The 72,089-nt window shown below is 39.8% G+C and overlaps 3 protein-coding genes and 1 non-coding gene across 4 annotated transcripts; 1 reads left to right on the top strand and 3 right to left on the bottom strand.

The window, feature by feature from the left end:
• Window positions 1-17,197: 17,197 nt before the first annotated feature.
• LOC137175129 (serine-rich adhesin for platelets-like) lies at window positions 17,198-37,508 on the bottom strand. The gene is made up of 12 exons (XM_067580823.1): window positions 27,778-37,508; window positions 27,532-27,647; window positions 27,218-27,282; window positions 26,951-26,996; window positions 26,808-26,863; window positions 24,810-24,931; window positions 23,499-23,558; window positions 22,243-22,414; window positions 20,325-20,486; window positions 19,559-19,653; window positions 17,835-18,043; window positions 17,198-17,724 (listed from the first exon to the last, which is right to left on the bottom strand). The coding sequence occupies exons 1-12, from the start codon at window positions 37,364-37,366 to the stop codon at window positions 17,680-17,682; spliced, it is 10,737 nt and encodes a 3,578-aa protein (XP_067436924.1). The 5' UTR covers window positions 37,367-37,508; the 3' UTR covers window positions 17,198-17,679.
• Window positions 37,509-37,874: 366 nt separating this feature from the next.
• Window positions 37,875-42,663, top strand: LOC137175128 (uncharacterized). The gene is made up of 4 exons (XM_067580822.1): window positions 37,875-38,559; window positions 38,725-39,003; window positions 39,169-41,378; window positions 42,610-42,663. The coding sequence occupies exons 1-4, from the start codon at window positions 37,875-37,877 to the stop codon at window positions 42,661-42,663; spliced, it is 3,228 nt and encodes a 1,075-aa protein (XP_067436923.1).
• Window positions 42,664-50,553: 7,890 nt separating this feature from the next.
• snapc2 (small nuclear RNA activating complex, polypeptide 2) lies at window positions 50,554-60,576 on the bottom strand. The gene is made up of 6 exons (XM_067579666.1): window positions 60,144-60,576; window positions 57,873-58,046; window positions 57,467-57,605; window positions 55,667-56,323; window positions 55,343-55,431; window positions 50,554-51,984 (listed from the first exon to the last, which is right to left on the bottom strand). The coding sequence occupies exons 1-6, from the start codon at window positions 60,357-60,359 to the stop codon at window positions 51,604-51,606; spliced, it is 1,656 nt and encodes a 551-aa protein (XP_067435767.1). The 5' UTR covers window positions 60,360-60,576; the 3' UTR covers window positions 50,554-51,603.
• Window positions 60,577-62,686: 2,110 nt separating this feature from the next.
• trnal-aag (transfer RNA leucine (anticodon AAG)) lies at window positions 62,687-62,768 on the bottom strand. Its single transcript has one exon. It is a non-coding gene; the product is annotated as a tRNA-Leu (tRNA).
• Between the last annotated feature and the right edge of the window lie 9,321 nt (window positions 62,769-72,089).

Raw genomic sequence — 72,089 nt, 5'->3', positions numbered from 1 at the left:
GATAACACAAGCAAACAAACAAAAACAAAGGAGAAAAAGGAAAAAAAGAAATAAAAATAAATAAACACATTAAAAATGTTCTTTTGTTTCAGTTTGAGTCTAGTTCTTCCTCTTGTCTTGTGCTCTGTCATATGTGTCTTCATATTGGTCACTTGAATTGCACGATAAACAAAAAAAATAAAATAAAAAAAAAGACATCCACAGAAGGAGCCACATTTCTGCGAATACCTCCATCCACATTAAAACACCAAAATGGTCAATTCTACTCCTACTGGGCCTGCGCGGAGACAGACGAGCAAGTCAGCCACAGAAAACCAGTGAAGAAGAAATAACTATTACTATTTCTGTTTCCGCAGCAGCTTCCTGACATTTAGTTGTGGATTAATCTGCCACTGAAAAACAAATACACTATTTCCTCCTTTTTGAGTAACATTTGCTAAAAACTTCAGTCACCGGCAGTTTCAGGAAATTATTTAGCATTTTTTTAAAGGAAGGGGTATGTTCTCATTCCCCTTTTAAAGATTTACAACAGAAATAATAGGCTTGATGAGAGGGAGTGCTGGCCATTGGTCCTTGCCCTTATTGGACACACCCAAGAACTGCCACTGTTGTTAACATATAAACCATTACATAGACTTGTGCCATCTTATCAGCTCTCATATGATTTATGACTGCATTTATTATGTTGAAATCTTCAGTAAATCAAACTCTCCATTGCTCACATGGTGCTTACAGGTGCGGAACAAAGTGATGTACTGAGTGAATCTTGCTAGTCAAAGTGCATTATTTTCTGAGGGATTTATCAGCATTTTTATTGTGTAAATCCTTGCATCTAAATATTTCAGACAACTTGCATAACCATACAAACATATGTAAATGTTAATAGTTTCTGTGACGTAGTCATATTTCCACAACTGGTAGCAGGTTAATCTTGAGATTTACATGTCAAATTGATTTTACAGGCACAGGTGTAGTTACCATTGAGGACACACAGGTCTTGCCCTCACCTCACCAATACCAGTCCTTTATAGACTTAGAGCTCATAAATAAAGACACTTTTCAGGCCAAATTAACAAAATTACAAAAAACAAGAATAAATAAAAACTATTTAAGAAAAAGCAGAATTTATCATCGGCAGAGTAGACAATAATCTTGGAAAAAAGCTTTTAGATCATCATGTGAGAAAGTCTTGGCCAGATTATAAAGGGAAATCTCATTTTGGTGGGAGGGATGCATTAACTGATTTTTATTTGATTTTGAGACATGGGTAAAAGATTTTGAGTAGATTATGGACTCTTCCAGATGAAACAAATAGTTGGGCTGCACATTATGTGTATTCAGAGAACAGGATTAACTAAACTGATTTAAAGAACTTCAGTCAGATGGATAGAATATTAAGTTTGTCACAGACATTCAAAAGAATTTTCTGACCAGTACTAAGAATTCATGCTACTAGGTTTAGTTCAAATTGTAGTGGACCTTATAAAACTGGAATTCACCATGACCAAACAAAGGGGAATTATGACAAACTGGAAATTACTCAGTAATACAGATACATATTTCACCACAAGAAACAAAATATAGGAGAAATTAAAAGAACACTAATAAAATTTATAAATCTTACCGTAAGAAGGTCTGTTGGCAGAACATGAGCTGATGAGTGTAATAAAGATGACCATGAAATTAGAGGAAAATGCCATCACCAGATTACATCTCAGTCGGCCAAATCTCACTGTTGTATGTCCGTGATGAATGACTCAAAATTCTCAAAACATTTGAAAATGCTGAATCGCTACACATGTACTCAATAGGCTCTGTAAAATGCCTGACTTATGTGGATTAGCTCTGTCAACTATCATCTACTTGCAGTGTCAAGGAGTGGAGGAAATATCACAGATACCAGGACTGTCCCAGATAAGAGATAGCAGTAAAGTGTCACTTTTGAACTTGACACAGGTTTATTGCACATACACGCCTTTCCTCATGTATCTACTGTATGGTTTTATATTCCTATTACCAATGGCAGTGATTGCCGTCAGTCTTTGAGTCACTGCTCAGGATGGTGAGCTGATAAGTTTTTTTTAATGTCCAATGCAATTTTTTAATATAATTTCTCTCTGTAATATCTCAACATGGCAACTAGGACATGGTTACATGTTTTTGTGTTTATGGAAAATACACAATGGTTAATGCATGGTTGAGGTTAGGCCACTTAAACACTGAGGTCTGGGAATGTTTAGTAAAAGTAAACATGTTCAACTGTAACAAGATGCAAACGCTGGTCTCCCGCATGAAAGTCAGATGCACACCCATCCACAGCCCACAGCACCCTTAATTTACTTCAGGCTGCAAAACTTCTTACTTGTGCTGAACATTGGCTCCGGATGTAAATTGTGATCAGAGGAATTGTCCAATATAAACATTATTCACAGGGATACTGGGCCATATACTGTACAACCCTAGTGTCCTGGCTTGAACCACACCAGCCTGTGTGTTTAGTAAGCAATGCAAATATTCAGAAAGTCTTGTTTTGATTTTAGCTCTAGTGACTCAGAGCTGGTTCAGTTATTGCTCTACAATAAAGGGGTCAAAGGTGCATTTTGCAATGGCTTCTGAAGGAATTTAAGAGACTTACTAAAAGATATAGGATTTCCCTATAACCATGTACTCATTTGGAGGTTCAAAGGTTTATAGTGGGTATGTTGAGGATGAGTTCAAGTAGAAACTGAAGCCTGATGATATTTCTTTTCAGTTATAGGTTTCATTTTCTACGGTCTAGTCATAAAAAGGCCAACAGCCTAGTAATAAAAGTTTGTTAAGGAAGACAGATTTCCAAGGAAATCATCAGGTGTGGTATAATAATAAAAATATAAACTAATCAAACAACCTTGGTTACTTAGGACATTAACATTGGAGGAGCATGGACACAGCCCATAGGGGCTATTTATAAAGAAGCAATGAAAAAAAAATCTAATTTTGCTTGGGAATTCTTAAAATATCTTCATAACCATTACATTTTCATAAATCTTCAATTAAACACACACACTACATATAAAACCATTATAACCAAGTGGTTCAATTGAGCAAAATAGAAACTATTTACTACCAAAGAACAACAGCAGCATAACTATGGAGTCTGGAGTCTGCCATCTACAACATCTACAATGTTCTCTGTCAGGAAACATTGACAGTTGCAGAAGCTGTGTCCTATGTACTGTACAAGCCAAAGCTAATGTCCAACACAAGTCCCTTGATGGGCATTGATAGCTCAAGCAATCATTAAAATTATGTTACAGTTTAAAATCAGTGCATATAGTAATAAAACAAGAACAACAATCATCCATGACAACACAGACAAACAGACAAATAAAACAAAACAAAAACGCAAAACATTTATAGCATGAACTCAAGTACACAAATAATGACTAGTTGTTGTCATGATTACAGTTCTGGCCAAGTTTCAACCAGGACTTCACTGTCGTAGAAAATGTTTTTTAAAATCCTGAATCTGCTTTCAATATTCAGGTAGGGAACTCTAGAGGGTGATGCCTTTAATTGAGAATGCAGTATGTGCAAAGGAAGTCTTAGACTGGGTTGCACCAACAAAGATTAATTTAATCTAAGATTTTATTTTATTTTATTTTATTTTATTTATTTATTTTTTTTTATTCATTATTTTATTTTATTTTATTTTATTTTATTTTATTTTATTTTATTTTATTTTATTTTATTTTATTTTATTTACAACAACAAAGACACTGGAATGACATACAGATGGGAAGGTAGGGGTGGATACAGGTTAACACCATGTAGAACATTGAAATAGAGAGATTAATTGTAGATGTGCATAAAGACGATGTGTGGTTGTTGTAGGGAAGCAGCTGTGTGGAGTGAGTTTTGGCATGTAAGTATTTGAATCATTAATTATATTTGTGGCAGCAGTAATAGTAGAAACAAAGAAAGGGACAGTTGGTAGAAAAAAATGAGTGGATGAATGAATGAATAAATAAATTAATAGAGACAAATGAGGGGAGAAAGAAATTTCAATAAATCATTATGCAGCAATAACAACAATAATAATAATAATAATGATGACAAAAAGAAAAAAGGGTGTGTTGGCAAGAGTGTATGTGTGTGTGTGTATGATCCTATGAGTGTTTGTGTATGTTCCTATTAGTGTTTGTGTATGTACGTGAATGTGAATTTGTGAATTTGAATATGTGAATTTGTTTGAGATTGTTGTGGCACTAGCTCAGCGACAACTCGAATATTTTTCATTGAATTGGTTAGATTGTTGTTTTTTTTCAGCATTACCTGTTCTGTTAAAAGATTTAACCACTGGGAGATGGTGAGTTGTTTTATGTTTTTCCAATTTACAAAAATAGTTTTTTGGGTGATAGGTAGGGCTACCAGTAGAGGTGTTGTGATTTGTTTTTGTGATGTGTCAAGTATGTTCAAGTCTCCTAGTATGCACAGTGACAGGGATAGGGGGATGCTGCACCCAAATAACCACGATAGTTTAGTAGTTATTTCTTTCCAGAAGTGTTATACTGGTGGGCAGAGCCAGAGTGCATGGAAGTAATGGTCAGTTGTGTTAAGGGTACAGTGAGTGCATATGTCTGATCCAGTAAGTCCCATTGTGTGCATCTTGTGTGGTGTAATATTTATTTTGTGAATGACTTTGTATTGAATTAGTCTTGTGTTAGTGTTCATGGACGTGTTGAAGGTATTTTTGCATATTTGAGTCCAGAAGTCATTATTGGTACTGATGTTAAGATCTTTTTCCCATTTATTTATTGGAAGAAATATGGTGGAGTCAGTGGAAGATTAAAAAAAAGTATTATATTATTTTAACAAAAGTTTGTTTAAGTTAGCAATTTAATTGACGTTGTCTCATAGGGATGGTGGTTGAAGGTTGTTATTGGATGTGTTGGTTTTTGCCCTGATTGCATGCTTTAATTGGGTAAGTATTGTTCCTCCCCAACACCATACTTTTGATTTAATTGTGTGGTTGTATGTGGTGTAGATGTGTTATGCCTTTTTCCTTCCATTTGGTGCCTGTCATGGGTGCTTTGTTAACAAGAAAATATGGGACGTGCCAAATGGGTGTATATGCAGTAGGTGACTTTGTGAAGTTTGTCATTTTATTGACTTTCCACCAGGCCGACAAAGTTGTGGCTATTACAGTGTTTTTAAAGCAGGTGTGTTTTTAACAGTGTTGCTGAGGAGGGGTATATCCTTGATTGCAATTTCTTGGCATTCTGTTTGTTCTATATCCAGCCATGAGTGATGATGATGGATTTTGTGGATCCATTTGGTAATATATTGTAATTGGTTGGCTAGGTAATAATGCTAGAAGTTAGGTGCCTCTAGCCCCCCTTGAGTTTTTGATTTTTGTTGTGTGGTCAGTTTAATTCTGGATTTTTTGTTTTTCCAATAGAGTAATAGTAATCATCTTTACAGTAGAGATTTGGTTCATGATAGATGGTGGTAATATCATCCAGCGGTTTAAGTCATCTCCTATTGTTTTTAATAATGGAGTGAAGTTGAGATGGAATAATTCTGATAGTCTTGGGATATTTTTATACCTAGACATGTGACACTGCCTTTGGTGAGGGAGAAGGGAGGGTTCTAAGGGATCATATTCCAACTATGCTGACACAATGGTAAAATTGTTGATTTGTTCCAATTTATTAAATAGTCAGAATGGTTAGAGTAGGTATTAATGATTTTGATAACTTCGTTGAGTGATTTATTTGGATTTTGTAGAAACAACAATATATCATCTGTGTAGAGACTGATTTTGTATCTGTATTGTATTGTTTGTATTGTTTGTTGTTGATAGTGATGCTGTTATTTTGATGTATTATTGTGGCTTATGGTTTGATGAATAAAGCAAATAGTGACATGCGAGTGGACATTCTTGTCTGGTCTCTCTGCAGAGTGTGAAGATTTGTGAGATTAATCTATTTGTAGTGACTGTTCTCATGGTTGTGCTGTAGAGAATTTTGATCCATTGAATGAATGATTTTCCAACGCCAAACTTTCCTACAGTTTTGAAGAGGAATGTCCCGTTTACTCTATCAAATACCGTTTCTGCATCTAATGACAGGATAACTGTACTGGTTTTGTTACAATGGAATATGTTCATCAGATTGAAGAGATGGCGTGTATTATTTGAGGAGTGTCTGCCTTTAATAAATCCTGTTTGATTTGGGTGGATGAGAGATGAAATGATTGATTCAACTGTAATTGTTAATACTTTACTAATGATTTTATTATCTGCATTGATTAATGATAGGGGGCGATAGCTTGTGCAGAGGGTTGGGTCTTTATTTGATTTAAGTAGTGCTGAGATGAGTGCTGTATTCATATGTTGTGGGGTGGATTTTGATCTTTTGATCTCATCTGCGATTCTAGTGAATAAAGGTGAATAAGTTGGCCAGACGTGCTTACAGAATTCAGCAGGGAAACCATCCATTACAGGGGCTTCATTGTTTGACATTCTTTTGAGTGCTTTTTCATATTCTATTGATGTTAGTGGAGTGTCCAAGATGTCAGCCTGATGTTTGTTTAGTGTAGGTAATGTGATTTTATTCAAAAAAATATCTTTTTCTGATTATTTTCTTTCTTTGTCATTTTTATGTAATTTATATTAGTATGTTTGAAGATATAATTTATAATAATAATAATAACTTTATTTGTGTAGCACCTTTCATATGAAATGCAGCTCAAAGTGCTTTACAACAAGAAATTACATGCACCAAGTGCTTTACATGAAAAGGACATAAAAGAACATAAAAGCATGTGAAAAACATTGATGTAACATAAGATGGAAAATAAAATAAAAATAAAACCCACATTATAAAGTGAAACTAAAATAAATAGAATGCATACTGAATAATAATCAAAGAATAAAATATGATAAAAACAAGAAGTGCAATAGAGCAGAAGTGCGAAGCTGACTGAGCATTTAGAAGTGCAGCAGAGGGCAAGTGCAAAGCTATTTAAATGCTCGGGTAAAGACATAGGTTTTAGGCTTTCTTTTAAAAATATCTAGTGAGCTGGCTTCTCGTATATCTATGGGCGTGAGAAAAATAAAGGACCAAGGCAGCTCCCCATTGTGCGACCCCATAGCAGTTGTCATATTTCTCAGACACATGATCTCCAAGGCTGACATAAAACTTTCTCTCTTTGATGTATGTTTTGAACCAGTTTAACACACAGTCAGAAAGACCAACCCACTTTTCAAGACAATTGACTAGGATATCATGGTCAATCATGTAAAATGCTGCACTTAGGTCTAAAAGGATAAGAACTGAAACCTTATTGTCATCATAGTTCAGTCTGAGGTGGCTGATTATCTTGGTGAGAGCAGTTTTATTGCTGTAATATGTTTTAAAGTCTGACTGAACTCCTCCAGGATATTGTTTTCTTTTAGAAAGGGATTTATTTGGACTGAACCTATCTTTTCAAGTATCTTACTGATGAACGGAAGGTTGGATATACACTATATATGTATATATATATATATATATATATATATATATATTGCACACCATATGAGCAGTATTACAGCAGTGACAGATGACTAGGTTTCTCATTAAATGACTTGGGCTGGGCTTCGGGTGAATCAAGGCCAAAACAATAAATAAAACCAACTATCTTACCAAAACAATTTCTAACTATTTCCTAAACAAACACAAAAATAAACAAAAAGACCTTTTCTAAACCTAACTCCCTACACTAACAGAAACAGGAAAAAAATGTGCACAAAAGGAAATGGCGATTCACCCCTACTGCTTCAGGAAAGTTTAGTGGTTTAGCTATAACGTTACACAATGCAAGGAAGCGTTAGCAAAATGCTAGGCTAATACAGACTAACAAGTAGGCTACACATACTGACGATGACCCCAAAATTACAGCAGACGAGAAATCATATTCAGCCTATGCTTACATTCCTATCACAACATTCAACACACAAGGCACTACAAAGGTGGGAGGACAAGGCTCCACTGCCAACACCAACCCTCGGTGTCACCTGGAAGCCCCGGATGTTAAGTAGACTGGTGTCTTGAACTGGCCAATCCACAGCGGCTGTGGCGCTGGAGGGCAGCCAATCTGGGCTGAAACCGGCACCTGTCGATGAACACAGATCCTCACAGGAGAGAAGAGCTCTCACCCTGTTATGAACAGTGTTGTACAGTTCAGTATTACACAAAAAAACAATACGGCTGGGGGCCATAACATACTCGGTGACAGTTTTGCAAAGGTCACTCAATGTGATACACGTAAATCTTCCCATGGTTACATTACAGTGTTTGCTGAGATCATCTGTGTTTACACCAGCAGAAATACTGACTCTAATTGAGGTTATTTTGTTGTTGAAAAACAGTGCGAGCTCCTCATACTTTGCTTTTGAAGACTGTGGAGGGGTGGGGGCAGTGTTGAGCAGCTGGTCAATAGTGGAGAATAGTACTCTAGAGTTTCCAGCATAATAATTTTAGAGAAGTACTCCTTTCTTGCCATGCGTACAGCTTTGTTATAGGCAGTCATGGCTTCTTTTATATATATTACAGGGAACTGTGAGCTTAGTTTTCCTCCATTTTCTCTCAGCTGCTCTCTTGATCTCATAAACACTATTTCGGTTTAACCATGGGGAGATTCTGTTGGTCGATCTCTTTTTGACTTTTAGTGGAGCAACAGTATTTAACACAGGTGACAGTGCACCTACCTTGTCATTTAGAGAGCAGTCATGAATGTGTGGATCTCATAAGATCAGACAATTTAGCTTCAGCTTTGTCATCTAAAAGCCTCTTTTGAACTATAAGTTCCCTTTTAGTTCTAGTTAAGGTTAACTCGGCATCAAAGAGTAAACAGTGATGGTCAGAGAGAGGTAATTCAGTTACTGAAACATTACCAATGTTTAACCAGTTATATCACTAAGTTTAGAGTATTACCATGCTGGTGAGTCGGACCAATTATATGCTGAGTTAGTGCAAAATTGTCTAGTATATTCATGAGCTCTATAGTTTTAGAGTAATTTCTTTTATTAAAATGGATATTCAGGTCTCTGTTTAGGATCACCTTATCATATCTGGTAACACAGAGTGAGATCAGCTCAGAGAACTCCTGTATAAACATTGGTGAGTGTTTTGGTAGCTGGTATAATTAACAAAGAGTACTGATTCTGCTTTGAGGTCAATAGCAAGATAATCCATTGACATAAATGATGATTGATTCATTTATTCCTATAGCTCTCAGTAGTAACAACTTTATGAGCTTCTTAAATGATAAAATTCTAACTATTAGAGACAAAATTCACCACCTCCTGCCCTCAACAGGCACCGATTTATCCCCAAACACAGGATCCTTAGAAAAAACTGTAAAACCTGACATATATTTGGACTGTTTTTCTCCAGTCGACTTTCCTGAACTAACTTCAATGATTTGTTCAGCTTAACCATCTCTTAGACCCTATCCCAACTAGGTTGCTTAAGGAAGTCTTACCCTTAGTTAGCTGATCAATCAATCTGTCTTTAGTAACAGGCTATGTACTACAGTCTTAAGTAGCTGTAATTAAACCTCTTCTTAAGAAGCCTTCTCTTGATTCAGGCATTTTAGCCAACAATCCTGATTTTCAGTCAGGATTTAGAGCGCATCATAGCACAGAGACAGCACTGGTGAAAGTCACAAACGACCTCCTAACTGCATCGAACAAAGGATTTCTCACCACACTTGTCCTGTTAGATCTTAGTGCCTTTGACACAATTGATCAGAACATCTTATTACAGAGACTGGAACATTTAATGGGCATCAAATGAACTGCATTAAGCTGGTTTAAGTCTTATTTATCCGACTGATTTCAGTTTGTACATGTTAACGATGAATCCTCCATGAAGGCAAAAGTTAAACACGGAGTTCCACAAGGTTCCGTGCTTGGACCAATTCTATTCACCTTGTATATGCTTCCTTTAGCTAATATTATTAGGAAACACTCCATAAATTTTCATTGTTATGCAGATGACACCCAATTATATCTATCAATGAAGCTTGATGAAACCAATCAGTTAAACAAACTCCAAGCATGCCTGAAGACCTGGATGACCTGCAATTTTCTACAACTAAACTTAGATAAAACTGAAGTTATTGTGCTTGGCCCTAAACACCTTAGAAACACATTATCTAATGATATAACTACTCTGGATGGCATTACCCTGGCCTCCAGCACCACCGTAAGGAATCTGGGAGTTATCTTTGATCAGGATATGTCCTTAAACTCCCACATAAATCAAATTTCAAGGACTGCCTTTTTTCACTTACGTAATATTGCAAATATTACGTAAGTGATATTTTTTGGGGCACATCCTGCCCCAAAAAGATGCAAAAAAATAGCCCACACATTTGTTACTTCTAGGCTGGATTATTGGAATTCCTTATTATCAGGCTGACCTAACAAGTCTCTAAAGACTCTTCAGCTGGTCCAGAATGCAGCTGCACATGTACTAACAAAAACTAGAAAAAGAGATCATATTTCTCCCATTTTAGCTTCGCTAAATTGGTTTCCTGTAAAATCTAGGATGGAATTTAATTTAATTTAATTTAATTTAATTTAATTTAATCCTTCTCCTAACTTACAAAGCCTTTAATGGTCAGGCACCATCATATCTTAAAGAGCTCATAGTACTGTATTACCCCACTAGAACACTGCACTCCCAGAATGTAGGCTTACTGGTGGTTCCTACAGTCTTTAAAAGTAGAGTGGGAGGCAGAGCCTTGAGCTATCAGGCTCCTCTCCTGTGGAACCATCTTCCAGATTCAGTCTAGGGGGCAGACACCCTCTCTACATTTAAGAGTAGGCTTAAAACTTTCCTTTTTGATAAAGCTTATAGTTAGGGCCGGCCAGGCTCGCCTTGGATCAGCCCTTAGTTATGCTGCTTGATAGATAAATTATCAATAGACTGAGGTTGGTTGAAGTCAAGCGTCTCTTTAATTCAAACAGATCACACGTGTTATAGACACGAAGAGTGCTCAGAGTCTCCGTGGAGAATTCTGAAGAAGGAAAGAAATTCACTGGTAGATATTGATGGCCTTGGGAGGCACCTTTAGTTGTTTACAGATTCCCACCAGACCTAGACAAAGCTTTACAGAACTCTCCCTTCCACATGATATCCATATGACTTTGTCCTGCTGTTACCCGCGAGACCCTGCCGTCTAACATATAACACAATGCAAGGTACAGATTTTTCTATCACTGCTATATGCCTAGACTGCCGGGGAACTTCCCATGATGCACTGAGCTCCTCTCTCCTCTTCCTCCTGTCCATCTGTATGCATTAATGTACCATCAATGCATGTTACTAACTTGGCTTCTTCCTCAGAGTTTTTTGTGCTTCCTCATCTCGCAGGAAACCCTGGGTTGCAGGCCAAGTCTTTATGGTCCTTCGCAGACCTGTTGGTGTCCTTCCCCGGCTATTGCTGCTGTTATTGTTGTTGTTGTTATGATTGCTGTTATTCTGAGTTCTGTTCTGCAGAATCCCAGGCATCTTCTGAAAGTGGGAGTAAAGTGGACTTGTTCCAGTTTATTACGCAATTAGAGATTTTAGCGAAGGTGTTAATGAGATTAAAAGTTTCTTCTTGTGAGGTAAGGGGTCCTGTAAGTACTATAAAATATCATCTGCATAGAGAATAATTTTGTGTTGGAGGTTTGTGGTGTGGACTCCTTTAATGGCATTATGATGCATAGCTGTAGCAAGTGTCTCTATGAAGAAAGAAGATAGCAAATAATGAAGGAGACAGTGGTGAGAGTGGTGCCCCAGTGAAGAGTGAAACACGTCATAACACATACACACACGCACACACACACACACATACACTCACATGCTGGATATGTGGTTTTACACATACATACATACATACATACATGTGTATACACACCTCAAGCATATACACATATATATATATGCATGCACACATATATACATGTGCAAGCACACACATACACATACTGACGTGGCTGAAATTATTGGTACCCTTGCATCTTATTAAAATAATGCACCAATAATGTAAATTAAAATATATTTTATTATAAATGCATGTCTATATTTGGTTTGAAGTGGGACAAAACGAAAAAAAGTGAAAATAACTGACTTCATGCTTATTCTACAAAGACATTCTAAAATAGCCTGGACAAAATTATTGGTACCCTTTAGAAGTTGTAAGAAATAATTGATTTGTAGTGATACTTTAAGCAGACTATTGTGTTTTAACTAATATCACAGGTGTTTTCAATCTTATAATCACTCATGCAACCAGTTTAAGGAGAAAATTACTCATTCTGCCGCCACTGTGTGCATCACATTGAACAGAAAAACAGAAGGAAAACTAGAGAGTGGTCTGAAAACATTAGACAAAAGTTAATAGCCAAGCATGGTCAACATAAAGGTTACAAGACCATCTCTAAAGAGCTTGATGTTCCTTTGACCACTGTTGCCAATATTATTAAGAAGTTTAAGGCCCATGGAACTGTAGCTTCTCTGGACGTGGTCACAAGAGGAAATATTAATTAATATTAAGTTAAGGGTACCAATATTTTTGGCCATGCCACTTTAATTTCTTTTATTGTGTTAAATAATACGTTAAGTTATAAATCATAAGCAAAGTTTCAGTTATATTCAATGTGAAATAAAGAATGATGGATACCATATACTTCTATCAGTTTCAACTTAATACAGAGAAAGATTTAGTTTTTTTTAAAAAAAAAAAAAGCTGAAGGGTACCAATGTTTTCAGCCACATCTGTACATATACTGTATACATCAATACAAATGCACACATATATTCACATATAAATAGTATATCCATAAATATGTGCATGCATATCTATTAACTAGTTGCTTAACTAATTGCTTGTTTATATCCAGCCACACACACATATACTCATGAACACATACATACCCCTATATATATCTTAAAAGATTAGGTCGATAGGTGGAGGGCAAACAGACAGGCATATAGACAGATAGACATATATACAGACCAGCATATAGATAGATAGACATATAGGCAGACATATATACAGATAGATATATACAGATATATATATAGACAGATAATACAGACAAACAAACATATAGACAGAGAGAGACAGACATTATGCAGGCAGACAGACATACAGATGAAACGATAGATAGATGGATTATTTAATCTAAGATTAGTACTCTCTGGTGGGCGACACTGAATCCAATTCAGAATCTAGTTTAAAACTGCTTGCTCAGAATAAGCGTAAATATGGTAAAATCATTATTCATATCAGCAGTAATGACTCCCATATTACACCAATCAGAGGTCACTAAAATTAATGTTGAGTTGGTGTGTGTGTCATGGCCTCTACTTCTGCCTAGCTGGCAGCCTCTCTCCCCCTCCCTTTCCCTCTCTCTCTCTCTCTCTGTGTTTGATTGCAGGGGTGGAGTTAGGTGTGCGGAGTCAGGTCACCAGCTGCCAGCCATCATCATCATCCTGCTCTGCTTCACATACCTGGTTCCAACCTCCACACTCTGCCAGATCGTAGACTTAGTTACCCTGTCAGTCACGATCCAGCTCCTTTAATATCTTTACTTGTTGAAGCTTTTTATTAATTCCTATTTCCATAAGCCTGCAGCGTTCCTGGCCTGACTCTTGTTTCTGACTCCCTCCTGTTCTGCCCGGAACCTGCTCAGGATCGCCTCCGTTCCCCCCAAGCCATGCGGACTCACCCTGCCCTGCTTTGCTCTGCCAATTCCCCTGCTTTGCCCTGCTCAGCTCCCGGCCCCTGTCCCAGCCTCAGATTCTGGCTGCCAGCCCCAACCTTCCCTCCAGTTCCTCCTTGCCCAGCCTAAGCCTCCCCATCTTAGTGCCGCATTCGACACAATTGACCATCACATCCTATTACAGAGACTGGAACATTTAATTGGCATTAGAAGAACTGCATTAATCTGGTTTAAATCCTATATATCAGATCGATATCAGTTTGTACATGTTAATGATGAATCCTACATGGACGCAAAAGTTAGACACGGAGTTCCACAAGGTTCTGTGCTTGGACCAGTACTATTGACCTTATATCTGCTCCCTTTAGGTAATATTATTAGGAAACCCAAACTCCATAAATTTTCATTGCTATGCAGATGATATGCAATTAATATTTATCAATTAAGCCAGATGAAACCAATCAGTTAAAGAGACATAAAGACCTGGATGACCTGCAATTTTCTGCTACTAAACTCAGGCAAAACTAAAGTTATTGTGCTTGGCCCTAAACACCTTAGAAACTCTTTATCTAATGATATAGCTACTCTGGATGGCATTACCCTGGCCTCCAGCACCACTGTAAGGGATCTGGGAGTTATCTTTGATCAGGATATGTCCTTAAACTCCCACATAAAACAAATTTCAAGGACTGCCTTTTTTCACTTACGTAATATTGCAAAAATCAGGCACATCCTTTCTCAAAAAGATGCAAAAAAAAATAGTCCACGCATTTGTTACTTCTATGCTGGATTATTGCAATTCCTTATTATCAGGCTGCCCTAAGAAGTCTCTAAAGACTCCAGCTGGTCCAGAATGCAGCTGCATGTGTACTAACAAAAACTAGAAAAAGAGATCATATTTTAGCTTTGCTGCATTGGCTTCCTGTAAAATCCAGAATTTCCTCACCTACAAAGCTCTTAATGGTCTGGCACCATCATATCTTAAAGTTCCTACTTTAAGTTCCTACAGTCTCCAAAAGTAGAATGGGAGGCAGAGCCTTCAACTATCAGGCTTCCCCCCTGTGGAACCATCTTCAAGTTCCAGTCTGGGAGGCAGACACCCCCTCTATGTTTAAGAGAAGGCTTAAAACTTTCCTTTTTGATGAAGCTTATAGTTAGAGTCGGCCCAGGCTTGCCTTGGACCAGCCCCCAGATATGCTGCTATAGGCCTTGACTGCTGGGAGGCTTCCCATGATACACTGACTCCTCTCTCTCCTTCCCCCTCTCCATCTGTACACATTCATGTACCATTAATGCATGTTACTAACTTATTATTATTATTATTATTATTATTAGTCATATTTCTATTATTGTTGTTGTTGTTGTTGTTGTTGTAGTGCTTCTCTGTGTTTCTCTCTCACCCTCTTCCTTTCTCTTTCAAACCAACCAGTCAAGGCAGATGGCCACCCACCTAGAGCCTAATTCTGCCCAAGGTTTCTTACTGTTAAAGGGGAGTTTTTCCTTACTGCTGCCACCTGAAGTCTGTTTAACACTGCTGGTACTGCAGCTATTAGAACCAATAATAATAAACCAATAAGAAAATTAATTAGTCTTTTAGCATACTTACCATTGATTTGATATGTCATATTGGAAATTTGTAATGGTACAATAGGTTAGGGTAACTTGTGTGATGGGATTTTGTTACAAAATAGCAAACTGTACTTCAAATTTAAAAAAATAATAAAATAAAATGAAATCTAATAAAAAAATACTTTGAACAAAAAGTAAAATTGATTGGTCTATTGGTATTTATCACAGATAATATTCAATCTATAATATTAATTTCAACTTTGATTTAGCCAAAACCTCAAGTGATTTCCACTTATCCTTCATTATGGGACAGAGACCTGAATGCTCTTGAGTTTAATGTTTATATCTGCCGTATCTAAGAGCTCTGGATGTGGGAGGCACAGAGAATGCATTGAGTGGTAAAATAAGTATATTAACTAATTACAAATTAGTTTTTTAATTAACGAATTTACATGATCAGCAATTTTCTGCCAGCATTCCTCTCTCATCTTATTTGCAGCAACAGTGTTGCTGCAAAGTTTTGCTGCAATAATATTCTTCTTATCTCTCCATTATAATGACCTGTTCCTCCTGAGTGAAGTAGGTGGCACGCAAGTGGTCCATTTTGTGCAGAAAAAAAAAAAAATAAAAATAAATAAATAAAAATAATAATAATAATAATAATAATTATTATTATTATTATTAATTATTAATTAATTAACTGTAACAATAATAATAATAATTATTATTATTATCTCTACAAAAACAATAGGTTCCTTGCACTTTTGCTCAGGCCCTAATTAATGGGCCCTCGCATCTTGTATGCGCCAGAGGGAGCAGCAGCTGTGGTATCGCTGCTGGAGGTTGGTTGACATGGCTCTGAATTTTCAGGACTATCGGACACTGTGTGAATGGGTCAAATATTCTTTTGTGGCGCTGATGACATATTGGAAATTGTTCATTCATTTGATGAACTATGTGTCATTTAGGCTTCATTTCCTGTTGCACATAGGCAATACTACGTAAGTGAAAGTTTAATGCAGCAATACATTTACCAGAGGGCAACTGACATGGATATACATTTTTATGAATATTGGACATTGCATGTAGGAGATAACTATCACTTCCTGTGTCCACTATGTGGTGCTTAAGAACACCCACTAATTATAGTTCATGTTGCTCATTCAACAAATTAAATTCCTACAATTGTAAATGAACAATTAAAATAAATCACAATTCACTTAAATGATGGCTTATTATGAAAACAAGGACCATCTGAGTTATCATTTGTATGATATTTTATATACACTATATATGTTTATGTTCAAAATGTTTATGTTTTATCTGGAGTGAAGTCACCTGGATTCCTTATCTTTTCTACTCTTTATGTCAAGAGCCAGAGTTGGTCCTCCTTGACATTGTTGCAGTTGTGAGTGACTTGGGCTCTCTTTTTCTCTAGTCTTGTTTCAATTCCACCATTAAAACAAGACTACACTGACCCTCAGTGGTTCTAGACTGACAGTACATACTATATGTGGCTTGTTTTCATCTTGCTTCAGAGTTCTTTCACTGGTCTTAAATAGATGGGCAATATATGGATTTAATACTCATCACCAACTTGTGACTCTTTACTTCATCTTTGCTCTCTTACTTTTGATATCCATCTTGAAACTTCATCTTAGACTACATCTACATCCACTACATCTTGGATGACTTCATAATGTTTAAATTGCAGGTCACTATTCCTCCTTAGTTGATGTAGCAACTCTGATTTCAGTTTGATTGCTGAGTTTTATCATATAAGTAATGAACACTGGATGATCTGCCACAGTTACTTAGGTTACTTAGATTTTTTTAAAGTTGCCCTCACAATGTTGACTCACTGCAAGACAGAACAACAACTTTTGACAACTGGAAATTTTTATTTACATAAAGTGCTTCAAAAGTATAAAAGCCAAAGCAGCTATAATTGCGCAAAATCACAATATCTTACTATGTCCCACTGCTGTCTCAGATTTCTATCATCATTGGCTGACAGAGGTGAGCATCTGTACTTCCTCCACATAGGAATTCCAATAGGGGCGGTTCACTGTAGGCTAAGTTAACAGCTGAGAGGTGTTACTTATACTCTGCCCCCTAAACTGTTAGAAATTTTTTTCAGTTTAATGCATCCCAACACAACACCATAAATGACCATAGAGATCAATCAACTCCTCTCTGACACAGTTTCAGTAAACACAAAACAGAACATGACTGCTTGCTAGAATAAATATTATTTATATAAATATAAATTTAAATATTGCATATATATTAGCAATTTTGCTTGCTGTCAGTTTAAAAGATCAATAAACCAAACAGTTGAGACTCAGTTTTCATTGCACTGCTCAGACATCAATGGATGACCTAATCTGAGGCCTGCTGATCCTCATCTGTGGAAAGAAAAAAAAGCACAGAAATAATTGCTGAGTTCAGAAAAACTTCAGTGTGGTCAAACAGCACTAAACACTGATCTTCTGTGCTTTTGTGGATGTGCACTTACCAGCTGGTTGGAGGAGATGTCCCTGTAGGGTAGGGCTGGGCTGGCAGACTGTGGGTGTTCAATGTTAGAAAATGGAGTATTGTGTCTGGGTGCTGTTTGTGATGATGGTCGAGTCAGCTGGTAGACAGGTACAGGTTGTCTGTAATCACCTGGGTCCTCTCTGTGGCTGGCTGATTCATCATATGTAAAAGAAGGGTTTCTGTAATCTCCTAAAAATAGCACAACCAGAAGGGGTCATGGGAGAATCACATACATTCCTCCTGAATCAATTCCAGTTTACTGTAAAGTAATGCAAAAATGACCAACTTACAGATCTAAAATTTCTTTGGCAGTTTGAGGATACTTAAGGATACTAGTTTTCATGAAATGCACACAGAATCCCAGTTTTCATTTGCCATTGTATGGTCATTTCGGAACAATACAAAATCTCAACTCCTGTCATCTGCCTGAAACAGATTAGGTTTTCCCGGGGTGACCTTTCACACTCAGTGAGTTTTGGTAATTTGATTAATTGTAATCTGGGCAGTAGGGGAATATGCACCACTTTAGTACAATATCAACACACATAAGTAGCCTTATGTTAAGAGCCTTAAGTTGAGTCCTACTTTTCCACCTGATTTTGAGGCCCTGTTCTGTAAAGGGTCCCTGGGTCTAGTTCCAAAACTTTCATTATTTCAGCTGATCCAGTGCTTACATGTTGCACACATCTACATTTATTGGTGTTTAATCAAGCAAAACTACAGCTGTGCAATATTTCAGTGTAGGAACATTTTACACAATGTACAGAGGGGAGAAGAACAGCGGGGATATTCAGGGCCCAGCAGCTCATTTTGCCCCGGGGCCATGTAAATCTGGCCATGGATTCATCACCCACTGTTGGCAGCAGAAATGTCAGAGACCAACACTGGTAGAGCTAAGTGGATAAATATGACTTTTGTAATATGGGTGAACTGATTTGTAAATGCTTTTAAGGGAAACTAACAACTAATGGGGAAAACTTTTGAAATTGGTCCAGTATTGAGTGAGAGCACTGCAGCAGGCAGCCACATAATGTAATCCTTTGGGGCAATTGCACCCTGTCAATGTACGCCCACTAAAAGTGCTTGTTTTTGCCACTGACAGGCTCAGATTGTTGTTTTAAGTGTCTGACAACATTATGGAAAGGACCATACAGAGAAAATAAAACATTCTTCTTTACTTTTTGGTTGATCTGGTCTGTTTGTTAACAATCTTATCAAGTCTCTCTCAAAGAGAAGTCTTGTTCTCGCCAGAGTTGAGTTGTTGTCAAAATCAGCTAAATATTCAGCCATGACGGAGTTGGAGAGAGGGGTGCCAGGAGGAGTTTGTTGTGTTGGAGTACAGAAAGCATAGCTTAGTGTTATCTAAAAGATTCATGGCTGTCATGGCTGAATATTTAGCTGATTTCGATAACAACACAACTCTCGCAAGATTTCAGGACAAGACTTCTCCTTGAGTGAGACTTGGTTAGACACAATAATAAACAGACCAGATTGAGCGAAAGGTAGGTTGAAAAATACGAAAGTTTCCCTTTAAGCTGCACAAATCTGTATGACAGTGCTTTAAATAAAACAAAACTTACAAAAATAAAGTTTTATTTATTAATGAAAAGGTAGCTGCTACACCAGAGGAGAGGAAATAAAAATTGTACTTCACCATTGCCTCCAAAATGTAGGTATGACTGTGTATGTGTAAATGACACTTACCAGAATTATATGTGTCAGCCGAGCTGTTTGATCTGGACCACTCAACGTCCTCATTCAGCCACTGGTTCACCACCTTCTTTTTAATGTCTCTTCTCCTGCACACACAAGGCAACTTTTTACCATTTCAGCTTTCATTATAAAAGGTGTGCAGAAAATGTTCATCATCCCCATGGTATCAAAGTTCTTTTTTTCTTTTTCTTTCTTTCTTTTTTTTTAAACTGAGAAACAGCTTTAGATTTGTGGTAACAGTATTGGCCAGTGTATTTTTTTCATTAACTAAATACTACAGCAACAATGGAGTAGAACTAATGGTTAATTGATTATAATCTTACAGTTAAGTCCAATCAATAAATGTTTACTAGTATCTTGAATCCATTTCAAGAACATTCTCTAAAAATCAAGTAGTAAAATCTATGGTGTACTATGTAATTGCTGCATAAAACTGATACTGCAGACTGCTTTTCACACAGTGAAAAAAAATTGAAATAGACTTAGTTTTAGTGACACGTTATAATAACTTTATGGTAAAAGTTATACAGATAATCTGGACTATACAAGTATACAGTACAAATAAAGTCTGACTGGGGTTGTTTATGTTCGAAATTTCTCTGAAAGAGAAGAAATATCAAACTGTTGCATTAGCTTAATTAGTCCAGTTATTTAAATATTTTTTACAATCGAAATCTGGAGAAACAGCTTTCAGTGCTCTCCTACTGTAGAGTATCACATTTCTGATAACAGACAATAATGCTAGATTTCAACTCACTGTGTTTGCTTATGTTTGTTGATCAGCACGTATGCGGTCAAGGCTCCCACAGTCACGATGAGACAAGCAAGGGTCACACTTAACCCAACATAGAAAGCAGTCCTCTGTATAGGCAGTCTACAGTCATTACCCAAATACCAAGTGTCATTCACATTTTGACACCTGAAACAACAGAGGCAGGACAAAGTTAAACAACAGTGAACGACATGTCCAATAAGGCAGCAGCTCTAATAAACTTTTACTACTAAAAAAAGAAAATAGAAGCAAAATAAAATCAATAATAAAAATAACATGCAAAGATTAAATATTCTTAGTAAGTCTATCTCATAAACTCATTTTGAAGGCTTTTAGTTAGGTCTGTTTTGTTATGTTATGAATGCATCAGGAGTCAGTGATAGCTTGAAGCTATTGCCAGTGGATTGTGAATGAAACACCATTTTCGTCATTTCAATGTCCAAGTGTTCTAAGCATCAAGCATGAGGCAAATATTTTCCCAGTAAGGAAATAGTTAAAAAAATGGAAACGTACTGGGAAGGGAAAACCTGTAAATGTTTATCAAAATGTGTCTTCTTTGATACTATGACTGGGGAGCACCATACTTTGAAATGTTCATATTCTACTTACAGTGGCTTTAATTACATTATGATTAAGGGCTGAATATTGAAAAGAATGCATGTTACTCTATGCTCTAAATTATTTACAAATTAAATTACTTATAGAGTCACAGGATCACAGATCACACTGCTATACTTTAAAAATAATCTGTTTTTGCCACGGCAGATAGATACTCACTTTATGACCCCACAGAAAGGGCCCTTACATGTTTGTTATAAAACAATTGGGAGAAAGATTTATGGACTGAAATATCAGAGCCTCTTTGGATGAAATTCATACACTATGTCAATATACATGCAAAGCATTGTGGTTACAATTTAAAATAGTACATTGTCTCAGTTTGGACTGAATAAGTTGAAGTGTCAAGATGTTTTGGGGGTTTTAGTTCTTGTCCCTAAATAAGTGTTGTGCACCCTTTTGGCCACTAGAGGGAAATACACAACAACAAATCCTGGTATTTATGATTTATGCCTACTAACCATTATCCTTCTATAATATGTAACTGTTGGTCATCTTTAGTTCATGTCTTATGACTATTTAACTTTGTGATAAATGTGTTGATTCTACTTTTTTTTTTACCAATAAATTAACGAAACTACACTGATACTTGTTGAAATAAAAAACAGTCTATAAGTATTCTGTCAACCAAACTACAGCAGTAAGTCTGGTCAAACTCCACATGCAGGCAGGAATTGTATCCATAGATTAATTAGCACTGTATATACTGTCTGACTTTGTTCCAGGAACCCAGCTGGCGAGCCCCGAAGTCAGTTCACACAATTCGGTTTGTACAGGAAGTATTTAGGCAGCAAGTATGTTCACAAGCTGGTATCACCTGCATGTGTGTCGAGTCAAGCATGCAGGTTTGTAGAAGTACTGAACAATCTCACCAGAGCGAGCAAATCAGAGTTTGTACAGCTACATTAAGCCCCCCAAAAAGCCCTACCTCCCCTTAAAGTAACCTACTCAGTTACTTTGCCAGAGTACTCAAGTGGCTTTGTAGCACTGTTTAAAGTTGTAACGCTTCCATCTTGATCAGTTGCAGTCAGCATGACAGTATGCAAAACTGTCAATGTGTGAGTGCAAGGCTGTATAATTTCCTGGAAGCAGTGCATGCCGATGAAGACCATACTGAACTTTGAAAAGTATAGGTTCAAATGATTTGTTTGTTCATTTCTTTGCAGCACAGATGTGAGGCAGGTATTGCATGGGTGTGGGGAATCAGAAAAAATGCTATTGTTTTTTTTATCAGATGATTATACAAAAAAGTTCATTAAAGTTTTAGAAAGCATGGCCAACTTACACGCAAAGAGGTCCAATATCCCTGTACACTCTGCAGTTTCCGTTGTTGTAGCATGTTTTAGGATGTGAATGGTGACTGTTACATACAGTCACACATGTAATTGCTCCATCAACAGACACAGCTTCATAATACTTGCCATGTTCTGGATCATCCACAAACCTTTGACAAACAGCTGGAGGAATGAGAGGAAGAAGGAGAAAAACAAAGACATGAAGAGTTCAATAAGCTCACTGTCTATTCCAGCTTTTTCATATATACATGTACACTCGGTGCCTGCAGTGGTGTGCCTGTCAACCAGTTCCGGTGTTGATTCAAACATTGACCACAATGTCCCATTTGAACGCTTTAAATATTTAGTGCTAGCACACGATTTTCTGTTTGGGGATGCTGGCTCTTTATGATGGCGAGCAGGTGTACCTGTTGGTTTTGCTGCCTTTCTGTAAGCTTTTAATCATTTGAGAAAATCACTTACTCATGTCACAGTGCTAAGGTGCAAGAGGGCCAGAAAAATATGATATGAAAAAGAAGTGTGCAGAACTTTCTTTTTACATAATAAGCTTTTAAGCAGGAAGTAACAAACTGTAAATCCCAGCTGAGCAGACAACTGTGCTTTCAGTCACCAATGCTAAAAACTACTGTGATGCTTCAGTACAAGTTCAGCTTGAGGATCCAGTGTTATGATTTGTTCATTTGGTCATTCATTCACTTGACATTGGTTTTGGCTCTCATATTTCTTGATTTTCAGCCACAGAAGGCAACTGTTTTCAGAAAAAATGTCTTTCAAGCTACCTGCCTAGTACCAACGTTATTTGACAGACAATGTTACTTTTAAAAAAGAAGTTCAAGTATCTAGCACATCTACAGAGACCAAACTAGAGCTAAAAGGAGAGTAATTATTAGATGTAAATTCATCAGGTGAGCAGAAACACGACTCCAAATTAATGCTAATGTTGCTCCATGTTTGCTAGATGTGTAAGAAGGCAACTGTTTGCTAACAACTTATAAGGCTAAAATATACGGTTGTAGATTTGTCAGTGGCCAAAAATCTATTAAATCAATTAATGGAGTTTATTGCCCAAAACTTTCAACACTTAAGAGTGAGTTTCAAACAACAACAACAGGAGGAATTGGGAGAGGGATTGGGTGCAGAGTAAGTCAAAAACCAAGGGTGGATTTCATGAAAAGCACACACACACACACACACACACACACACACACACACACACACATATATAGACACACATGGTGATACTTACATTCCAAATTTAAATCTGTGCCATTCACTACGGGTTCAGCTGTGACATTGTAAGGACAATCTGAAAATTCAGAAAACAAAAAATAACCTTCCATTATACATGTATATATAGTATGTTATATGATATCAACAGAAAGAATATTCACGGACAGTTTTTGATCAGTAGAAAAGGAAAAACATGGAAATTGATCAAGGAGGAAAGTCGATGACAGTCAACACTCCTTGATCGTCTTTGGTCTTCAAGTAGTTCTTGCAAAGCTTTGAGATGTGTTTGGAGTCATTATCCTGCTGCAGTATGAATCATTCTCCACAAAGATGCAAACCAGAGGGTATAGCATGTCTCTGAAGAATGGAGTGGTACTTCTCCTTGGTCAGGGTGTAGTCAATTCAGTGCAGGCGTCTAACTCCAGAGTAGGCAAAACACCCCCAGACAGGAATATTCCCAACACCATGTTTCACTGTTGGTTTGATACATTGGAGTATCATTCTCTCTTATGTTCATCTCTTTACATAGAGCCCTTCTGTTACTGCCATATCTCCAACTGCGATTAATCAGTAAATAGGACTTTTTGCAGTTCTGTTCTGTCCAGTGCCTTCTTTATTTAGCAAATTCTGTATTTGTGTTGAAGTTGCTTTTCTCTCTCTCCAGGAACTAAGCTTGATGTACTGATCTTCTGATGGTGTGGTCACTTTTGGTCTGCCTGATTATGCTTTGGATACAACTGATCGAGATTCTACAAAGCGTTTTAGAGTTCCATGCACTGCCCCCTTAGAAATCTTTAGTCTAGCCATGATTTGACACTGAGAAAGTCCCTCTTCGCTTAGAATAACAATTTGACTTCTGACACTTTCACTTAGTTCTGATGTCATGTGTCCCTCCATTACAATGCTACTTAGTAAGCAATGATCTGCTGGAAACTTGAGGCACAGCCATATTTATAACAGGTGAACACTGACTGCAAGTTGAGTTACTTGAACGGGCCTCTGATGAGTAGATCAAATTTACCTGAGTGTCACCTGAACGCATGCTTCAATGGAAGGGACACAACTCAAGGAAATCTGACTTTTTGTACAAAGGAGTTAAGTTGGTCAATGCCACAAATTTGCTTAAATTTGATTGCCGACGTAGAAATAGTGCAGAATTTTAAACATTTCTTCTTTATTTTACAACTTCTTGTGTTTTTAATTATTTCTGAGTCTTCAAACTTTCGGATTATTTCCAGATTTATGTGAAAATATTAGAGACTTTCAATGTGATCTCAGACTTTTAGACCCCACTTGTATGTAATTAGGCATTGACTTTCTGTCTTACCTGATGTGCAACGAACAAGTTTGTTAGCAGCCTCCTCAACTGCTTTTAAGTCATCCACATATAGTTCTTCGGCACTGCTGTTGTTTGGAATTGCCAAAACCACATCATGTGTGACACTAACACTGAGGCACAAAGAATTTCATACAATATTAGTACATTTTAAGTTCAGTAGGTGAGATTATTTACTTTTATATATTTACTATTATTCCTATCATTATAGTTGTTTTTTAATTCACCAGTTTCATCAGCCTAAATCACAAAGTGAGGACAGCTTTACCAAATTCATTCAAAATAGTCAGACACTGAGGGAAGACATAAGTAATTAATCAAAACCTATGGATAATTCCACTCACTTTCAACCTGGGCCTTTTCCTAGTTTTTCCCACACTGACTTCTCATGTCAGTTCATTCAGATAACTTTCCACTTGCAAATAAACCCTTTTGGTTTATGCAACATTTACATATATCATATACATCTACATACATACATTTAGAACAAAAAACACTGCAAATACAGAAAATACGAGTTAATATAGTATAGTAATTTAAAAGGGGCTCTCAAGGTAAAGGGACCGCTATGAGGTAAGGCGAGGGTCAAGTGACAAACTGAGGTATCAGTAGTCTACTTTTCAGTAGCAATGTTGTCTGCTTATACAGTTAGAGGGTAACAGTTTCACCTCTCTTTAGTTTTGGAAAAGCAGTAACTTTTCAGTGTCGTTAAATGTAATCGATGCAAACATTTTCAAATTCAAAAAACAAGATTATGGGTGAAACAAACTAAAGACTTATAGCAAACCAAGTATGATATGACATTTCACCCTTCATAAAAAGCCATGCTAAGATAACTTCTAGATAATCTGATTTTAAAAACAACATAAAGGATCACTTCAGTATCTACAATATCTCTTACTTCCTAACTTCTATATTACAATTGTGTTATCCCTCAGATTCTTTAATGTATTGGTCTGCAATACATTTCCACCAGCTCTATTTCAGTCAGCCAACTCACGTGAATAGACTACTATGTACATGTAGAATATATATGACATTAATGTTTGGCATCTAAGCTCTGATGTTGTTGGTACTATACCAACTAAGCCCCCATGGGGACGTAGACTCAGGGCCTACAAATGGATGCTGGAATAGAGATGGTGCTTTTGGAACACTATATGAACAGCAGCAAGCGACAGCATAGCTTGTGTGAGCAGTGTGGCAGCAGGCAAGCAGCAAAAGTGTGAGCAAAGCACTGGCAACTTAAGTACGCCACTGATTTTAAGGGTGCATTGGATATATGTTGCAGTGAGGGGAGTATGCCATGTGAGTGGAGTAGCAACTTAAGTTAGGCTGCCTGAACGAGCTCACAGGCTTTGCGTCTTGTGTTTCATTTATTTGCAGTTTTTTTTTTTCTATATGCAAAGTACTTGCCGTCAAAATAGTAAAGATCTTTTCTTTATTTGCTTGTGTTTTGTCCATTTGCATGTGTTTTCTAAAGTTGCAGTGCATTGAGTTTTCTCAGGCACTGTAGAAAGCAGCAGTCTGTATAAGCAGTGTTTGTATATCAAACCCCACAGTCTTTTGAAATGTACTTGTGTAAAGAAGGTACTGATATGCTCATCTTGCTGACAAATGCTGACATCACTTGTGGCACCAAAGATCAGCTAACAGCAGACGATAGTCTTCAGGCTTCATAAAAATCTGGCTTTTATCTTCAATATTAAGCTCAAGAGAGATACTGAATTCAAGACTGTGACAAAGGCTGGCCTTTGCTGAATAACTAGAGTTATCCTTTAAAACTAAGATCAAACAGTCTTCTAAAAGTCAGTGTGCAAATGGAAAGTTTGCTTATTGAAGATTAAATTTGTCCCAGTTAATGTGTTGCTACCATCTGAGGCTGCCTACATGCAAAGCTGCCCAGTGCCTAATGTATGTTCACTAGCTAAATTATGTTAATGAATCTTATCAGTATAAGATCTTTAAGGGTGTTTGTTCTCTTCTTACACTTCTGCTCTTGATGTGATACTGTAGATAGCCATAGCGTCAGCTGATAATCTCATCTGAAATAAAAATAAATCAATTAATGGGTGATGTGATCTCTGAATGATCTCTGATTCAGTATCTGGCTTGAAAGGTGTTTGCTTTACCTCTTCCACAGTGTTATCTGAAAATCTGACCGAAGAGTCTCCACGGCTAAGAGAAAAGAACAAGAGAAATTATCTTCCAATAAGGCAACTTTGTGAATTACAGCACCATTATATTAAAATGAGAACATTCATATATAGATAAAGAGGACAATTTATGTGTACACATTATATAGAATAATTGTATAAAGAGGAAAATTTCTGTATACACATTGTATAGAATTATTCAATAATCAATGTTTTGTTCTCGACAGACTGTAAGTACATTACCTGACACTAGTTACCAACACTTCTTTAAAGTTTGCTATCTTCTGTCTCTGGTAATATTCCTCCATCTGAAATAGTACGAACATAACATAACGATTTGGACTGATGTGTTAGACAGCACTCTCCACCACCATCATCACCAAGTGAGGGAATATCTTTTTCAAGAATGGTGTTCATCCCTCCAGAACAGTCCAGAGACTTGTAGACTCCATGCCAAGACTGAGGAACAACATTCTTCAAAAATATATTATATAGAATATAGAATATACAATAGAAATCACCTTTATCATAATAAATAACTAATTCATTTCATTTACCCGCTCAGTGAAATTTGCCACAAACTCTTTGTATACAGCTGATGTTTTGTCGTCATAGCTATCATCATATTTCTGATTGATCACCACGTTAACCACGACCGACCTGTTGAGTTTATCTGAAAAGAGAATCAAACATATTAGAGACCATGGATGAAAAATTTAGAAAAACTGGTTAAAAACTGTGCTCAGAAAATTGAAAAAACAGAGCTTGCAAGAGATCAACAGTATTAGTTAATGTAAATGTACCTGGCTCAACTGTATCAACGAATTGGCAAAAACTTCCACTAAACCCAGGGAGGCATGTACAGTTGAATCCATTAAAATATCCCCCATTTTGGCAGGGTCCTGCTGTTGAGATTGGTCGAGTGGTTGTTTGAATTGTTGTCGTGGTAGGTGTTGTTGGTGGTGTAATTGTTGAACCAAATGATTCAGATGCAGGCTCAGAAGTAAGTATTTCAGATGGACTGGTTACTTCAGGTACCAAGGTGGTTTCAGAAGGACTGGAAGTTACTGTGTCAGTGGGACTGCTTTGGTCGGGTAGTGAGGTGGTCTCTGAGAGTGCAGATGTTACATCAATGGAAGTGGTTGGTTCAGGTGCAAATGTTGTGTCTGCAGTCTCAGTTGTTACCGAATCAGTTGGACTAGTTGATTCAGATACAGGCTCAGAAGTTAGTATTTCAGATGGACTGGTTGATTCAGACACCAAGGTGGTCTCAGAAGGACTGGAAGTTACTGTGTCAGTGGGACTGGTTTGTTCGGGTATGGAAGTGGTCTCGAAGGGTGCAGATGTTGCATCAGTGGAAATGGTTGGTTCAGGTGCTGATGTTATCTCTACAGGCTGAGATGTTACTGAATCAGTTGGACCAGTTGATTCAGATACAGGCTCAGAAGTTAGGATTTCAGATGGACTGGTTGATTCAGACACCAAGGTGGTCTCAGAAGGACTGGAAGTTACTGTGTCAGTGGGACTGGTTTGTTCGGATACGGAAGTGGTCTCGAAGGGTGCAGATGTTACATCAATGGAAGTGGTTTGTTCAGGTGCAGATGTTGTGTCTGCAGTCTCAGATGTTACTGAATCAGTTGGACTAGTTGATTCAGATACAGGCTCAGAAGTTAGGATTTCAGATGGACTGGTTGATTCAGACACCAAGGTGGTCTCAGAAGGACTGGAAGGTACTGTGTCAGTGGGAGTGGTTTGTTCGGATACGGAAGTGGTCTCGAAGGGTGCAGATGTTGCATCAGTGGAAATGGTTGGTTCAGGTGCTGATGTTATCTCTACAGGCTGAGAAGTTACTGAATCAGTTGGACCAGTTGAATCAGATGATGGCTCAGAAGTTAGTATTTCAGATGGACTGGTTAGTCCAGACACCAAGGTGGTTTCAGAAGGACTGGAAGTTACTGTGTCAGTGGGACTGGTTTCTTCGGATACGGAAGTGGTCTCGAAGGGTGCAGATGTTGCATCAGTGGAACTGGTTGGTTCGGGTGCTGATGTTGTCTCTGCAGGCTCAGATGTTACTGAATCAGTTGGACCAGTTGAGTCAGATACAGGCTCAGAAGTTAGTATTTCAGATGGACTGGTTAGTTCAGGTACCAAGGTGGTCTCAGAATTCCCAGAAGTCATTGTGTCAGTGGGACTGGTTTGTTCGGGTACTGAGGTGGTCTCTGAGGGTGCAGATGTTACATCAATGGAAGTGGTTTGTTCAGGTGCAGATGTTGTGTCTGCAGTCTCAGATGTTACTGAATCAGTTGGACCAGTTGATTCAGATACAGGCTCAGAAGTTAGGATTTCAGATGGACTGGTTGATTCAGACACCAAGGTGGTTTCAGAAGGACTGGAAGTTTCTGTGTCAGTGGGACTGGTTTCTTCGGATACGGAAGTGGTCTCGAAGGGTGTAGATGTTGCATCAGTGGAAATGGTTGGTTCAGGTGCTGATGTTATCTCTACAGGCTGAGATGTTACTGAATCAGTTTGACCAGTTGAGTCAGATACAGGCTCAGAAGTTAGTATTTCAGATGGACTGGTTAGCTCAGGTACCAAGGTGGTCTCAGAATTCCCAGAAGTCATTGTGTCAGTGGGACTGGTTTGTTCAGGTAGTGAGGTGGTCTCTGAGGGTGCAGATGTTACATCAATGGAAGTGGTTTGTTCAGGTGCAGATGTTGTGTCTGCAGTCTCAGATGTTACTGAATCAGTTGGACCAGTTGATTCAGATACAGGCTCAGAAGTTAGGATTTCAGATGGACTGGTTGATTCAGACACTAAGGTGGTCTCAGAAGGACTGGAAGTTTCTGTGTCAGTGGGAGTGGTTTCTTCGGATATGGAAGTGGTCTCAAAGGGTGCAGATGTTGCATCAGTGGAACTGGTTGGTTCGGGTGCTGATGTTATCTCTACAGGTTGAGATGTTACTGAATCAGTTGGACCAGTTGAGTCAGATGATGGCTCAGAAGTCAGTATTTCAGATGGACTGGTTAGTTCAGGTACCAAGGTGGTCTCAGAAGGACTGGAAGTTACTGTGTCAGTGGGACTGGTTTCTTCGGATACGGAAGTGGTCTCGAAGGGTGCAGATGTTGCATCAGTGGAACTGGTTGGTTCGGGTGCTGATGTTGTCTCTGCAGGCTCAGATGTTACTGAATCAGTTGGACCAGTTGAGTCAGATACAGGCTCAGAAGTTAGTATTTCAGATGGACTGGTTAGTTCAGGTACCAAGGTGGTCTCAGAATTCCCAGAAGTCATTGTGTCAGTGGGACTGGTTTGTTCGGGTACTGAGCTGGTCTCTGAGGGTGCAGATGTTACATCAATGGAAGTGGTTTGTTCAGGTGCAGATGTTGTGTCTGCAGTCTCAGATGTTACTGAATCAGTTGGACCAGTTGATTCAGATACAGGCTCAGAAGTTAGGATTTCAGATGGACTGGTTGATTCAGACACCAAGGTGGTTTCAGAAGGACTGGAAGTTTCTGTGTCAGTGGGACTGGTTTCTTCAGATACGGAAGTGGTCTCGAAGGGTGTAGATGTTGCATCAGTGGAAATGGTTGGTTCAGGTGCTGATGTTGTCTCTGCAGGCTCAGATGTTACTGAATCAGTTGAACCAGTTGATTCAGATGCAGGCTCTGAAGTTAGTATTTCAGATGGACTGGTTAGTTCAGGTACCAAGGTGGTCTCAGAATTCCCAGAAGTCATTGTGTCAGTGGAAGTGGTTTGCTCGGGTAGTGAGGTGGTCTCTGAGGGTGCAGATGTTACATCAATGGACGTAGTTTGTTCAGGTGCAGATGTTGTGTCTGCAGTCTCAGATGTTACTGAATCAGTTTGACCAGTTGATTCAGATACAGGCTCAGAAGTTAGGATTTCAGATGGACTGGTTGATTCAGACACCAAGGTGGTTTCAGAAGGACTGGAAGTTTCTGTGTCAGTGGGACTGGTTTCTTCGGATACGGAAGTGGTCTGGAAGGGTGCAGATGTTGCATCAGTGGAACTGGTTGGTTCGGGCGCTGATGTTGTCTCTGCAGGCTCAGATGTTACTGAATCAGTTGGACCAGTTGAGTCAGATACAGGCTCAGAAGTTAGTATTTCAGATGGACTGGTTAGTTCAGGTACCAAGGTGGTCTCAGAATTCCCAGAAGTCATTGTGTCAGTTGGACTGGTTTGTTCGGGTACTGAGGTGGTCTCTGAGGGTGCAGATGTTACATCAATGGAAGTGGTTTGTTCAGGTGCAGATGTTGTGTCTGCAGTCTCAGATGTTACTGAATCAGTTGGACCAGTTGATTCAGATACAGGCTCAGAAGTTAGGATTTCAGATGGACTGGTTAGTTCAGACACCAAGGTGGTTTCAGAAGGACTGGAAGTTTCTGTGTCAGTGGGACTGGTTTCTTCGGATACGGAAGTGGTCTCGAAGGGTGCAGATGTTGCATCAGTGGAAATGGTTGGTTCAGGTGCTGATGTTATCTCTACAGGCTCAGATGTTACTGAATCAGTTGGATCAGTTGAGTCAGATACAGGCTCAGAAGTTAGTATTTCAGATGGACTGGTTAGTTCAGGTACGAAGGTGGTCTCAGAATTCCCAGAAGTCATTGTGTCAGTGGGACTGGTTTGTTCGGGTACTGAGGTGGTCTCTGAGGGTGCAGATGTTACATCAATGGACGTAGTTTGTTCAGGTGCAGATGTTGTGTCTGCAGTCTCAGATGTTACTGAATCAGTTTGACCAGTTGATTCAGATACAGGCTCAGAAGTTAGTATTTCAGATGGACTGGTTGATTCAGACACCAAGGTGGTTTCAGAAGGACTGGAAGTTTCTATGTCAGTGGGACTGGTTTCTTCGGATACGGAAGTGGTCTCGAAGAGTGCAGATGTTGCATCAGTGGAACTGGTTGGTTCGGGTGCTGATGTTGTCTCTGCAGGCTCAGATGTTACTGAATCAGTTGGACCAGTTGAGTCAGATACAGGCTCAGAAGTTGGGATTTCAGATGGACTGGTTAGTTCAGGTACCAAGGTGGTCTCAGAAGGACTGGAAGTTACTGTGTCAGTGGGAGTGGTTTCTTCGGATACGGAAGTGGTCTCGAAGGGTGTAGATGTTGCATCAGTGGAAATGGTCAGTTCAGGTGCTGATGTTGTCTCTGCAGGCTCAGATGTTACTGAATCAGTTGGACCAGTTGAGTCAGATGATGGCTCAGAAGTTAGTATTTCAGATGGACTGGTTAGTTCAGGTACCAAGGTGGTCTCAGAAGGACTGGAAGTTACTGTGTCAGTGGGACTGGTTTCTTCGGATACGGAAGTGGTCTCGAAGGGTGCAGATGTTTCATCAGTGGAACTGGTTGGATCAGGTGCTGATGTTGTCTCTGCATGCTCAGATGTTACTGAATCAGTTGGACCAGTTGAGTCAGATACAGGCTCTGAAGTTAGTATTTCAGATGGACTGGTTAGTTCAGGTACCAAGGTGGTCTCAGAATTCCCAGAAGTCATTGTGTCAGTGGGACTGGTTTGTTCAGGTAGTGAGGTGGTTTCTGAGGGTGCAGATGTTACATCAATGGAAGTGGTTGGTTCAGGTGCAGATGTTGTGTCTGCAGTCTCAGTTGTTACTGAATCAGTTGAACCAGTTGATTCAGATGCAGGCTCAGAAGTTAGGATTTCAGATGGACTGGTTGATTCAGACACCAGGGTGGTCTCAGAAGGACTGGAAGTTACTGTGTCAGTGGGACTGGTTTCTTCGGATACGGAAGTGGTCTCGAAGGGTGCAGATGTTGCATCAGTGGAACTGGTTGGATCAGGTGCTGATGTTGTCTCTGCAGGCTCAGATGTTACTGAATCAGTTTGACCAGTTGAGTCAGATACAGGCTCGGAAGTTAGTATTTCAGATGGACTGGTTAGTTCAGGTACCAAGGTGGTCTCAGAATTCCCAGAAGTCATTGTGTCAGTGGGACTGGTTTGTTCAGGTAGTGAGGTGGTCTCTGAGGGTGCAGATGTTACATCAATGGAAGTGGTTGGATCAGGTGCAGATGTTGTGTCTGCAGTCTCAGTTGTTACTGAATCAGTTGAACCAGTTGATTCAGATGCAGGCTCAGAAGTTAGGATTTCAGATGGACTGGTTGATTCAGACACCAAGGTGGTCTCAGAAGGACTGGAAGTTACTGTGTCAGTGGGACTGGTTTCTTCGGATACGGAAGTGGTCTCGAAGGGTGCAGATGTTGCATCAGTGGAACTGGTTGGATCAGGTGCTGATGTTGTCTCTGCAGGCTCAGATGTTACTGAATCAGTTGGACCAGTTGAGTCAGATACAGGCTCAGAAGTTAGTATTTCAGATGGACTGGTTAGTTCAGGTACCAAGGTGGTCTCAGAATTCCCAGAAGTCATTGTGTCAGTGGGACTGGTTTGTTCAGGTAGTGAGGTGGTCTCTGAGGGTGCAGATGTTACATCAATGGAAGTGGTTGGTTCAGGTGCAGATGTTGTGTCTGTAGTCTCAGTTGTTACTGAATCAGTTGAAGCAGTTGATTCAGATGCAGGCTCAGAAGTTAGGATTTCAGATGGACTTGTTGATTCAGACACCAAGGTGGTCTCAGAAGGACTGGAAGTTACTGTGTCAGTGGGACTGGTTTCTTCGGATACGGAAGTGGTCTCGAAGGGTGCAGATGTTTCATCAGTGGAACTGGTTGGATCAGGTGCTGATGTTGTCTCTGCATGCTCAGATGTTACTGAATCAGTTGGACCAGTTGAGTCAGATACAGGCTCTGAAGTTAGTATTTCAGATGGACTGGTTAGTTCAGGTACCAAGGTGGTCTCAGAATTCCCAGAAGTCATTGTGTCAGTGGGACTGGTTTGTTCAGGTAGTGAGGTGGTTTCTGAGGGTGCAGATGTTACATCAATGGAAGTGGTTGGTTCAGGTGCAGATGTTGTGTCTGCAGTCTCAGTTGTTACTGAATCAGGTGAAGCAGTTGATTCAGATGCAGGCTCAGAAGTTAGGATTTCAGATGGACTGGTTGATTCAGACACCAAGGTGGTCTCAGAAGGACTGGAAGTTACTGTGTCAGTGGGAGTGGTTTGTTCGGATACGGAAGTGGTCTCGAAGGGTGCAGATGTTGCATCAGTGGAACTGGTTGGATCAGGTGCTGATGTTGTCTCTGCAGGCTCAGATGTTACTGAATCAGTTTGACCAGTTGAGTCAGATACAGGCTCGGAAGTTAGTATTTCAGATGGACTGGTTAGTTCAGGTACCAAGGTGGTCTCAGAATTCCCAGAAGTCATTGTGTCAGTGGGACTGGTTTGTTCAGGTAGTGAGGTGGTCTCTGAGGGTGCAGATGTTACATCAATGGAAGTGGTTTGTTCAGTTGCAGATGTTGTGTCTGCAGTCTCAGTTGTTACTGAATCAGTTGAACCAGTTGATTCAGATGCAGGCTCAGAAGTTAGGATTTCAGATGGACTGGTTGATTCAGACACCAAGGTGGTCTCAGAAGGACTGGAAGTTACTGTGTCAGTGGGACTGGTTTCTTCGGATACGGAAGTGGTCTTGAAGGGTGCAGATGTTGCATCAGTGGAACTGGTTGGATCAGGTGCTGATGTTGTCTCTGCATGCTCAGATGTTACTGAATCAGTTGGACCAGTTGAGTCAGATACAGGCTCTGAAGTTAGTATTTCAGATGGACTGGTTAGTTCAGGTACCAAGGTGGTCTCAGAATTCCCAGAAGTCATTGTGTCAGTGGGACTGGTTTGTTCAGGTAGTGAGGTGGTTTCTGAGGGTGCAGATGTTACATCAATGGAAGTGGTTGGTTCAGGTGCAGATGTTGTGTCTGCAGTCTCAGTTGTTACTGAATCAGTTGAAGCAGTTGATTCAGATGCAGGCTCAGAAGTTAGGATTTCAGATGGACTGGTTGATTCAGACACCAAGGTGGTCTCAGAAGGACTGGAAGTTACTGTGTCAGTGGGAGTGGTTTGTTCGGATACGGAAGTGGTCTCGAAGGGTGCAGATGTTGCATCAGTGGAACTGGTTGGATCAGGTGCTGATGTTGTCTCTGCAGGCTCAGATGTTACTGAATTAGTTTGACCAGTTGAGTCAGATACAGGCTCTGAAGTTAGTATTTCAGATGGACTGGTTAGTTCAGGTACCAAGGTGGTCTCAGAATTCCCAGAAGTCATTGTGTCAGTGGGACTGGTTTGTTCAGGTAGTGAGGTGGTCTCTGAGGGTGCAGATGTTACATCAATGGAAGTGGTTTGTTCAGTTGCAGATGTTGTGTCTGCAGTCTCAGTTGTTACTGAATCAGTTGAAGCAGTTGATTCAGATGCAGGCTCAGAAGTTAGGATTTCAGATGGACTGGTTGATTCAGACACCAAGGTGGTCTCAGAAGGACTGGAAGTTACTGTGTCAGTGGGAGTGGTTTGTTCGGATACGGAAGTGGTCTCGAAGGGTGCAGATGTTGCATCAGTGGAACTGGTTGGATCAGGTGCTGATGTTGTCTCTGCATGCTCAGATGTTACTGAATCAGTTGGACCAGTTGAGTCAGATACAGGCTCTGAAGTTAGTATTTCAGATGGACTGGTTAGTTCAGGTACCAAGGTGGTCTCAGAATTCCCAGAAGTCATTGTGTCAGTGGGACTGGTTTGTTCAGGTAGTGAGGTGGTTTCTGAGGGTGCAGATGTTACATCAATGGAAGTGGTTGGTTCAGGTGCAGATGTTGTGTCTGCAGTCTCAGTTGTTACTGAATCAGTTGAAGCAGTTGATTCAGATGCAGGCTCAGAAGTTAGGATTTCAGATGGACTGGTTGATTCAGACACCAAGGTGGTCTCAGAAGGACTGGAAGTTACTGTGTCAGTGGGAGTGGTTTGTTCGGATACGGAAGTGGTCTCGAAGGGTGCAGATGTTGCATCAGTGGAACTGGTTGGATCAGGTGCTGATGTTGTCTCTGCAGGCTCAGATGTTACTGAATTAGTTTGACCAGTTGAGTCAGATACAGGCTCTGAAGTTAGTATTTCAGATGGACTGGTTAGTTCAGGTACCAAGGTGGTCTCAGAATTCCCAGAAGTCATTGTGTCAGTGGGACTGGTTTGTTCAGGTAGTGAGGTGGTCTCTGAGGGTGCAGATGTTACATCAATGGAAGTGGTTTGTTCAGTTGCAGATGTTGTGTCTGCAGTCTCAGTTGTTACTGAATCAGTTGAAGCAGTTGATTCAGATGCAGGCTCAGAAGTTAGGATTTCAGATGGACTGGTTGATTCAGACACCAAGGTGGTCTCAGAAGGACTGGAAGTTACTGTGTCAGTGGGAGTGGTTTGTTCGGATACGGAAGTGGTCTCGAAGGGTGCAGATGTTGCATCAGTGGAACTGGTTGGATCAGGTGCTGATGTTGTCTCTGCAGGCTCAGATGTTACTGAATTAGTTTGACCAGTTGAGTCAGATACAGGCTCTGAAGTTAGTATTTCAGATGGACTGGTTAGTTCAGGTACCAAGGTGGTCTCAGAATTCCCAGAAGTCATTGTGTCAGTGGGACTGGTTTGTTCAGGTAGTGAGGTGGTCTCTGAGGGTGCAGATGTTACATCAATGGAAGTGGTTTGTTCAGTTGCAGATGTTGTGTCTGCAGTCTCAGTTGTTACTGAATCAGTTGAAGCAGTTGATTCAGATGCAGGCTCAGAAGTTAGGATTTCAGATGGACTGGTTGATTCAGACACCAAGGTGGTCTCAGAAGGACTGGAAGTTACTGTGTCAGTGGGACTGGTTTCTTCGGATACGGAAGTGGTCTCGAAGGGTGCAGATGTTGCATCAGTGGAACTGGTTGGATCAGGTGCTGATGTTGTCTCTGCATGCTCAGATGTTACTGAATCAGTTGGACCAGTTGAGTCAGATACAGGCTCTGAAGTTAGTATTTCAGATGGACTGGTTAGTTCAGGTACCAAGGTGGTCTCAGAATTCCCAGAAGTCATTGTGTCAGTGGGACTGGTTTGTTCAGGTAGTGAGGTGGTTTCTGAGGGTGCAGATGTTACATCAATGGAAGTGGTTGGTTCAGGTGCAGATGTTGTGTCTGCAGTCTCAGTTGTTACTGAATCAGTTGAAGCAGTTGATTCAGATGCAGGCTCAGAAGTTAGGATTTCAGATGGACTGGTTGATTCAGACACCAAGGTGGTCTCAGAAGGACTGGAAGTTACTGTGTCAGTGGGAGTGGTTTGTTCGGATACGGAAGTGGTCTCGAAGGGTGCAGATGTTGCATCAGTGGAACTGGTTGGATCAGGTGCTGATGTTGTCTCTGCAGGCTCAGATGTTACTGAATCAGTTTGACCAGTTGAGTCAGATACAGGCTCGGAAGTTAGTATTTCAGATGGACTGGTTAGTTCAGGTACCAAGGTGGTCTCAGAATTCCCAGAAGTCATTGTGTCAGTGGGACTGGTTTGTTCAGGTAGTGAGGTGGTCTCTGAGGGTGCAGATGTTACATCAATGGAAGTGGTTTGTTCAGTTGCAGATGTTGTGTCTGCAGTCTCAGTTGTTACTGAATCAGTTGAACCAGTTGATTCAGATGCAGGCTCAGAAGTTAGGATTTCAGATGGACTGGTTGATTCAGACACCAAGGTGGTCTCAGAAGGACTGGAAGTTACTGTGTCAGTGGGACTGGTTTCTTCGGATACGGAAGTGGTCTCGAAGGGTGCAGATGTTGCATCAGTGGAACTGGTTGGATCAGGTGCTGATGTTGTCTCTGCAGGCTCAGATGTTACTGAATTAGTTTGACCAGTTGAGTCAGATACAGGCTCTGAAGTTAGTATTTCAGATGGACTGGTTAGTTCAGGTACCAAGGTGGTCTCAGAATTCCCAGAAATCATTGTGTCAGTGGGACTGGTTTGTTCAGGTAGTGAGGTGGTCTCTGAGGGTGCAGATGTTACATCAATGGAAGTGGTTTGTTCAGTTGCAGATGTTGTGTCTGCAGTCTCAGTTGTTACTGAATCAGTTGAAGCAGTTGATTCAGATGCAGGCTCAGAAGTTAGGATTTCAGATGGACTGGTTGATTCAGACACCAAGGTGGTCTCAGAAGGACTGGAAGTTACTGTGTCAGTGGGAGTGGTTTGTTCGGATACGGAAGTGGTCTCGAAGGGTGCAGATGTTGCATCAGTGGAACTGGTTGGATCAGGTGTTGATGTTGTCTCTGCATGCTCAGATGTTACTGAATCAGTTGGACCAGTTGAGTCAGATACAGGCTCAGAAGTTAGTATTTCAGATGGACTGGTTAGTTCAGGTACCAAGGTGGTCTCAGAATTCCCAGAAGTCATTGTGTCAGTGGGACTGGTTTGTTCAGGTAGTGAGGTGGTTTCTGAGGGTGCAGATGTTACAGCAATGGAAGTGGTTGGTTCAGGTGCAGATGTTGTGTCTGCAGTCTCAGTTGTTACTGAATCAGTTGAAGCAGTTGATTCAGATGCAGGCTCAGAAGTTAGGATTTCAGATGGACTGGTTGATTCAGACACCAAGGTGGTCTCAGAAGGACTGGAAGTTACTGTGTCAGTGGGAGTGGTTTGTTCGGATACGGAAGTGGTCTCGAAGGGTGCAGATGTTGCATCAGTGGAACTGGTTGGATCAGGTGCTGATGTTGTCTCTGCAGGCTCAGATGTTACTGAATCAGTTTGACCAGTTGAGTCAGATACAGGCTCGGAAGTTAGTATTTCAGATGGACTGGTTAGTTCAGGTACCAAGGTGGTCTCAGAATTCCCAGAAGTCATTGTGTCAGTGGGACTGGTTTGTTCAGGTAGTGAGGTGGTCTCTGAGGGTGCAGATGTTACATCAATGGAAGTGGTTTGTTCAGTTGCAGATGTTGTGTCTGCAGTCTCAGTTGTTACTGAATCAGTTGAACCAGTTGATTCAGATGCAGGCTCAGAAGTTAGGATTTCAGATGGACTGGTTGATTCAGACACCAAGGTGGTCTCAGAAGGACTGGAAGTTACTGTGTCAGTGGGACTGGTTTCTTCGGATACGGAAGTGGTCTCGAAGGGTGCAGATGTTGCATCAGTGGAACTGGTTGGATCAGGTGCTGATGTTGTCTCTGCAGGCTCAGATGTTAGTGAATTAGTTTGACCAGTTGAGTCAGATACAGGCTCTGAAGTTAGTATTTCAGATGGACTGGTTAGTTCAGGTACCAAGGTGGTCTCAGAATTCCCAGAAGTCATTGTGTCAGTGGGACTGGTTTGTTCAGGTAGTGAGGTGGTCTCTGAGGGTGCAGATGTTACATCAATGGAAGTGGTTTGTTCAGTTGCAGATGTTGTGTCTGCAGTCTCAGTTGTTACTGAATCAGTTGAAGCAGTTGATTCAGATGCAGGCTCAGAAGTTAGGATTTCAGATGGACTGGTTGATTCAGACACCAAGGTGGTCTCAGAAGGACTGGAAGTTACTGTGTCAGTGGGAGTGGTTTGTTCGGATACGGAAGTGGTCTCGAAGGGTGCAGATGTTGCATCAGTGGAAATGGTTGGATCAGGTGCTGATGTTGTCTCTGCATGCTCAGATGTTACTGAATCAGTTGGACCAGTTGATTCAGATGCAGGCTCAGAAGTTAGGATTTCAGATGGACTGGTTGATTCAGACACCAAGGTGGTCTTAGAAGGACTGGAAGTTACTGTGTCAGTGGGACTGGTTTGTTCGGGTAGTGAGGTGGTCTCTGAGGGTGCAGATGTTACATCAATGGAAGTGGTTGGTTCAGGTGCAGATGTTGTCTCTGCAGCCTCAGTTGTTACTGAATCAGTTGAACCAGTTGATTTAGATACAGGCTCAGAAGTTAGTATTTCAGATGGACTGGTTGATTCAGACACCAAGGTGGTCTCAGAAGGACTGGAAGTTACTGTGTCAGTGGGACTGGTTTGTTCAGGTACGGAAGTGGTTTCGAAGGGTGGAGATGTTGTATCAGTGGAACTGGTTGGTTCAGGTGTTGTTGTTGTCTCTGCAGGCTCAGATGTTACTGAATCAGTTGGACCAGTTGATTCAGATGCAGGCTCAGAAGTTTGGATTTCAGATGGACTGGTTGATTCAGACACCGAGGTGGTTTCAGAAGGACTGGAAGTTACTGTGTCAGTGGGACTGGTTTGTTCGGGTAGTGAGGTGGTCTCTGAGGGTGCAGATGTTACATCAATGGAAGTGGTTGGTTCAGGTGCAGATGTTGTCTCTACAGCCTCAGTTGTTACTGAATCAGTTGAACCAGTTGATTTAGATACAGGCTCAGAAGTTAGTATTTCAGATGGACTGGTTGATTCAGACACCAAGGTGGTCTCAGAAGGACTGGAAGTTACTGTGTCAGTGGGACTGGTTTGTTCACGTACGGAAGTGGTTTCGAAGGGTGGAGATGTTGTATCAGTGGAACTGGTTGGTTCAGGTGTTGTTGTTGTCTCTGCAGGCTCAGATGTTACTGAATCAGTTGGACCAGTTGATTCAGATGCAGGCTCAGAAGTTAGTATTTCAGATGGACTGGTTGATTCAGACACCAAGGTGGTCTCAGAAGGACTGGAAGTTACTGTGTCAGTGGGACTGGTTTGTTCAGGTACGGAAGTGGTTTCGAAGGGTGGAGATGTTGTATCAGTGGAACTGGTTGGTTCAGGTGTTGTTGTTGTCTCTGCAGGCTCAGATGTTACTGAATCAGTTGGACCAGTTGATTCAGATGCAGGGTCAGAAGTTTGGATTTCAGATGGACTGGTTGATTCAGACACCGAGGTGGTTTCAGAAGGACTGGAAGTTACTGTGTCAGTGGGACTGGTTTGTTCGGGTAGTGAGGTGGTCTCTGAGGGTGCAGATGTTACATCAATGGAAGTGGTTGGTTCAGGTGCAGATGTTGTCTCTACAGCCTCAGTTGTTACTGAATCAGTTGAACCAGTTGATTTAGATACAGGCTCAGAAGTTAGTATTTCAGATGGACTGGTTGATTCAGACACCAAGGTGGTCTCAGAAGGACTGGAAGTTACTGTGTCAGTGGGACTGGTTTGTTCAGGTACGGAAGTGGTTTCGAAGGGTGGAGATGTTGTATCAGTGGAACTGGATGGTTCAGGTGTTGTTGTTGTCTCTGCAGGCTCAGATGTTACTGAATCAGTTGGACCAGTTGATTCAGATGCAGGCTCAGAAGTTAGTATTTCAGATGGACTGGTTGATTCAGACACCAAGGTGGTTTCTGAAGGACTGGAAGTTACTGTGTCAGTGGGAGTGGTTTGTTCGGGTACGGAAGTGGTCTCAAAGGGTGCAGATGTTGCATCAGTGGAAGTGGTTGGTTCAGGTGCTGATATTGTCTCTGTAGGCTCCGATGTTACTGAATCAGTTGGACCAGTTGAGTCAGATGCTGGCTCAGAAGTTAGTATTTCAGATGGGCTGGTTAATTCAGACACCAAGGTGGTTTCAGAAGGCCTGGAAGTTACTGTGTCATTGGGGCTGGTTTGTTCGGGTAATGAGATGGTCTCAGAAGGTTCAGATGTTATGTTGGTGGAACTGGTTGATTCAGGTGCTGATGCTGTCTCAAATGTTACTGAAACAAACAGAAAAGCACAGCTATTCTCCTACATATATGTTTTCTTTGATCACTCAAATGTTCTGTCTAAGGAAATGTTCATTATATATAATATGAAGGTAATTTTAGCTTCTTTCATGTGCCTGTTGGAAATGCTATCAAAATATCTTTACAGGGAGTCATTGTAGCTGCTTCCCGAAAATTGGATCAATCGTCCTGTTTAGTTTATATGCATTCAAGGTCTGCCAAGAGAATGCCTGGCATTTATATAATCCCACAAAAAGAATACAGAACACTTTTTGGTTGGTAGACTACTCTTATCTTTATCTGCCTGTAATTATGATGCAATAATTATCTTTACATATCTTTATGCCACAGTTTTCATAAAAATCTTCTCCCCCATTGATTTAACTGAGTTTTCTCTCTACAGAGGACTTTGCTGACTTTAATTGCCAACACCATGATTCATTTCTAACTTTAAATAAATGTCTGGATGCAGGATGGATACAGGTATTTAAAATGAAAGGGAAGGATATTATGCATTCCTCAAACAGTTGTGGATCACATTATTAGTAAGAATCATTAAATTGACTGGGTTAAAATGATATGCTCATGAGCATTTAAATGTATACTGTATTTACATGTATACTGCATATACTACATGCCAGACTGAAAGAGGCAGCACATTATATACAGAGGTATACATGTTTATGTCCTAACCAATTAATGCCATTCAAATCCGATCAATGTCCAGGACACTCAACATTTTTTGACCTCCTGGACATTCTGGAATTTGTGCCAGGCAAACATCTGAGTGGAAAACCCTCATCTAGAAAGGCCAGCCAGCACTGCCAGGGTCATGATTTTGACTCATTCAGTGCTCACCAATGGTACTTGCTGAGAAGACTGAACATGAAAAGGTTGCCTGGATCAAACTAAAAAATATTTCAACTTGCTAGTGACTGGTGCCTGACCATTCAGAGGTCATATGTATACAGCAGGTTGGTGTGGTTTCTGCTGAGTCATTACCATTGCACTATAAATAGTTGTACATTCAAATAGTTCCTCTAACCATGTATTTTGAGGAAGTGTGAATTCCCATTAAGGGTGGAGCTGATAATGACTATCTTGTTTAGGACCTTGCTGCTCACCCTATAGGGACCCTGTAAAGGTCCCTATGGCATATTGGTCAAAGGTGAGGGGCCAGACTAAGAGGGATTCTAGGACTTCTATCTATCTTTGGAACAGAACCACTTTGCCCAAAACAGAGAGAATAATACCTGGAGATATAAAGTTTGATCACATTATACAAGTCCATCCAGAATAATAATAATTATTATCATTTTATCAAGTCATATATTATTATTATTAGTTGTAGTAGTATTTTCCCTTTTTGTATGGAATTAAAATCAGATGTGGGGTATTGGAGGCAGTACTGGTACAGAACCTGCAGCAGTCTCAACTGTTCCAACTCTGCCACCATTAACGACCTGTGCTCTCCTACATCATTCTATGCTCACCTTGTTCCACATTAAGGACTTACCAGGAGAGGTAGAAAGAGAGAATCATTGTTCATAAGAATTACTGTTACAGGTGCCCTGGTGGCTTAATGGTTTAGGTGCATACTGTATAACTGTAACGTTCACAGTTCGATTCCCAGCCAAGGGACCCTTGTTGCATGTCATACCTCCCTCTCTCTCCTTCTTTCCTGTCTCACTACACTGACTCCCACATAAAGGCAAAAAGCCAAATAATAATCTTAAAAAAAAAGAATTAATGTTACTAATTTAACACCTAAGTAGTTTTGAAATTTAGTTTGGTTTTGAATAGATTTGAGGATACTGACCTCAAAAATCTTTTACAAGTCAAGTGATAAAGTAGGGAACCCATTAGGTCTTTTTTCCCTAAGAAACAAAGTAGGGCTTGTTTTATGGCCAGTGCAGTATACTAACTTGCTGTATATACTTGTGTAGTTTTTCTTTTAAAACCAGACTGAGCAAGTGAGAAGGACACCTACAGTATATAAAGTCAAAAATGATGCAGAAGGCCTATTTAAGAGGCAGCTCTGCTTCTTCTGCGACAACACAATGAGCAGAAAAGTCACATCGGAAGAGGCTCTTGACTACACTCTTGATCAAGACACTGATAAGGATTAAAATGATCTCAAAGGAGAAGTGTCAGAAACACAGAACATGATCCAGACTATCATTGAACTGATGAGGATGAAGTGAACAATGAAGAGTCAAACATTGAAATAGTGGTGAAAACATTCCTGTCAGAGAATGGAAATGTGCCCCCTGACTGTAAGTAATTCTTGTTCTTTAAGACAGTGTTTTTTGTGAATAAAATCACACCAGTCAGTTTTGACCATAAACTCAACAGATGTGACTCTGTAATTTGATTTAAATTTACTCAGTAAAGCAATAAACTCAACAAACTTTGGAACACAATTTAAAATTTTTTCTCACTTTATATTCGACAGCCGATAGTGTGGATAGTGTAGAAGCAGTCAGGAAACACAAGGAGCAAGAAAGGAATGACATGCAAACTAGGTCCCTGGTCAGATTTGAATTGAGGATGTTGCGGTTATGTGGTGTGTGTCTTAACTATTCAGCTATCAAGGTATCTAGGACTTTTTAAAATAAAACCAGATGAACACTTAATTTGTTTTTTAAAAACTGGAGGCCAACGTGAGAGACAAATGTCCAGTTTTTAACCAAGAAATCTGTTTTTGTCAAATCTAGCCCCTTCAGAGCATTTCTTTCAGAAACTCCTCTGACTATAACACAATACAATTCAACAGCAGCACAAAGTGTAAAGTCCAAAATGATTAAGTTAAATAAAGAATAAAGTTAAATCAGCACTTCTCTAAAACAGTTTGAACAAACACTGAACCCTCATAAAGATAAGATTTACTGAAGGGCTGTTGGAGACTGCATTAGTATTAGCTAGATGGATCTAAGAAAGAGGTAACTGATGCATTTTTACAGGGAATTCAGGAAAAGACAGTGGAGAGGTTCCTTTGATAATAGAAGAGATTGAGGTACCAGTTGGGCTTGCATAACCTTGTCTCCTCAAAATGACATTTCTATGCTATTACAACATGCCACCCAGATAACATTTTTATCATCATAATGAGAAAATATTTTAATGACCTAATCTCCTAAATTGCCAAATGTCCATACTGAAGAATTTGCAAAATGAAGGCTGACAACATACTTCATTGGCTTCCATACAATACCTAACACTGACATAAGGGTCTGAGCACGAAAGTCCCAGGGCCAGGTCCCTGGCACTCAGTGATTATCACCGTTATGATTTGGCATGATTTGGCATGTTATGATTTGGCACTATATAAATAAAATTGACTTGACATGGCATAAGAACTCTTAAATCAGCTGTAAAAGGAAATGCAAATATATTTTGTTTTTAAATTTAAACATTAGAATGACATTTTGCACCAACATGAAAATTGTAGTGGACATGAAAAATATTAAGTAAAGGCTTGAGTTGACATAAAAGTGTTGATTTAGCAAATGTGTTGAGTATGAGTCTTACCATTGGCAGAAAATAAGCAGATGAATAGAGCATAGATAATCAGGAAATGTGAAGAAAACGCCATGACCAGATACGTCCCAGGCAGCGGTGGATGTCAGTGATAAATGACACAAAATACTAAAATCCAAATGCTGAAAATGCAAAATGGCCACATATGTGTCTATCAAAGTGCACCATTTACACTCTGTAAAGTGTCTGACTTAAGTGGATTAGCTCTTTCCAAACGCATCCACCCAATGTCAAGGTGTAGTTAAACGTCACAGATGACAAGACTGCCTGAGATAAGAGAAACTGGCATGAGATAAAATCACTTGAATATGACTCAAGTTTATTGCACATACACACCTATCATCATGTGTCTCCCCTACATTCCTTTACATTCCATGTGTACTGTCAATAATGAAGTCACTATGGTTTATGTTGATAATGTTTTATGTGGAAGGAACATTACATTATACACCGCCTCTTGATTCCTCACACAGCTTAGCACTTTATTTTTTTTCTTATCTTTATTCTTCATTACTGTTTTCCTTGCTTTTAACATACATCCTTACTCCTTACTATAGCACAAGCACATCTATTGTCTATTTTTACACTTGTGGGACAATAAATAACTAAACTGAACTGAACTAGAAATGCACCCAACACATTTGTTATACTACAAGGATACACACAATGCTTTTTGGTAAGAAACACTGAATGTAAACAGAACTTGTCTTTGTTTACAAGAAAAGTGGTATTCAAAGTAGAGCAAAATGTTGGAAAAATTACACAAATATAGCAATTAATTTAGCTAACTAATATCATAAACATTGTTTACTGGCCCAGACCTAATAATCAAACATTTAAGCTTTTGCCCAGATACTGGGCAAAAGCTTACTGTTCAATTTCACTGTTCAATGCTGATGAAGAGGTGTAACCATAATCAACTCACATGACAGCGGCAAATACCCGTGCACATTTATGTGGGTGGCAGCCACTGTCTCTGTCCTTGCTGCTGACACTGCAGCACAGCTGCCATCATCTTTACTTTGGAAACAATGGAGTTGGTGGTGGTAACCTCTCACTGTCTAAAAGTAGAGTCTATAGCCGTGCTAGCATCTCTGTGAGGTGGTACTTCGACGCAACGCCCCTTTGAGAAAATTGCTATCAACGTGCTAATATGGTTGAATTTGCTAATTAACACTGCTGATGGGAATGTCATTAGTTTTGCAGGTATTTCATAATAAACCAAATTATTGGATGAAGTGAAATTTTGACCTGATGATGGAATGAGATGAAAAATCAAGGGATTAAGTCTTCATTCAGTGGGGAACAAATTTCATGGCAACCCACCGACCAACATTGCCATAACTAGAGCCCTGCCGCTAGCATTTTAACATATACTCTTGTTGGGCCTCAACCATGTGGTCAGACAAAGGCAGGCCTATTTGTAAACTCTGAAGCCTGACCACAAGGCTGCCTTTATCCTTTAATCCCTGAAACAAAGGAAGAGTGCCTAAAGGCTACTCACACAGACTACACCTCCAAAATTGCCCTGCAGTTCACACCTTAATGCAAGATTTGGGAGAGCCCCACACTCTCATCGGTAGAGACGTCCCAACACCACAGGGAATGCCGATGATGCAGCCATGACGTCACCTCAGCTATAAGTACCAGCTGCACAAAAACACCCATTGCCTTTCTATTGTAACCGTGCTGCAGGATGCTTAGCTTTCCCTGTGAGCCAGTTTACTAAAGGAGGTAACCACCGTGCACGTGTATTTCCCCTCGCCAAGTGTGAAGATCTTCACCACGCTAAGCTAAGTTGTGTTGACCCACTCAGGACTGCTGCGTATTGTGCCACTGTGAGCAAGACAATGGGTTGCTTTGTAGGTCAACAGTCCAGACAACGTGCGTTACAGACTACCGTCCATACATACGCTCTCTGTGTGACAAAGCAACTACTGCTCTCTACCCATGGTCGCAGGACTCCGCCGTGAGCTGGCGCTTCTCTTTTTTTTTCTCTCCTCTCTTGTTACTAACCCTGTTTACATGCACACACACACAGTAACACTCGCACCCCTTTGCACATCTGGTGGCCAGATAATGTGGGACAAAGCGGCGATCTGCCCCTCGCCATCTTACCACCAGACACGTGTTTGGTTATTGGTCCTGGTTTTCGGGTGGTGCCCTGTTATCATTCATTTGTATTAATAACTTGATTGATTTTAATAATTACCTTTGATAATTATTAATTATTGTTATAACCAAAATGCTCCTCCCAGCACTGACACTCTTATGACATATATTATTTCTGGGTACAACAGCATTTGTAGCTTTTCTAAATCTAAAATTAGTAATTGAAACAATGCACAGCGCTACATTCTCACCATCAAAGTAATGTGCCAGACAATTCAGAAAATCCAAATTGTATTGTGTTGGTTTGGGTATACCAGCGGAGATGTTGAGGTGTTGAATAGTTTGTGGTAAGTGTTGACTCCTTCTGACTTGATGACTCTGACTAGATGCTGACAGTCCAACCACTTCAACCCTGTTTCCTAGAAATTATGTCCATACAGAGACAGGGTTGGCCACGTATAACTGAGCCATCTCCATGACAACTGATTAAACTCCATAATTTTTTTTACTTTATTGGAATGTGCTGGTTTCTGGGCTTATACCAAATGCTTTAAGTTTTGTTTGGCTTTGTTTTGTGGTGTACAACTGGATGTTGCAGTAGCTTCAGAGTCTACACAGGCAGCAGAAACTGTCAGTAGGCAACAACACAGTTATATAGGCTGACAGCTTGACAGCTTTGGGAGCTGTTGACAACAATATGAAAGCATTCAGTGGTGTCCACATTAGACACTGACAATGATTAAAAAGTGCATGACCTTTTACCTCTGCTGTTTTACTTAGTAGTTGTATGTTTTGATAGTATGTGAAGAGCATTTACAGGTAGTGGCTTAGCAACAGGTAAGCTTAACCAACAATGTGCCTGTTCTGTGGTCAAAGGCGGGTCTTTATCTTGATTTTACAATAACTGCTGTAATGGTATGCAGAAATGATGTATAATAAATCATGTGGAATCCACATGGCGCACCTCACTTATTCACTGCTTGAAGGTCAAAGGTTTATAGAAGAGATGTTATAAGATGAGGTGTAACAGGGTGGGGGTTATCTATTTTATCTTATCAGACACTAAAGCTTGGCAAAACCTCCCTCAGAGTTTACGTACATGTTCCATTCCGCAGTCATAAACAGTGCAAATAACAACAGCTACTTATTTTCTTTGACTTGTACAGTAACAAAGCTATTTTTAAATGGACTACCTTGACAAAAACACTATTACAAGGTCAACAAAATGCATAGGAGGTATTCATACACACAATAATTACCAAGTCACAAACATGTGTTTGGAGATTCTTACAAAATCAGTATATACAAATAGTAATTTACAGTTTAACATGTAAATAATTGGGCAGTAAATAAAAATATAATTTGTAATTATTTATTATTATGAAATTCTCATACAGTTTCTGTGTTGTAGTTACAACACAGATTATAATCAAATTTAACTTATTCATTTGGATTTTACAATGAGTGAGGCAATCCAACAGAAGTAATCTTCAAATTCCTCCCCAAATAACCTAACCCAGCTACACATTTTTTGACTAGCCACAAACTTTTTTTATTATTATTATATCTTAGGGATTTATGACCCTAATGTTGTTTTTTTATGCTGCAAGTTATGTAATTTGGTGAAAAATATTAAATACCAATATATGTAATTTATTTAGTTTATTTGCAATCGAATTTTCAGATTGACAAAATAGTCTCACCACAAGGTCCATTCAGTAGATGTTCTGTAGCTTTTAATCATATCACACAGTCTTCATTAGCAGATAGAATTTGCACAGTTGGTATGGAAGTGAAGATTCAAATGCTCATTCTTGACCTTGGAAATAGCACTTGACAAAACAACTGCTGTTAAGTCCAGCATGTGTAATATGTTTATAATCACAGAGTGTTATCTCCTTTTTATGTAATTTAAAATGAACACAATGCAGTGTTCTCAGTTATAAAATGCCCTGGATATTTTACAGGTAAAAAATATTTTCATAGAAAACATAGGATGAATTTATGAAATATGATACATGATTGTAGATTAAACTACCCAAAAGTATATAAAGTGGTTACACTGAATAAGCTGGACCTGGACAGCTTATATTACTACGCTGCTTACAGGTTAATATATTACAGTTAATAATCGAATATACTAAACTATATGGCAAAAAGTAAGATGACACATCTGTCCAAACACTACAAATCTTGGACTGTTTTTCCTCGTTTGGTCTAGGCCCCTCAGTTTCACTGATGCTCCAGCACAAAATGATATTATGGACAGTAGTGTGCTTCCAACTTTGTGACAACAGTTTGAGTAAAGTCTTTTCATGTAATGCTTTATTTTATGTTTCCATAACTAATAAAATATCAGTGTGAAAGGGGCCACTTTGCTTAATGAATATTTTTACTTTTAAATACATTCTCTTGACAATACTTCTGTAACATTACTTGAATAAAACAAATGCAACTCTTTTACATAATGTAGTATTTTTACATTGTAGTATTGATACTTGAATAAAGGGTCTGAATATTTTTCCACCACTTCCTTTCACTGTATCATTTTTAAAAACTTAAGTAATGGAACATATTGATAAAGAGAATGTTATGAAAATGAAAAAAAAACATTAAAATTGTCCATCATCAGACCAAAGAACAGCAGAACGACTGGATACTGTGATATCTGTGAAGATGTCCATTGGTTTCTGTTTCCCAGGAAGCCAAAAGACACATCTCTGCTGTGAGATTGCATAATCAGCGATAGCGCTTCAAAGTTGCACAAGACAAATGTTGTAAAGCAGTAAGAAAACAATTGCACTTGTACACTCCACACGACATCTCAGGCTCTTACAATTAGTGTAAACACAGAGTGAGTGTTATGGCAACGGTGCTCCACCTCAAGCGAACTTTCATCCTCCAAGAACACGTCTTTGTCACACTACACTACAGAGGAAACTCTGACCATTAAGTGTAGAAGATTTCACAATGTGTTGTTGACAGTTGCCACAAAAACAATATGAGACAATATTCAGGGCAATGCATGATTATTATACTTTTCTATTTTTCATATTATAATGACTATAAATGTTTTAGTTTTTACATTTTTTTAACATGTCACTTCATGTTGCTATTCACAAATCTGTTTCACTATTTCTCTTATGTTGGTATAATAGAAGTTTCTTGCTTAAATGGGAATATTTGGTATGTAGTAATAATAAACAAAATGTAGGATCTGTTTAAAATGAGATATAAAGAGAAACTAATCATGTATTTTTTGTCATTGTGGCACCAACACACTGTAGTTTTGGTATTAGTACAGAAACTCAGGTTTTGTATCAGCACTTGTATCACAAAATTTCAAATGACACCCAGACTTACTCTATACACAGCAAAATCGGTCTATATGTTTTAGTAGTGAATAATGATTTTGGATGTAGTCCTGGGATCAATAATGTTTGCCTGTCTTAACGCAGACTTGTGGTCCTCTATAGGAGTGTATCTTTTGAATTTTTTATGTGCAAATATGATACCCAAAATTGATGCTAAAACTATTTTCTGCAAACCCCTTTTTCTTTAATTAACAAAATAAGCCAAAGTTGTAAAATACCTACATACAAGAAAACTGTTCCTAATAAAATACATTTGTAAATTGAGTCTCTTAAAAAATATGTTAAATTGATTGTTGCAAAAGAATGCAAACTAATTCTCAATGATCCTACAAAGGCTGTAGTCTCCCAATGCCCCCGATTTTGCACTTAGTACGGTTTGACAATTTTCAGTACTGGTAGTAAAACAAAACTTTTTTTAGTACCTTTGTTTGACAAATATAAACATTTATTTGTGCAAAACTCAGAGCTGTAATGATTAGTTGATTGTTGGATTAATAATTCAACATAAAATTGATCTGCAACTATTTTGATCGTTCTGGTAATTTTTTAAACAAAAATGCAAAAAGAATCACTGGTTGCAGCTTTTAAGTGTGAATATTTGCTGGTTTTCTAAGTCTCTCTGTCTCTCCTGAAATTTCAATGGGCATTTTTTTCTGATACTTAATAGACAAGCAATTACTTCACTAAGAAAATAAGCCAGACTTCTCAATGCCAATATTCTCAATGCTATGTTAATATTGTCTTAACAGAAGCAGAGAACCCAAGAAAAAATAGTCTAAATTTGATTTAGATTTAGATATTTTTATTTAAAACATTTTGATTTAAGTAAGGAACTTTCTGATCAAAAATACATAGACGTGCCTATGAACCTGACCAAACATTTGATATCAACTTTCAATACTTGACATGTTACTAGGGACAGATTCTGGTGGGTAATTAAAATGCAGCGGTGCTCTCCTAACCTCTAAGACAAACAATGACCTTTGTGACTCAACTCTAGAATCTATATTAAATAAAACATTTTATTACAGAACAGAGACATAACTAAAGAATATACACAAACCATTGTACGTGTGTTTTTTTTAATTTTAAACTCAATCTATCTCTGCATCAACAGTTTCAGTGGCACCATGAAAGGGTTAAGTGGGGGGAGTCCCATCACATCTGTGTCCCCTGTTCGGCTGGATGTGTTTTTGCTTTCTTGTGATTGGCTCTCAGCTTCGTCTGGCTGCATTTTCCTCCATTCACTGTCTGTGACATCGCTGCTGTCAGCAGTGTCCAGCTGACTGTTGGTTCTGCTGCTGTCATGCTTTGGCTTTGGGTTGCTGCCTCGCACACTTGGTGTCTCCGTCTGATCAGAGAGTCTGTCCTGTGACCCTGCTGTGTGAGGCTCATCAGTTCCTTGTTTCTGTGTCTTTAAGACTTTAAACATTTCTCTTGCTACTGGGGAATCCGCAGAAGCAGAAAGACATTGGTACACCTGAAACATGAAAAAGAGGAGGGCTGTCAGGTTAATACACAGCTAGTGCAAAAAAATGAACACAGCTTTTGTAGCAATACAGTGAAGTTTAGTACATGCCAGATCTATTCTGTACTGGTACATACTGCTTCCAGGAAATGCTAGAACCAACTCACCTTGCATTGTGATGATACTTGCTGCAAGCCCCCTCTACTGCCACACTACTACTTACAAGGCAAAGAATCCAAGATACTTGTAAGGGGCTTCAGGGCTTGCCAGATTGGTTACTTTACCAGTGTCAGACAGCACAGATGTGACGCCTAAAACCCATGTTGTGCATTTATTTAATGGGTGAATAAATCTGAACCTCAGTGCTCACTAGCCTGTAGATACCATTGCATAGATGTCATATATAATAATATATCAGTCAGAGGATGGGATCACAACCTGTCAACACCCCGACCACTGACCAATCAGATCACTGGAAACAAAGAGTACAAGATCCCGTCATGGGCATAAGTCCTGAGTTTACAATAAAGTGACAAGTAAAAAATAGCAATATATATTTTTAAAAGTCAGGGGAAACATTTTATTGTTCCCGGCTTTCTGTTTCCACTCTGGTTTTAAAACAGAGAGATCAATTACAACACTAAACACATGATGATGATTTTAGCTGCATTTTAATTGTGCAAAGTTGATTCTATCCCTGGAGTGATAGCTGACAGTGAGGATGATTTTACATTCTGATTCCATCACTGCAGCTCAGAGTGACATGAGACAACTGTGTGATGATAACTGGAAATAAAAACAAAAGCTTGTCTTTTATTAGAAAAATAATCCACACTGTTAATTGGCTCCCATGATTATAAATGCAACATTTGGGTCAGATGGACCTCATCAGTCATTTAATACTTTTCCACTCTTTGCTTCAGTAGCAGAAACAGTCTGGCATTACTTTGAAGTTTCTTTTTTTATGTGGTATATTCAGAATGGTTTCTTCATCATCCAACTAAATAGCAAAAAATACTCCCTCTATACTTACGTCATATATAATAATTCCAGTGATTCCCCTAGAATTTTTTTCAGGCCCGGTGGTTCGCACCGAAAAAACCCTAAAGAGACGAGGTGTCAAGAGGTTGACTCACATTTCAGAATAGTGCCGCACAGAGGCTCCCAAAGGCAAATGATTATTGATTTCCGAATTAATGGATATTTGTCGTTATTTTTGGCATTAAAGAAAAGACTCTTTTGGCCCGGTGGGGCCTGTACAATTATAGGGGAAACACTGAACACACACACACATATATATATATATATATATATATATGTGTATGTGTGTGTGTGTGTATACATACATACTCTGGGTGACGGTATACAAAGTTCACAATATACTTCATGTTGGTCTCGCAAAGTATTTAGTACTTAAATCAAAACTTGCTTGTAAAATGCTTGCAACCACTGCATGTTTGAAGATGAACTGCAAGATAACTCTAGCATGTGTACACTGCCCTCACAGTTGAAAAAAAAAACTTTATTATGACCAAATACATCCAGAGCACAACTCTCAAGTTGAAAGTGTTTCAAATTACGAGTAATGTGCAACTGCAGCTACCGCAAGCCCGCAATAGTCAATTTTGGAGCTCTGAATGAGCTACCCGATGAAACTAAATTTCTCCATCCAATCTAAACAGAAAGTATTTTTGTGTGTCTGTTGATTTCTTTGGAGGGTCCATATTCAGCACATTTCCAGGTCTATATATTCTGTAGGGTTGTAGTCAACCAAAGAAAATCTTGGTCGACTGAAATCGTACATAATCTTCGACTACTCGATTAGTTGCGTGGGGGGGGGGGGGGGCTTGTTACGGGACAGTGACACACTCTAGCCTGTACTGTACATTTACTGCCAGACTGACAACTTACTGCTAACCTTTTCCTCTGTCACTTTCCTGCCACTCGCTCTTTCCCACCTGCTACGTACACATATTACACAATGCTGTATTCCTTAACGGAGCTACGCGACCAATAGTTTCCCAGGCAATGACACAGAGGTTGACTTGCGCATTGGGACAGCGCTGCAAAGAGGCTCCCAAACATTGTTGATGTCTGAATGAATGGTTATTTGGCATTATTTTTGGCATTAAATATTGGCTTGACGGGGGTTCTCGTTGTTATAATTAAAGAAGAAACACTCATTCACAACGGCACCCCCGTTGTTTTCACAGGTAATTTGTTAGTCTGTCCCTCCCGCCGCAGCAAATGTATTAATCCTGGAAGGCTATTGATGTAGCACTTTTCTCGTTTGACAGTAACACAGCGATTATTCGACCAATAAGAATTTGGTTGGATGAGAGCATATCGAACAACTTATTAACCAGTTGACCAGGAGACTACAGCCCTAATATTCTTTGGCTATACCGGAATATCTTTGCATGATTTACAGTTCAAAAAACTCCTTACTTATCTTATACTGGCCCTTCACGCAGCCTCTCAGTTAAGCCTTCTCGATTATGGCAAAAATCATAATCACGATTATTTTGGTCAATATTGAGATCACGATTATTTAACATGATTACTCATTGACTTTGGAAACATCATACATTTAGTGAACTTTAAAAAAACAGCGGTTTTCCTTGAACTTTAAATATAAATCAACTGCAAAACAAATAAAAAATAAATGCATCGGTAGGATGTATCTTCCACCTGATGGCCCATATGTCCATTAACGTTCCAGATTTCAGCCATACAGAACAACTATTGGACATATGTTGAAATAGCCATATAATAGAATATATTTAAACAGCAATAAAACACAAAAACACAAACCCTATGATCCAACAAATGTATTTTAGTCAGCAGAATGAACTCTAATATTGTCTAATATTATAATTCATTATTAGACCAATTTAATATGCTATTAATGAGTTTATTTATTTAGCAATCGGCATATTTCCCACCAGACATTTTGGCCGTTGATATTTTCATCTGCCAGACAACTACATGTGATACCGGCAAAAAGCTGGCTAATGTAAACCCTGCTGCAGACAAAAAAACGTGCAGCTCTGAGCGGCTGAATGAAAGGATTACATGGAGCGAGACATCCTTTAATGTTTTAATGTGGCCCCTATCAACTTTCAAACTCGGCTTTAGGTCAATTACTTCTGAACTTAAACCCACTGATTTAAAAACATACCAACTCAGCAACAGAAATTTCTGAGATGCATACTGTTAATTGGCTGCTCAATGGTCAATATTTAGGGCTTATGGAAGCAGTGGAGCTAATGCAGAAAATAAAGAGTATGCAGAAGACTATAATGTCTGTACTCTGTAAATATGTGTGACAGCCAGTGATAAACAGGCAAGCCTGTTGCAGCATCTGTACCTGGATCAGGTGGTTGTGCAGTTTGTTGCAGTCTAGCAAGGGGAGCTCTTCTGGGAGAGACATCAATAGATCCAACACTATAGCACTCTCTGAGGGACACAAGACAATACAGTTATGTGAAAACAGTCACAGGCCTCTGTGAACATCAACAACTGCAGAAACATGGGCAGTCCTAAATCCTAAATCAAAATTCCATGTTTAGGTGAACTCAATGATGTGATGCTGTATGTTGAACGCAACTTGTTCAGATACTTTGTGTGCCATAAAGTTCACATTAAAGTACACTTTAAAGACTGAAACTAAATGAATGAATCCCTGACTCACCCATGGGGGTGAGATGACACTCGTCATTCGGCTTGTGGATGACACTCAGGTAGCGATAGATCCTCTCGAAGTCCACTACACACCCTACGCCAAATGTCCTGGGACTGTCCTTTGTGGCGTATTTGCTGGTGCGACCAAACCTGGCGTGAACTGCTGCGGCAGGAGCGGAGAGTGTGGGCTTGGGGCAGGTGGAGGAGCAGTTGGAGGTGGCTGAACTGGTGGAGGTGGCAGAGGATGGAGTAGTAGTCGGGGCCAAGGAGGAGAGGGGCATGTGAGGACTGGATGGACTGGTGGTGGGATTTTTCTCTGAGATTTGCTGGTTAGTCTGGCTTACAGAGCTGCCATCGCTCAGAGATTTGACCTCTGCTGCAGAGCTACAACTGGCTGTGACAGCAGCAGCTGCTTGGTCTGTGGTCTGTGCAGCAGGCCGCAGCAGGGATGGAGGAGGACGCTGGCAGGAGGGAGCAGCAGACTGAGAGGTAGCAGCAGGTGAGCTTCCAGCTGCAGCAGAAAGCTGTTGGTGGAGTGAAGGGGTTTTGCTATTGGTCACTCTGACCACTTGGGATGGTGCTGGGAGTCTCCTGGCTGGGCCAATGGTTGGTGCTGGAGTCTTGAGTACCAGGTGTTGACGGGCTGTGTTGGTGGCAGGACACAAACCTGAGGTGGACGAAAATCTCACATAGTTAAAGCTGTTAAGCTTACTTGGAGTATCTTGGAGATTCTTCTTGAGCCTGGAACCACGTATCTGTAGCAAAATATTCTAAGATAATGATCCTTCAATGCATACCCAGAGCTAAGCAAGAAGAATTTATCACATACATACATACATACAGACAGACAGACAGACAGACAGACAGACAGAGAGAGATGCTTTATATAGAGAGATTCCTATTTCCTCGAATGATGTATGTAAAGAATTTTGCTGGATATTAATTTTTTGAACATTTAAAGAGGAAAACTGCTGGTCTGGACTTTTACATATTAGTGACTTGGTTTCTTATTCAGACATGAGACCAACCTGTTAAATTTTCATCACATTTATAACTTAACCTGTAAGATAAGGTGTAGCCATTGTCATGGGTTCTTCTTTTGTTTCCACTATTTCCAAACATAAATTTGTGCTCTGCTCAGGAGGTCTCAAATCCAAGTTCCAGCTCTTTTAAAAGGGAAAGAAATGCAACAGCCTGTTTGTAACAAGGCAAGCAATGCAGGGCGTGTGTTTAAAAACACGCTGCGAGGAATGTGTTTCTGATAAGAATATCTGACATGTATATTCTGCTGCTTTATAAAGCACTTGCATGCATGTTACTGGTTTGATTACATTTTCCGGTAATGTTCGGATTTTGTAGGTATTTTCAAGATCATGTAACATTTCCAGCAGTATTCTATTTTTTGCAACCAAACACTGCACTGCTATATTTTATTTTCTCTTTATGAAAAACCATCTCATAAATGCATCCTGCAGTCTGTTCTCTAACAGATTCCTCCTCATTCCTTCCTGTCCTCTGATTCAGGAGCAAATTGAGCAGCCAAATGATTTCAGTGAGGAGCAGAAAGAGGAGACCCGCATCTCTGCAGAGCTGGTCTACCATAATCACTAATTAACACTGAAGCAAAGAATAAAACATGCAAAACAAAGATAAAGAAACAAGTTTTATTGAGTGTTTTAAGAGTAGCTGTGGTCAGGCAGGAGGCTTCATTATATCAGCTGGAAATGACACAGACTCCTGACGTCTGATATTTACTGTCAACCACATTTCAGCAAATTTGATAACGCTCAGATCATTTGGAGGTCCATACCTTTGGCTGGTAAACGAGGCATTGGTCTCAAAGGGACGGTGCGATCAGCAGGCCTGTCTTCCTGTGTGGGTGGTCTATGGACCTGGGGAGGGTCACAGTTCCTGAGGGTGCGAGGCTCTGTAGACGACACTATCAACATCTGAAAATCAGGGAGAGGAACATGATGGGAGGAGAGAGACGAAAGATTCAAAGTGGTGCCGATGATTCCACAACTGATAACATAGATACAGGTTTGCCTGCAGGTATTTTTTAAATGCGTCTTCTTCTCTGCAGAACAAAATGAGGCAAAGATGCATCTTAGTGCTTACAAATGTTTCCTTTGAGACAAAAACTTTGTGTTACTTCAATAATGTGCAGAAACAAAAATGTAAAATAAAGAACAACGGATTGGTCTTATTTACCCCACCTGAGAGAAAGCAGTGGAAATGGGTTCTTCAAGTGTTCCAGCCACAGCAGAAGCCATGTGTGTCCACAACTCAATGGGCTTTCTGACCTTCTTCTCCTCCCACCTCTTCTTCTTCAAGTTGAAGCTGGCACATGAGATCACTTTGTTCTTCAGAGATTCCACCACAGAGTGGATCTAAGGGAAGGAAGATATGTGTCATTATAGTCCACACAACATCTTTAAAAAACATAGATCTACCCAAAGCACACAAGATTGTATAATTAAATGTAGTTTGTAGTCCCTTTATGCTACTAACAAAAACAGAAATTACATAAATGAATGAATAAATAATAAGTCATAAAAATAAAACATTTTTTTTATATTGGAGTACAGAAGATGAACTGAGGAGTGTCACAGCCTGAGGAAAGAAGCCGCTCTGTGGTCTGGTGGTTCGACAGCAGATACTTCTGTATCTCTTGCCAGACAGCAGCAGAGTGAACAGGCTGTGGCTGGGGTGGGTACTGTCTTTTAGTATCCTTTGGGCTCTGTGCAGGCTCCTCCTTTATCACTGATGCTCAGTAGATGGGTATTGATGATGTTCTCAGCGGTTTTAATCACCCTCTGCAGAGCCTTCCTGTCTTGGGCCATGCACATCTCATGCTAATTTGTGATGTTTCCAGCCAGAATGTTTTCTATTGCTCCTCTGTAAAAGTTAACAAGAACTTGGGACAGGAATTTTGCCTTCTTAAGTGTCCTTAAGAAATACAGTTGTTTCTGAGCTTTTTTTATTAGGTTGGAGATAGGTGATATCCATGACAGGTTCTCTGTGATGTTTCAAAGAACTTAAAACTGTTCACCTGCTCCACCTCAGCGCCACTGATGTAGACAGGGCTGTGTGTCTTTGCATTCTTTTTTCTAAAAATCACCAATCAGCTCCTTGGTTTTGTTGACATTGAGCAGTAGGTTGTTCTCTGTGCACCGTTCTGCAAGATTGTTGATTTCCTCCCAATATGAACTCTCATCGTTGTTTGAAATCTGGCCGATGATGGTTATGTCATCTGCAAACTTCACAACAGAGTTCTCTCCATGTCGGGGGTTGCAGTCATGGGTGTACAGCGAGATTAGGAGGGGGCTGAGCACACAACCCTGGGGGGCTCCAGTGTTGAGCACTAGGGTGGAGGAGGTGTGACCACCAATCCCAACTGTCTGTGGTCTGTTTGTGAGGAAGTCCAATATCCAGATACAGAGTGCAGTTTCATGGGGGAGATTGTATTAAATGCTGAGCTGAAATCAACAAACAGCATTCTGATGTAGGTGCAGTTATTTTCAAGGTGTGTGAAGAATGAGTGGAGGACAGTGGAGATGGCATCCTCTTGCCAAATTAATAAGTTGATTGATATAGAATTAACAAATTTAGTCCTTTAATTCTGGTGACTTAGAATGGCCATTTTTGATCATTTGCAGGTTATACAATGATTGTCATTTAAAATAAATTGGGGACATAACATTCGCCCATGCCGCTGCAGTGTGACCCTAATCACTTCCCCACAACCATGCCTTCAGTAAGAGGTCAGGGTCACTTCAAGCACAGGTTCACAGTTTTTCCAAGTGTGTCTTAAAACAACAGTCAGGTGCTCATATGAACAGTGAAGAAAGAGGTTTTCCTCTCTGTAATCATTCCACCTGTTCATACTGGCTATTAAAAGATCCCCTTCAAATGCGCTTGCAGTGTAACTGATGGGGCCAGAATCCTGTGTGTCCACACAGTCATTTTGTAGAAAAATGCATGTAAAAGTTCTGATCTGGAGCTTATATGAGGCTTCAGCAGTCTGAGTTAGTCATATCAAGTGGACATCTGCCACATGTACAGTCTTTTTAGCATTAAATCCTCCCCTTTTGTGTTTCCTCGGTCAGTGTTGCCCTGTTGAGCTGCAGTGCAAGTATAGTAAGAAATTGAGGGACTTTGGCACTAAAAAGACTAGATATCTACTTAATTTGACTCTTTTGGACGGCTGAAGCTTCATATTAGCTTCAAATAGACTTTTACATACATTTCTGCACAGAAGGAGAACTGTGGATCTTCTTAAGGTCAGTGTGAAAATGAGATATAATTATGGAAAGAAATACCTATTTCCGTGTTCACTGGGGCACCTGACTATTGTTTTAAAATTGTAAACCTATCCTTAATTGCGGTTCGTTTGTTTGGTTAGAATAAACAATAATTGAACTGGAATGCTTATGTAGCGAGGTGGAACCGGGGTGTATCCTTGAGAACAGTGTTAGCAACGTTACCTCTGTAATGGAGCGAGTACGGACGGATGTTCTCAGCACATCGTAGTCGATGTCACTCAGAATCCCGGCGGTACTGCTTAGTCTTTTCAGGGCATTCAGGAGCCTCCTCTGCTCCGCTCGCTGCCATTTACAGGCCAGTTTACCTGAACGCTGCGGTAACAGCTCAGGTTTCAGGTCGCGTTCTGGTTTAGTTCGCGTGCGAGGAGGCGGCTTCATGTCCACTCACGGTGCCTACACAAACCAAGCTAACCAAACAACAACCAGCCCAGGCTGAATCCTTCACGAAGCTAACGCTAGCTAATGTTAGCTAGGAGTCTGAGTGGATACAAAACTGATCTACACTTTAATCTGGCTTTACAACATTCACCTTCCAAACATAGGCTACTATCAAGTGTCCACTGTGTTCCGCTACAAAAACAATACTGCTACTTCCGCTGTGGTATTTTCAGAATAAAAGCACCAGCTTTGTAAATGACAACGCTAAAACTCCGCGCTTTATTTGGCTTAATTGATCTGACCTCTGCTCAGGATGAAGATGGGCAATTAGGCCCAAAACTATGTTGTAACTAAGTTGCGGGACAGTAAAAGAGCCTTTTTGTGTAAATGGCATAACAACAAGTAAAATTAAAAACATTTAAAGTACGCTGCGATTCAATTTGATTTTTTTTTAAATTCACAATTTAAGAGAATATTGAGATTGAATTTCCATTAAAGGACCAGTGTGTATGATTTAGTGGCATCTAGCAGTGAGGTTGCAGATTGCAACCAACTGAAGACACCTGCTGGCCACAGCGCACCACAGGCCAGAGAGACATGTTGCCGAGGTCCACAGTTTTTATTTTTTTCCTCAGGAAATTCTCTGCAGTGATGTATTTTCAAAAGCTTCAGGTTTCTGTCTGAATTTAAACAAATATGAGTTATTTGCCTTAAAAAGCTGTGATGTAACCTCTATTAATGATATAACTGTCAAGGTAAAGGTAAACTGTTTCGATGTCTCCGACACTGTATCCAGTTCTCTTTATACATCCATGCCATAGATGTATTATAAGAGCTGGATAGAGCTCCGCTGCTCAGCCTTACAGCCAATTTTCCCAGTGGCCACTCCTGGTATTGTAGCGAAAAATCCCCATGCAGCCCAAAAAGCATTTTCCCCATAGACCACCATTATAAAAGAGATGTCTGTAAAACTGTTGACAGGACACCTCGAACTGCAAACAAGGTCAATTATGACTATTATGAACTTCTGATCCCTGGAGCTTTAATATTTGTAAAACCTTCCTCGAGCTGAGAAAAGTAATTTAAAAATCTGTGACGTTATCACAATTTAAAGTCTACTTGCCAAGTGGGAACTCACAGGCGGGGCCAGTGGGGGAAACAATACTGTGCATATTCAGTGGGCCGCACTATGTGGAGGTAAACCTGGAAAGTAGAAACTTTTTTTGGCATATGCGCCATCCAAGCAATTCTTATAGGACTGAATGGGTGCCATTTTTGGTCCAGCTCTTATAATACATCAATGGCAGCTACTCAGATTGGACAGTGATGTCCCCTTCCTATGTACATATAAAGGGCTCATTCTAAGGTAATGAAAACACAATTCTTAGTTTCAGGTGATTACACGCTAATTAAAACATACTTAAAGTTTTAGATACCACTAAATCTTAAACACTGGACCTTTAAGTGGACTTGAAATTATAGTACATTTCAAACCTTTTTATCTACTTTAAACAATATAAATGGGACTGCTGATGGAATCAGGTACAATAATTTGGTATTAGACATATCGTTTTCTTGTATGAGATTAATCTTTTGTTTTGGGTTTTCTTTTATGGTTTTTGTGTATGGTCCCTGAGATAAATACATGTAATAAAACAAAACAAATTATATCAAATAAATATCACGTCCTTATCCATAGACTGTATGCATCCTCACTGTAGGTATATACAGTAAATATTGTATCTAGATATAGTTATTATACAACCTGTGATCTGAGACCATACAATGCGACATTATTCGCATAAAAAGTAACATAGCAACAACATATAAGCCATTCCAGACGACAATCAACTTAATTTCCGAAAATGCATGTCATGTCAGAGGAATCAAACTTCTTGAAGCAACACTCTCCAACTTTTATTTGAAGCCCAGGAGTTACAGTTAAGTGCTTCCGGGTTGCTTTTATAGCCCAGGCAAACAATTCGCACAACTAACAGGCCATGTGTAACTCCTAACAAAAAAGCTTTACCAACACTTTGGTTATGGACAATTAATGTTAGAAAAGCCAGCGGCTGGGAGTCCGGCAGTACCAGCGAGATAAGCGGGATAAGTTTGCAGCTTGAACTGAGTACTGCCTGCATGACGTACAAAGGGAAAACTAGTCCATTTTCCATGGTCCTATGTAAACGTCCTATCGTAAAATACGACAATATAATCAATTCGGAGACACTACCAAAAGCGGTGTAGCGTTGTAGTTTTCGCCAACATCAGGTTTTATCAAATGGCAAAAAATAAATATCGCCTGAAACATTCAAAAAAACAGTACTTGGCAGCGGTGGGATTCGAACCCACGCCCCCGAAGAGACTGGAGCCTTAATCCAGCGCCTTAGACCGCTCGGCCACGCTACCCGTGCATACTGCTGATTGGCACAAAAGCCATAACAATAGTCATAGTTAATTTGCTCTCGTAATTCTAGTTTGATAAACGTTGACATAAAATTGCTCTCTTCCCAATCGCAACGTTGATTTCATTTAAATGACAAATATTTGTCATTTTCTTTAACCATCTCTATTTCAATTTGTCCTCTATCTGCTTTTCCATTTCTTATTACATATAATTGATGTAATAAATAATTGTCCAGAAGGGAATTGTAATTGGATTTAAAGCGATATGGGAAAAGCAAAAAATCTTCACATTGGCTGCAAACAGCAACGTTTTTGTGTCTGTACTTGACAAACGACAGTATTGGTCATTAAAATTGTTAGGGATGTTTTTTTTCATAACTCGATTAATTAATTGGTGTCTCATCGCTTGCAGTAAGGTTGAATGATGTGAAATATATATGCTACATGTGCACAATACATACAATACAACTGATTATACCATGGTGTGGATGAATACTCTTTTCTGATTGGCCGGCAGGTGTGCATTAAAACCATGTAGGCTATTGCACATGTAGTTCGGCTCAATCACTTTTCTAAATTCATCCGCCACCCAACCTGTAACCATGGCACCACTAAAGAATGCAGCTGTCAAAGCTTACTCGTTATAAAGTTTTAAAGAATGGTACCCAGCAGAGGAAAGAGAAATGGAGAAGAAAACAAAGAAACCAAGCGAAAAATGGCACAAGGAACTGACACCTGAAGAGCTTAAAATGATAGAGGAAGAGAAGGATCAGATGAATACAAAAAAAGACAACAAAATGAGCAGTTAATATACTGAGAAACTTTCACTACCAAAAACAAAAGAACACTGATTTGGAGACATACTCTGCGTTTCTGCTAAATTAATTTTATGTCTTGGTTCAGGCTGGTGGCGAGTACAGTATGGCAAGTTGTCATGACAGTGGTAAGCTCTTGCTTCATAACTTTTCAATTCTGAGAACAAAACTTTCACCACAAACTTGTGAATGCTTTTATTCTATATTGTTGGCAAATGGCCATGGTATATGCGGGATAATCAACTTGTAGGTGTGTGTAAATGGTTTTAAGGCACTTTACGGAGGCGAACCACCCTCTGCTTTGTGTTGGGTGGTTCTTCGCCTCCACGTTGTGCCTTAAAACCGCTTAACACACACCTACTCGTTGAAATGTATGTAAATTATAAAAGTTACATTACCAACCAATGGACAGCATTTTGCCACTTTATATTGTGCAGATTCCTTTGTTGTGGGTGTGTAAAATCCAGGAGAGGGTGTCATTTGGACGTCGTAGGATTTCAGACTACCCACTGGTTAGTTTGAAGAAGATGTTTTTGAATAAACTACACAAAAATAAAAAATTGGATTTTTTCATAGGCCCAGTGCACACCATGCTTTACTTCCAACAGAACAGTGAAGGTAAAGAGTTATTTTAGGTGTTGGGGGTTACGGAAGTAAAAGTCCCAATCATTTTCTACAAAGACAAGGTCCCAGGGAGAGGCTGCTTACTCTTAGGAGTATTTTAAGTTTGCTGCCTGTTTAGTTGTGTTCACCATGCTAGACTGTTTTGTGTGTGTCCCGCTCGGGACTACTGCTGTGTTTGTGCCATCGTGAGTGAGGAAGTAAGTTGCTTTGTCGATCAGAAACCAGACAATGTGCGTTACAGACTGCGTACATGCACTCTCTGTGGACAAAGGAACTGCTTCTCTTCCTCTCACGATCGTTTTCTCTCCCTCTTCCCTCTCTTTTGACTAACACATACTCGCGCGCACACGCACACATACACGCACCGACATCTTTTTGCACATCTGATGGTCAGATAACATCAGGCAAAGCTTTGCTTTGTCTTTCCTTATCCACCATCAGACACGTGTGTTTTTCACGGAATTGGGTGAGTGCAAGACGCCGACCACCAGGCGGCGCCATCTTGCTTCTGTCTAACAAGACACCGCCGTACTTCCGCCATTCAGTCCGCGTGACGTGACTTCCTCCCATAGTCACATCCGCGTCGCAGTCCGACGACGTCATCATGTCAGGCCCTGTCGCCATCTTGTCATGCACACACACACACGCACACACACACACACACACACACATGCATTCCCCTGCATGTGTCCAACCCTATACATAGCTGTTCTGTTTTGTTTGGTAGAATTACATTTTAGAATAGTTGTTTATTTAATAAAGCATTTGTTAACTTTGTTAATTTTGCTAAGTTTAATAAACACTGTTATATCTTTAAAGAGAAGTTCTTTTGTCATTATTGTGTGTAACATATTGTGAAAAGTGGCTGATTGAAGGAGTCGGAGCTTGAATTCACCCTTCTTTGTTCACCCTTGAATGTTTATCTCTCAGATATTAACATTCTAAGTGAACTCCCATTTATGAGACTACCTTGTTTGGTTATTGTTCCGGTTTCCGGGTGATGCCCCGTATTTGTTAATTCATATTAATAATTCTATTAATTGTTATAATTAGTTAATTATCTTTGATAATTGATAATTATTGCAAATAATCAACTGTGTTCCTCACAGTTCCAACAGTTAGTGCCTGAATTATTGATTAAGGTTAACAATATCTTGATTTCATAATTCATAACTATCTATGATAATTATGAATTATTGCTAATAACCAAACGCACTACTGCCCGTCCCAACAATAGTGACAGTAAGCTTTGAGAACAGTTCAATATTCTTTTAATAGCAACAATAATTTTAATGTGGATGAACTGCCTACTGTACATTCATATTCCATTTATCTTGGTAGTACACTGTTAAATTTAAAACCACATTCAAATACAAAGTTGAATATCTATGGAACATAAACACACAAAGGTCGGGTGGAGTCAGGTGTTTCAGTCAATGGGATGACAATCAAGTGTGAGTCTGGGAGGCCCTGCTTTATTTAAAGAAGAGAAATCTGGGTCTTCCCTATCAAAGTCAGGTCTGTGGAAGTGTATCATGGCTCAAAGAAAGGATATTTCTCAGGACCTTAGGAGAAGAATTGTTGATGCTCACCAAGCTCGAAAGGGTTACAAACCATTTCTAAAGAGTTTGGACTCCACCAGTCGACTGTCAGGCAGATTGTGTACAAATTGAAGACGTCCAACACCATTGCTACCCTCCCCAGGAGTGGCCTCCCAGAGTATTACATGCCTGCTCTTGGCTCTTGGTAACATCTAGGAAAATAAAGGCCTCTGGTGCAGTAGCCACAGTCAATGTTCATGAGTCCACCATCAGGAGAACATTGAACATCAATGGTGTGCATGGCAGAGCTGCAAGTAAAAAAGCTACTTCTCTCCAAAAAGAACATTGCTGCCATCTACGGTTCGCTCAAGACCACGTGGATAAGCCAGAAGGTGATTGGAAAAATGTTTTGTGGATGGATGAGACCAAAATTGAACTTTTTGCCTTGAATGAGAAGCGTTGTGTTTGGTGATGAGCAAATGCTGCATTCCAGCATAAGAACCTTAACCCATCTGTGAAACATGGTTTGGGCCTGCTTTGCTGCCTCTGAACCAGGACAGCTTGCAATAATTGAAGGAGCTATGAGTTCTGAGTTGCACCAGCACATTCTATAGGAAAATGTCCAAGTATCTGTTCAACAGAAAGTAGGTCATGCAGTAAGACAACGACACTAAACACACAAGTTGTTCTACCAAAGAATGGTTATAGCAGAAGAAAGATAATGTTTTGGAATGGCCGAGTCAAAGTCCTGACCTTAATCCTATAGAAATGCTGTGGAAGGACCTGAGGCAGGAAGTTCATGCAAAGAAGCCCACCAACATCCCTGAGTTGAGACTGTTCTGTAAGGAGGATGGGGCTAAAATTCTTCCAAGCTGATGTGCAGGGCTGATAAACAGTTACCGGAAATGTTTGGTTGAAGTCATTGCTGCAGAAGGGGTTCACAAGGGGTTCACATACTTTTGCCTCCCACAAATACGTAAGATTGGATAATTTTCCTCAATAAATATATGGAAAAGTTTATTTTTTTGTCTCATTTGTTTAATTGCGCTCACTTTATCTAGTTTTAGGACTTGTGTAAATATCTGATCATCTTTTAGGTCATATTTATGCAGAAATACAGAAAATTCCATAGGGTTCACAAACTTTCAAGTAGCACTGTAAGCCTCACAATACTTGTGCCTGTGTATTTGCCTGAGGAACACCTTCTCAGAGTCACAAATAAATAATATCTTCTAGGGGTCTTCAGAACTATTCAGTGTGCAGGTAATTCTTTGTTTTTGCACTTTGAGCCCTTTTATCCAGCACCTGTGTCACATTCCTCTGTGTTTGAACTAGACTTCTATCAGAGCAGTAAATAAAAGGCACTCTCCAAAACCTTCTCAGGCTCTGCAGCTGGATGAAAGGCTCCTTAGTTATCTTCAAGTAGAAAGTGAAAATATTCCTGCACACACAGAAATGGACTCTGCATTTGTCAACGTTGACCTTTCTCAAGACATTTCACGACAATGTCTTGAGAAAGGTGGGAAGTCTGAAATGTTGCATGCGAGTATTTTCACTTTCTATCTAAACTAGACTTCTATCCCTTGGCAAAAGAGTTGAGCATTAATGCTTAATGTTTTATCTGTATGGTATGAGTTGCTTGTCCTTTCAATTGACAGTCAGATTTGAATGTGAAATCTAACATTATAGTCAGTATTAAAGATCAGCGGTTCGATTCCCGGCTCCTCCAGTACACATGTCGATGTGTCTTTGGGCAAGATACTTAACCTCAAATTGCGCCTGATGGCTGTGCCATCAGTGTGTGAATGATTAGATTTCCTCTGATTGACAGGTTCGTACCTTGCATGGTAGCATCTGTACCCATTCAGCATATGAATGGGTGAATGTGATTCATAGTATAAAAGCGTTTTGAGTGGTCGGAAGACTAGAAAGGCGCTGTACAAGTACAGTCCATTTACCATAATTTATTGAAATGTGAACCAGAAGTTATCATAGATCAACTCTCAAATAAAATTTTAAATAAAGGAAATAAAACAATATTTAAAACTAAAAAATAAACTCAACATTAGGTGTGACAGTCAGGGCTATGTTTAGGCCTAACAAAATGGATCCTTAAGGCCAAATTCAAAAGCAGTGACACTGCCAACTGTAGCAGTTCGTGGTGGTTGGAGGTGGTTTTTATGGCAATTAGCTAATGTACTTAAAAACATATAATTTCCAATAGGTGTGAAAGTAAGTCCATCTTTGAAAATTAGCCTAGGACGGTCATATCTAATGTAAGGGACATCTGGCACGCTGAGGTTGCTTCCCATAGTCTCTTTATCTTTCTGGGCACCACGCTGGAAAAAGCTGTCACCAATGATCCACACTGTGAATATGAGATGAAAATAAATGAATGTAATAAATGCTGCAGGTAATGAAAAATATAAAGTTAATTATAAAGGGTGGCTTAGTTTTGTATATTGACAATACTATTATGTTACATCTGCAGGATAAAACGGACCTCAAAACACCTCAAAATATAGTTGACAGTCTTTAAATACATTTTTTTGGTCCTTTGAAGACAATGTAATGTAATATCAGCTGTCTAAAGTCAAGTAGACTGGTACTTACAGTTTATGCTGTGTGTAGCAGGCTTGGTGGAGGCATCACAGGTGGCCATGACCTCAGTAAGGACCGATGTACTGAAAAACCTCTTGTAACACATAAAAGTGCCTTTCTTTCTCAACAGTTATATTCAAGATAATAATCTCACACAGCGCTGTCGTTAGCAGTACACATAAGTTTCAGTTCCTTGCAGACTTATATCATTGTCAAAACCATAAATATGCATACTGTTTGCGATGGGGGATCAGTAATGTGGGGAACTATAATCTTTAATGTAAGCTGTTATACACAATGAGAATCGAACTGTAGATTTTCAAATTTTCTTCCTCGGTATAATTCCTTAAAAGGCTAAAAAAATGTGCCAATAATAATTATGGCTATGCAAGCCTATTGCAAGGATAGTAGATGGCTACCATCACATGCAACTTAGCTTATTAACATTAACTTGTTAAAAGTATAATCAAGTGACATCAAAATCAACAACTAAATTCAGGTTAATTGATTTGCTTCAAATTGTTCATTAAATATGTATTAAATAAATGTTGCTTAAGCTTGTGTAGTATAATCTCAGTAACATAAATCATTTTTTCAAGTTTTGTTGTATAGTTTCAGGTTAATTTACCTCAAGTAATGTAAACTGCGACAGTAACGATACCAACCGTGAGCAAGAAGACCACAGGGTTAGTCACATACCCCGGTTTGTTAGCCTTAGCTAGCTTGGCAGCCGTGCGCATGGTGGGCATGTTTCAGGAACAGAGCAGTTAGGAGGAGTCAGGCACTTGCAAGATGGCGATGCCACCTACGTTGAGCTTCAAAACCACTCAGAAACCAATAGGTGACATCACGGTGGCTACATTCATATTTTTTACAGTGTCTGTGTGTGGGCTGGCAGCTCTTAACCTCTAGGTTAATAGGCAGCATGGATTTGCATCGTTGAAGCAGTACATTCCCTCTGTCACACATTTCCCTCACACATAATTTTTCTGACATAATGTGTGCTAATGAGCCCACGGGCACCCTCACTGCGCCTCATATGGACAGCGTGAACACGCCTCTGTCTGTGTGCAGCACCTCCTCTCACCCCTCAATGGATGGGAACACGATCATGCGTAACCCTAACCCATGTCAGGTTATGAGCCCTCCTGAACGGCGACTTCATCATGCTGCTGTCTCTGTGACACACCTCCTCCCTAGCGTTGTCCAGCTGCAAATTCATGTGTAATGCAGCCCCCGGGGGTTTCCACTGAGCCCTTTCAACATGAGCCCCCCATGGGTTGCACCAGAGAACTCTCTAGCACATGCAAAGGCGTTAAGGGCTCTGGCCTAGCTTGTCACCATGACAACCACAGTGCAGCAAATGTATGTATGCCCGTTCTCAGAGCATTACTCAGATTGGAAGCGCGTGTGTTCAATGGATGGTTGAATGAGTGGGCTGATCAGCAGAGGCTACACCCTGCACTTTCCCTCTCACCCCCAGGGTTCAACGGGATTCTGAAAACCATTCTGTCATCTCCAAACACTGCCTTGCTCTCCAATCAGAGCTGCAGGAACTCCTGGTGAAAAATGCTATTTCAGGGGGAGGAAAAACAGAGGTTTTACTCCTTTATTTCCAAAAAAGACCACAGACAACAAAGTGATAGTAGCCTACATAAATGGCAAATAAGGAGTGCTCTCAGTGCAGCTTCTGAACATATCAAGACAGCTGCTGTGCTGGGCACAGGCTTACTCAGAGTGGTACTCATCAGAGTGGTGTATATTCTTGGCGAATTGAACAGAGGGGTAGACATTATGTCGCGAGGGGGTCCTCATCAGGGGGACCACAGCCTCCATCCCAATCTGGCCTCCCAGATTTGGAGCAAGTCGGCAGGGCAGAGGTGGACCTGTTTGCTGCACGGGAAAAAATGCCCTCTGCTTCATCTTGAGCATGTGGGACAATCCTCCGCTGGAAGTGGACATGTTTGTGCATTGGCTGTGGCCCAGGATGCTGATCAGGAATTACCCGATAATATACCAGTGTTTGTGGGGCTGGCCGCTGAATGGGACCGCATAGAGAATGGGGCTCTCTCAAGATGTTGTTTGTAGTATTCAGGGAGCAAGGGCCACGTCTACCAGTACATCTTATACAGCCAAATGGACAGCTTTCCAGTGTTGGTGTGTAGAGAGGAGTTGGACCCCACTACATGTTCCCTGCCTTTCGTGATTTCATTCCTTCAACAGGAATTTGACCATCAGCACTGTTAAAACTTGCGCTGCTGTTATCTCATCCAGTCACAAGGGTTTTGATGACAGATTTGTGTTTAGCCACCCTCTGCTGAAATGCTTCCTGAGGGGCATACAGAGAAACTGGCCAGTGTTATGCTTGGTGGCTCCTCAGTAGGATTTAGCGCGGGTTTTACGCACACTGGCTAAAGCCCCCTTTGAACATTTGGATCAGGTTGCACTTATGTTCCTGTCAGCCCTTTGAACATTTGGATCAGGTTGCACTTATGTTCCTGTCAGCCTAAACAGCCAAAACAGTTCTCTTTTGACTCTGACATCTGCAAAAAGAGTTAGTGATTTATCTGCTCTCTCTGTGGCTCCGTCATGCCTCAGGATCCAGGGAGATGGCAGTTCAGCTATTTTGTGTTCCAAACCCCGCTTTTACGCCTAAAAGCATCACTAGCTCTTTCAGGTCAAAGGTGATACGCTTGGAGGGTTTCTTCCCTCCTCCTCACAGGTCTGAGGAGGAAGCTATGTCTCATCTCCTCTGCCCGGTGTGTGCGCTGGCCTGTAATGTTGCATGCATGGCCAACCCATTCTCACATCACACAAATCACACAAAATTAATCATTGTCTTTGTGTTGTGTAGTTATCTGAGTTGTTAAGTTATTTGTGTTATTTTATGTAACTGTTTGATGAGGTTATTTCAATAAAAAAACGTAGATTTTAGAGCACCCCAGGAATGAATTGAATTTGAAATCCAGAATTTGAAGGTTTGGAATTGTAGTAGTAGTAGTACAAAGTATTTTCCTCACTGTCATTGTGTTAAGGTTTTCTTTTAATGATATATTTAACATTTCTCAACACAAAAACCTGAAAGTGTCCTTGATAACTCAACAATATGATAGGTTAATGTTACGGCCAGAAATAGTAATGTTCCTGGTACCACATCAGTTTCCCCCATGGTTAAAGTAGACTTTTCAAAATATGTTACCATAGAAACCGCTCTGAAATCAGTTCTAATCGCAGGAAAGTTGGCTGTTAATCTACTGTAATGCAGACTATCAGTAGACGCTACAATTTACTGATGTTCCCTAAACGCCTTTTTTCTCTATTGGTGTACTATAGATATTATGTAGTACTTAAAAAGGTACTTGTTTGTATTTTGTGTTCTTTTTCAGTTTTACAAATTACATATTTTCCTCAATTAAATCCTACCAAACACATCAACTTGTCTGAATCTTGGAGAATGCAATGCTGGAGAATATAATGTTAAGCTGGCTGTATAGCTGAAAAATATGCTGCTTGCAACAACTTTTAGTGAGGACAGCATAATGGTAGTTCTTATTACTACGGATGTAGCCCCATCTCTGACCACAATGTGGATTGCAATGGCAGAGTGGTGTTGTCTGCATTTCTGCTTGTTTAATCCACGTGCAGAAGAAGAAGCAGAAACAAAGTTGTTTATGAGGTACTTTTATATGTTTCTGAACGTGCCTGAGACATCGAGCACTGAGTCTTGAACGAACATGCCAACT

The sequence above is a fragment of the Thunnus thynnus genome, chromosome 22 (assembly GCF_963924715.1).
Source record: "Thunnus thynnus chromosome 22, fThuThy2.1, whole genome shotgun sequence".
Taxonomy (NCBI): Eukaryota; Metazoa; Chordata; class Actinopteri; order Scombriformes; family Scombridae; genus Thunnus; species Thunnus thynnus.
The sequence above is the reverse complement of the archived record's forward strand: the minus strand, read 5'-3'. Positions and strand labels throughout refer to the sequence as shown.

Coding starts and splice junctions, on each gene's coding strand:
- snapc2 (XM_067579666.1), bottom strand. CDS start 60,359: ATGAAGCCGCCTCCTCGCACGCGAACTAAACCAGAACGCGACCTGAAA. Junction 58,047..60,143: donor GTACTCGCTCCATTACAGAG/GTAACGTTGCTA, acceptor TCCTTCCCTTAG/ATCCACTCTGTGGTGGAATC. Junction 55,432..55,666: donor GTGTCATCTCACCCCCATGG/GTGAGTCAGGGA, acceptor TGTGTCCCTCAG/AGAGTGCTATAGTGTTGGAT.
- LOC137175129 (XM_067580823.1), bottom strand. CDS start 37,366: ATGACTTCTGGGAATTCTGAGACCACCTTGGTACCTGAACTAACCAGT. Junction 26,864..26,950: donor CAGATAACACTGTGGAAGAG/GTAAAGCAAACA, acceptor TTTTTATTTCAG/ATGAGATTATCAGCTGACGC. Junction 22,415..23,498: donor CACAGATTTAAATTTGGAAT/GTAAGTATCACC, acceptor TCATTCCTCCAG/CTGTTTGTCAAAGGTTTGTG.
- LOC137175128 (XM_067580822.1), top strand. CDS start 37,875: ATGGAAGTGGTTTGTTCAGTTGCAGATGTTGTGTCTGCAGTCTCAGTT. Junction 39,004..39,168: donor AGTGGAACTGGTTGGATCAG/GTGCTGATGTTG, acceptor TGGTTTGTTCAG/GTAGTGAGGTGGTCTCTGAG. Junction 41,379..42,609: donor TTACTGTGTCATTGGGGCTG/GTTTGTTCGGGT, acceptor CTCACCCTATAG/GGACCCTGTAAAGGTCCCTA.